General features: G+C 39.7%; 1 pseudogene; it reads left to right on the top strand.

The window, feature by feature from the left end:
• Positions 1 to 29,732: 29,732 nt before the first annotated feature.
• Positions 29,733 to 54,883, top strand: LOC132016439 (large ribosomal subunit protein eL31-like; annotated as a pseudogene).
• The last annotated feature ends 17,206 nt before the right edge of the window (positions 54,884 to 72,089 follow it).

The following is a 72,089-nucleotide window of genomic DNA, read 5'->3' on the forward strand; positions in this document are numbered from 1 at the left end:
GACCATGGTTTACCATACTCCTTCACCTCTGACTTTGATATCATAACTATAAGGATGCCATGCTCATCCTTGGACCTTAAATGAGATCATCACAACCCAATATATAATGCAAAGGCAAGGGAAAGGATGATTTTATAAAAGAAAACATGGGGCACTCTTTTCAGAAGCAGAGAGAATGGGTATTGGAGAGGCGAAAGCAGTATATGTCTAGTAAAATGATTTTCACTTTTCTGGGTACAGGAGCCCCTGAGCCCAAGTCCTTGCCTGTCCTCAACAATTTGGGTTCTGGGAAAGGACAGACCTTCCATTCTCTCTCTAACTCTGGCTGTTATTTTCCAATACCCAGTATAATTTATCTTTTCTCAACTGCCACATATGAATTGAAGATCACTGTCAACACACTTCTGAACGTCCTACATCTCTAGCTATTGTCCCTCTATGTTTGGCAGCTGTCCACTATTCTTCAGTATATAATGACTTACCAATGCTATTCTGAGTGTAAGGAGGATTTTCCAGGTTGGTTTCCTTTCTAGCAATGTTCTGAGTTCCTTCCAACTTCTGTGTTTTCCAAGATGCAATGCATTCTGTTTCTCTGCAGTTGGGGAGTTCCCTCTAGCCAAGAATTACATTTTGTTAAATCGTCCCTTCCAAATGTTTCTCTACAACCACTGTAATGAACTGACAGATGGGTGTCTGATCTTCAGAAAGTATAATGAAGATTTATTTTCTAAACTGTTAGGACAAGCCAAGGTTATCATACAAAAAAACTAACACACTGCAAAATATGCTCAATTTAACCAAAAGTGGCAATTTCATTGGCTATGGCTTTCCCTGCTGAATCATGTTGATAATATAGATATATTTGTACACTCAGAGCTTAGATCGTCATGTTGATTGCCTTGCTGATAAGCACTAATTTTTGAGAGGACTGGAACTTTCATGAATTCCCTTGATCTTATCATATTCAGGATAACATTTGACACGTTAACTCAACATGGGTAATGGTTCTGATATTTGGTGACCCTGTGTCCTTCAGAAAGGACTGACCTTGAGTATCTCACTTAGGTAACTTGAACAAAGATCCCCAGACCTATGAGGTCATCAATGTGCAGTGTCTTAGGTTCACATTATGCCTGTCCTTGGACAATGAACTTCTTAGAAATATTACTAAGAGATATTATATAAGATGAAAAAATGAATCTACCAAGAATATCCCAATTTTCTAGAACCCAGCATAACATATTACTGTCACTGGTAACTGGCCACTGAGCCACCTGACTTTCTAGAGCACTCCATTCTCTTACTCACAAGGCATCTTCTTCTCCTGTTCTTCCACTAAAGTGTTGTTGCTTAGAAGTTTTCTCACAGGTTGGATCCAACTGTGTTTTTATAGATTGCTTTTCCCTCTCTCTTTTGAAACAGTAAAGGCAAATATAATGCAAATTAATACCATAAAATAATTGGCCTCTCTCCATCTGAAATCGACACAGAAGCTGCAGGCCACTGCTCGGTGGCCAACAATTCACACTGAATCCTCTGGTGACTGACTTGGCTCTACACCCAGAGTGAACAGGGCAAGCAAACCATAAAAAAAAATAAAATGTACTAAACCACCAACTGACATTATGGAAATAAGACACTGGCTGGCCAAAAACCACAGTGTATCAATTAGCGGGATCTTAGTATTTGGCAGAGAACTCTTGGTTCTGGAAACAGAATGCTGCATGTTTTATGCAGGCATATAACATTTCCCTTGTAGTCAAAGAAGGCAAACACCTGCAGCACATCCGAGGAAGGCTGAGATTATGGTGCTAAAGTTTGCATCAACTAAATCTGTAGCTTCCATCAGTGAAGCTTGGTTGACACAAGGACTGCTATCATCACCTAATGGATTGGTCCTTTTGCGTTTTTCTCCATAGCTCTCTGTAGAAATTTCAAGGACATAACTTTTGTTTCTATCTGGTGGAAGCGGAGATGTAGGAAATGGTGATTGCCTGATAATTTCAAGTGGGCCTTCACATGATGGCTGAACCTTGGTGGGTGTCCTCAAGGCAGAGGGCAAATGTAGGCAGAAGTGGTTGACTCTGTCAGTACTCCCACAACTGAGAGGTTCAGAAAAGGAAGTTCTTACTGGTCCAATTCACAGGGGCCTGGTCTTGTGGAAGGCTGAAGATAAGGTGATCTTGGCTCAGACTGACAAAGTTCAAAACTCTGCCTTGCTATTTATTGGCTTGTTGACTTCAGGAAACTACCTTTCCTTTTTTTTTTTTTTTCTTTTTTTAAGATTTTGCTTATTTATTTGACAGACACAGATCACAAGTAGGCAGAGAGGCAGGCAGAGAGAGAGGGGGAAGCAGGCTCCCTGCTGAGCAGAATCCAATGTGGGGCTCGATCCCAGGACCCTGGGATCATGAACTGAGATGAAGACAGAAGCTTTAACCCCCCCAAGCCACCCAGGCACCCCTACTACCTTTCCTTTCTTAAATTCAGTCTCCTCTTCTGGAATATGGAGACATTACCTACCTAATGCAATTATTGCAAGAATGAGGAATAATAGAGGTAAGTTACCTAGCCTCCCCTTGACCTACTGTGGTAGGTGCTACTGAAGAGTATTACTCATTTAGCGGTAATGATGAACTTGAAGAGATGCCAGTGGCTGATTGTCTGCTCAGCCAGGTAAAATTATACCTCAGATAGGTGTTTGTGTACATAAATTCAGAATAGAGGTTTCTGGATACTCATCAGGTAGAAGGTTGGTTTGTTGTTTGACTTTAATCTAATACTTGGTTAATTTCCCCTTGACCCACTTTGGAAAGATGCAAATCTTATGTGTGGCTTTTGAAAGTTGCTGGATATTCCTGAGCCTCAGTTTCTCAGTTTTTATTACTATAAAATTAAATAGGATGACATACATAAGACACTTAACATAGTCCCTGGACCTTTGCAGAACAAGTGTGGTAATTGATAAACAAACATTGGTCTTTTCCTCTTCCTTCAGTTTTAAGGGTGGGCTTACTGATAATCTACTCCAAATTCCAAGGAATTCCCTGTGCAGTTCCCATAGGTATGTTGGCACAAACTCTCTCCCCCGAGTGACTGGGCCACTGCCCAAGCCCAGACCTGCCCATTTGCCCTTATTAGTATTTTCAGGGAAGAGAAATAAGACTGAAGGTAAAGATTGGGATGTTTTCTCACCCAATCAACATTATTAGTTGATGATAACTTCTTTGACTTGGCTTTGGTAAAAGTCTAAACAATTTATTTTTTTAACCAACAAAAACATTCTACCTCCTTAAAGGTAAGAAATGGAGAAGGTGGGAGAAGAAATGGCAATGTGAGTTGTAAATGTAAAAAGTGACTTTCTCGAATTTGACCTTAACTTTGCTGACATTCCAGTCTGTGCGTCTGCCACACTACAAACCCCCCTAGCTTTCCCTTTTGGGTTAGTTTTCTACTGCTGCTGTAACACACTGCCCCCAGTTTAGCTGCTTAATGATGCAGTTAGTGCCTTACAGTTCCCAACATTAGAAGCCTAGCACAGTTCTCCTTGGGCTTGAGTAAATGTGTTGACAGGAAGGAGTTAGTTTCTGGAGGTGTTGGAGAAGGATCCATTTTCTTTCTTACCCAGGTTGTTGGCAGAATTGAATATGTGTCTTGCTGTTGTAGGCTTCACGCCCTGTTTTCTTGCTAGCTGTAAATGGTGGACCATTCTCAGCTTCGAGAGGCCACTGCATTCTTTGGCTCGTGGCCCGATTCCTCCTTCTCAGAATTCATCACGTCTTTCTCACATTGCAACTGACTTCCCTCCTCTCTCCTTCCTCCGCCACTTTTAAGGACTCATGACATTAGAGTCAGCCTGCCCAGATAATCCAGGATAATCTTCCCATCTCAAGATCCTTACCTTCATCTCAACTACAAAGTCCCTTTGTCATTTAAGGGGACATATTCACAGGTTCTAGGAATTAGGATGTGGATGGCTTCAGGGTGTTGATTCTGCCAACCACATCTCTGGACAGACCTGGACAGGCAGGAAGAGCAAACTGAAATTAATCTGAGATTTATTGGCCTCCCTGTAAGTGACTCAAATGCTCCTGAAGCGGGGGCCGGGAACACTGCAAGGGAAACTGTAGCATTAAACAGATGAAGTTATTTAAAAGACAGAAACAAAACAAAACAAAACAAACCCACCTAGACTTTCTAGTATGTAGTTGTAGGTCCTGTTAACTACAGTTTAAATTGTTCTTTAAGGACTTTTTGACAGTTTGGTAAATTACAACCTACACATTCCTAGTTTATTTTGTCATATCTCCAATTTCCTCAGATTGCCTAAGCTTCTTTACTTCCACATTTCCCTAGCAGCTCTTGGTTGCTCTCCCAAGAAAATTGAGGCAAAATAGAGTAAATGGCTATGTAGTGTGTGTGCATGTATGTTTCATTCAGGCTCTACTTTTTGGCAAAATTTGTAATGGCATAGGATGATAGAATGGATCGTGTTAACCTAGAAAAAAGAGCATGGAACAAGAATGTGGGACAATATCATGAAGTAATCATGAAACATAAGGGACTACAGGTTAACTAGTGCTTAGATCCCCAAATGCAAAATCTTCCTCTTGAGAACATTTTCTTAGGTAAGAGTGGCCTTAAGAAAGGTCTGTAGGGCACAGTCTAGAAGACCTCAAGGGCAGAGTAGGAAAGGATAGCCCCAGGGGACTCTTTCTCAAGGCCAGCTGCACATACAGAGCTTTATGAAAACACGGATACCTGGGTCCCTACCACAGAGACCCTAATTTAGTTGGATTGGGAATTTCTTTTTTTTTAAACCAGCTCTCCAGGTGATTCCAGCATTTAATCAGGGTTGAAAACTATTGCATCAGATTAACCTCCATGATACTGGGGACAGTTTTAAAAATCCCTGTGACCAGGCCTTCAAACAGAGGGCACTCAAGCCCAGGGATGTGGCAGCAGAGGTGACGGAGGCTGGGGTCTCATGCACAGCTATCTCGAGGTGAGGTTCTTTTGTTTTCTTACACCCCTACTTTCTTATGTGTCCAATGAGATGGAGATGGGGTTTTATGATTCTGGACCAAAGGATCAAAATGGATTTCTACCTCCAAGGATCCTGGGTGCTGAAGCTCCTCTCATTCATCTGTAGAAGAAAGAACTCATCTCACTGCAGTTCAGACTCCTGTGGGCCTACTATTTGGGGAGGAAGTGTGACAGCATAGGCTAACTCTAAATACTGCAGTAAAGATAATATTCCAAGCTCCTTGCTTCTTTTCCTCTCAGCCGTCCTGTTGGCTTCCAGGCAGAAAGACACTCTACTCAAGAGCCGTGTAGTCTCTCCAGGATCTGAGCCCCTTTATCCCTGCTGCCCGCCACACCATTCCTCCTTTGGGGCCATTTGTTCTTGTCCTGGCTGTAGGGGCTAATGCCTGCCCCCAGACTTGGGAGGGTTTGGGCTCTGTACCATGACTTGCTAATGAGATCATTGCTGATCTTGCATGATCTCCCTTAGGGCTGCTGCAGGAACAGGGTTACAGAATTAGTTAGGATCTCAGTAGTGAGGCCCTTTAAAAAATGATAGCCCTTATATTACAACTGTCTCATTTATTGTCTTATTCCAGGCTGTTTTAACCTTTCTTGCTTATTGCCTGGACAATTCCACCTAAGTTGTATTGAGGTTAAGGCCAGAGCAGCCATCCGACTCTGCAACTTACATACGGGCTCAGCCACCATGCTTGGGCTCACATTTTCATCCTCACACCTTTTCTCCTCGCTGGTTCATACAGTGTCATTCCCCTTGGTTTGCCCAACAACCCACATCTCATAGCTGGGGCAGGTCAGAGACAAATTCCACACATTCCACCATACCAGGAATGAGGAGAGGATTGGCTCGAGGTGCATTCATGCTGGGAGGGGTGGCCAGCACAAGTCATAAGTACCGCATTCCCAGGAGCAGAGTCTGCCAGAGAGAGAGGCGAGAGTGAATCCCAAGAATTATAACATTCCCTTATAATTCCTTTATCTTCTGAGTATCTTTCATATGACATTTCATGGTAGCAATCTTTGTAGAACAGAGGTGTCTAACTGGCTGGGCAAGTGGCTTGCACTTGGTGGTGGAGCAGGGCCCTCCATCCCCATCTTACTTCTACAGCTAGAATGAGGTTGAGGTGCTGATGTCAATAGTTTTACGTAATCTTTCTTTTTTTTCTGCCAAAGGGATTCCTTTCTCAAACCCCCAGGACGAGACATGACAAGGCAATGAGGACTTGGATTTTAGCAGGCTTTGACTCTAGTGTCTTTTGCATCCCAGTTTGTATTAACAACACTTCACTTGTGGGTACCATGTTTCCCAGAATACCCTGGCAACATCAGTTTCCTGTCGCTACAGTTTTGCTTCAATATTTTCTTGCAATTTGCATTTTTTTTTTATCTCTATGTTAAAAATACCTGTCGGGGTGAAGGGAAATTGGATCGGTGCTCAGCCTACTTTACAGAGCACCATTTTCTGTGGAAAGACTTGGTTTGTTTCCCAGTTTTCTGGATGTACTCAGGTCTCTGAATCAGACAACAAACAGGAGAGAAGGCACTCATTTTCTTGCTACAGTTTTGAAGGTGGCCTTTCTTTTGTAACATAAAAGTGGGGTATTCCTTTGATGCACATCTTAGTAGGATTTTCCCAGGCCCGCTTTATCTCCAGCAACATTACAGTTCATTCTCTTCAGTCTCGCACTGGCTGCACAGCCTCGTTTGCCATGTTGTGTTTTCATGTTTTCTCTGTGTTCTGATCTGTATTTTAGAGAGAGGTTGGAGGAGGCTGTGCTGGGAGCTGCTCCCAGCCATCATTTTAAGCCAGAAGTCTTCAAGGCTGCTCATAATGTCTCCTTATTTCCAGCCACCTGGCTCAAATTTTTCTCACTCATACTCTCCTCTCATGTCTGACATTTGCTTGGTGGAAATAGACTTTTTGTGCTTTATGTGAACTGTGATTATTGATGTTTGGAATGATTCTCTGCTTAGGAAGACAGTAAAGGCACAGAGTGCGTTTCTCTTCAAAATTAGACAAAACAAAGAATCCTCAGGCTTGTTCTCTAGCAACATGGATCATCTAGTTCATTATTCATCATCCAGGGCTGTTCTGGGGACTGTAATGATACCAAAGGATGACATATGCATCTTTCTGTGGCTCCTGAATATCCCAGGAGTCAGCTGGAAAAATGGACCTAGGAGTCCAGGAATCATTCCGGCTTTCCCCAGCCTCAGAAGTATCCATGTTCCTTGTTTCTTTGCATGGTCCCCTGATGAAAGGGCAGGAATCAGTCTCCAGGTTTTAGACATTTAGGTGGAGAAAACTCTGGGTGGGGCAGGGTGTAAAGGATCTATATTTAGACAGAGAAGGAGTAAAATCTCTCCAGGTGCAGCATATGATGGAATCTGAGTGGGGGGGTGAGTTTTCCATAGAAAGCAGATGTAAGGATGAAGAAGGGTATGAGGCATAAGTATACTTTTTAAGTATAAGGATGGGGAGTGGAGCGGGGTAAGAGGCTGTGAGGCAGGGAAGTGAGGATAGGGCAGAAGAGAAGAGGATGAGGAAGAAGAGGCAAGAGTGCTGGCTGCAAATGTGTTGATGTTGGAGGGGATGAGTGTGAGGCCTGGAAAGGGTCTCAGATAGAGAAGGGCCTGCATGAGAATGGACAGTGAGCCAGGGACAATGGAACTGACCAGACCAGAAACTCCATATTAAGGACCTAATTAACATGCAGGCAACATGGGGAGAAACAAAAGATATTGATAGCTCAAAAAATCAAAGGACATTTTAATTACACTGCTATTGATAAACTGTGGTGAAAAATAGTCCATTTTCTCCCTGGTCCTTGGCACAGCTCCCTGTCTGGAAGTTCTGAGGGTAAAGTAGGCTGCGAGGGGGTGAAGGTAGGTTGCTCAGGGTCACCAGAGGTAGTCCAGGAAGAGGTAAGCTGCTACTAGCCAGGATGTTGTAGGAATCCTGAGTGATCATCCCTCTGCAGGGCCTCTGTGAGATGTTATAAAATCAAGTCAGAGGGCCTCAGGGGTCAGTCCCAGACAGTAGGGCCTTTGTCCTCAGGGGTGTTTCTTCTGCCCTCTGCAAACCATTTGGACCAAAGTAGAGCCCCTTCAGATACCACACTCTGGACCAGACTACCTTCTTGCCCAAGATTATATCCAGAAAAGATCAGATTGCCCTTGCCCTCATGGAACACTTCTCTTTCTAACCTAAAGATAATCCAGCTGAAAGTTTCTGCCCACAGCTTGAGGCTTGAGGGGAGTTTCCAGCTCCTTCCCAGGGCCTATGTGGCTTCCCAAATGGATGACTTCATCCTTCAGAACTGAGGAGCCACTCACCCTTGTGCGGAGAGACGGATAACCCAAACACCAGATGCTGTCTCCAGTGAGACCATCCTTTTCTTATGCTACCATCTATGCCTCCCCCCCCCACCCAACCCACACTACCAATCCGTCATGTTTAAAACACAGCAGGCCACAGAAGAATTCATACAGAATCCAATTCTGCCTCTGCTTTCTAAAATGAAAATAGGTCTGGAGAAAGGCTCAGAGTCATATTTCACCAAAGTCTCTTACTAAATTAATTATAGGCCGCTATAATTCATCATACTTTCAATTAACAATTAATTACACACAAGAGAGACAAATGTTTTATTGAGACCAAGAAACAACATGTATCATTTGTACTGTGGTGTTTTCTTCTTAGACTGTAGGGAGGGGATTTATGGACTACAGATTGCTTGAACCGGTTTTGCTCTAAAAAATACAAATCCACCTGGACCCACTAGGAGAATGGATTCTGTAGATGGAAGGACCTGAAGTCTGGCACTTGAAGAATTTAGGATTTAGACATGCTCCTTTCACACCCCGGGAAGAAGGTCCTACACAGGGGATGTGTGTGGTCCTAGCAGAAACCTCAGAAGGCAGGGTCCTGTCCCACAGTCCACATGGGTATGGCAAAGTTTGGGTGTAGGGAGGAGTCAGTGAGAGGAAAGCAGAGGGATAGTTTTCCCTGCCACTGCATCCATGTCTCATCTCTGCTAAGAGCATAGTCTATACACAATGAGATGCCAAGAAGTGTCTGTTGTGCCAAATCAGATAGATTCAGCTCAGCCTTTTCATGAATGGCCTTTTGGGGGAAGATGGTGAGGCATTCCCAAGGTGGGCTCAGCAATATGACAGTAAGGCCCGAGTACTGAGAGCTTCCCTTACTAGGAGATGTCTGTGGCCTCTCTGAATCCATCACCTTCTTTTCCTTCCTGGCAGAGCTCTTATTTCTCAAACTTGTAGGACTCACTTCCTCCTGGCTTCAGGTGTGGCTCTGAGTGCACTGAATCAATCAGTGTATCCCACTTGCGGGACCTCTCACACATTCAGGAAACCCAAAGGGAGCCAAGGAACCTCATGGAATGCTAGAGAATAGATTCTCTTTTCTCTACTGTACTTGGATAGTAGGAGAGAGTATGGCTGCTGCCACTGCTGCTACTATACCACTAATCTTAGCATCACCACCACAAACACTTGTAAGGGCCTCACTTAGGACATAGCTCTAAGTTCTTTATGTAGAGTTGCTTGTTTGATACTTACAACAGTCCTGTGGGATAGCAGCCCTTATTGTCCCCATTTTATAGAAAGGACATTAAAGCCAGAGTTTCTTTGATCTTGCTGAAGGCCACACAGTTAGTAAATGGAGAGGCCAGAATCTAAATCTTGGCATAATATTTGTTATTATGTGACACTTATAACTGCTGAGACATGAGGGTAAGTCTGAAGCCACTGAGAACTCAGTCTAGAGACTGAAGAGGAAATGGATGCAGAGGAAGCAGAGGGGCTATCTTGTGAGTCCAGTATCACATTCTTCCTGGAGCCAGAAATATCCAAGTCTTCCCCTTTTAGGTTGATGGGAACCAGTAAGTTTCTCTATTGCATAAACTATTTTGTAATGAGTCTTTTCCTCTCACCTGGAAGGACCAAACACGTATTTGGTACCAAGAAAGAGGACTTGCAAATGTTTGTGCTGACATGGAGTTGACCAACTTGATGGATTAAGAAGGGTCATGAAGGGGAAGCCCTCTATTTCAGGAAGTGGTACAGGCACATCTTGTTGTGCAGTCCTGAGTTAACTGGTTGAATTGTCATGTTTTTGTTGTGATTCAGAGCCCTCATCTTTTCACAGTTGTAGCATTAGGGAACTTGAATTTAATTTTCCCACTTTTTGTGGGATTTAGTAAGGTTTGTTCTGGTTGTCTACTGTATGTCACATGCCATTCCAAAGTTCAGTGGCTTAAAACACATATTTATTATGATCCGCCATGGTTCTGTGGGTCATCTGGACTCAGCCTAGTGGTTCTTGCTTAGGCTCTGTCAAGCTGCAGGCTGAGGGTCTGAAGTCATCTGAAGGTTTGTTGGGTCAAATGTGCAGATAGCTCACTTATGGGGCTGAAGACAAATGCTGGTTGCTTTCTGCAAACTCAGCTTGGCCGTTGACCAGAGTGCCTTCATATGATTTCTTCATATGGCTTGAGCTTCTCAAAGCATGACTGCTCACTTTAAAGAGGTAATATTCTGAACATTCAAAGAGACCCGGGTGTGACTTGAAAGACTGCTTATAATGAAGCCTTGGAAGTCTTGAAGAGTCACTTGCACCATAGACTGTTAAGAGAGAACCAAACAGACAGCCCAGGTTCTAAGGGAGAGGACCCCATAAGGGTAACAAGACCTAGCCATATGGATTATTTGATAGGCCTATTTGGAGACCAGCTACCACAAGACCCTCCAATAAAATGAGGCACCTGCTGTGATTGTGGCCTGAGGAGAAAGAGAGAGACCTCAGGTAGGGAGGACTGAGAGAGATTCTGTCTGAAACCTGCAACCCAAATGGGCTGGGAGTAAAATGACCTGCCACCTTTCAGTGTTGGAAAATCTTGTCCCTAAGCTCAGATAGTTAGAGGAAGTAGGATGTGGGAAAGAGGATAATGTTAGGGTGTGTGATGACCCTGACTGCCTCTTCCACACTGCATGAAAATGCGCCTGGGTGGCTCAGTGGGTCAAAGCCTCTGCCTTCCGCTCAGGTCATGATCCCAGGGTCCTGGGATCAAGCCCCACATTGGGCTCTCTGCTCAGCAGGGAGCCTGTTTCCTCTTCTCTCTCTGTCTGCCTCTCTGCCTACTTGTGATCTCTGTCTGTCAAATAAATAAATAAATAAATAAATAAATAAATAAAGAATGAATGAATGAATAAAATTAAAAAATAAATAAAATCTTAAAAAAAAAAGAAAAGAAAAAGAAAATGCAGCTCCAGCCAGATCGTGTCCCACTGGCTGTAGTTCCACATTCTCTGCCTGGAACCGTCAAGGCAACCCACAGCACACTGCTTTACAGGAATCGGGTATGAGGGACCTCCCCTTGCTAGCCTGTACCTCAGACTCACTGAGGCAGAGAGTGAGGTGGCCCCTGAATTCTGCAGTGGGGAGGGATGGGCAAAGACCTACATCTAGTTCCCAGAGGCCAATCTCCACTCCCTGCCCAATCTGCCCATCTCAGTTGAAAGCTAAGACTTGACCAGATCTTTCACTAAGGCGGGAGCAAATAGGACAGAAGTCCAGGGCCTTGAAAAGAGCTCTCCTGACAACATAAACCCAAGTTCCTCTGCACTTGGCCTGTGATTGCTCAAGCCCAGATGAACATGGGGAGAGATCGTTACTTTAGCTTGTCTTTCCTTTATTCCTAGAGCAGTGGCATATCCTGACATGGTTATTGATTGTCCACATTTTCTCTTCTGCAAATTTGTTCTTCATGTCTTTTTGTTTTTTAAGATCTATTTATTTTAGACAGAGAGAATGCATAAGTGGGGAGGAGGGCCAGAGGGAGAAAGGGGGCAAGTAGACTCCCGCTCTGAGCAGGGAGCCTGATGGTGGACTTGATCCCACAACCCATGAGATCATGACCTGAGCCGAAACCAAGAGTTGCGTGCTTAACTGACTGAGCCACCAAGGCATCCCATTTTATTTTGTATTTATGTTTCTATTGGATATTTGTCTCCTATTGTAAATTCCAGTTAAGTTTTATCATTTTATAGGTATTAACCCTTTATCACATATCTGTGTTATAAGTAGTTTCCCAATCTGTCTTTTGTCTATTGACTATAATGATCATAATTTTCTATTAAGTATATACTAATTAAATATATCCATGTTTTTTTTTAAAGATTTTATTTATTTATTTGACAGAGAACACAAGTAGACAGAGGCAGGCAGATAGAGAGGAAGAGAAGCAGGCCCCCTGCTGAGCAGAGAGCCCAATGTGGAACTCGATCCCAGGACCCTGAGATCATGACCTGAGCCGAAGGCAGCGGCTTAACCCACTGAGCCACCCAGGCGCCCAAATATATCCATGTTTTAAAATAACTTTTGGGTTCTTACAAGTTATCCCTAATACCCCCTGGCCACCCATGTGTTGTTCAATCTGGGAGACACCAACGGGTTTTTGTATCAGCTTGCAATCCTCCCTGACCCTAGTCCCACATCAGGTCCAAGTTGCTGCTCACTAAATGCTAGTGAAAATTAAAAAAAAAAAAAAAAAAAAGGATAACTAAAAGATGCTCATTTCAGCCAATCAGTATCATAACTGGGATGCAATTATTTTTTGCTTACGCCTAGGCTTTTGATAGCAGCTGGAATCAAAGGGAAAAGCCCCAAGAGTAGGCATGATTCAGAGGGAGATAGCAGGCATCATGTGTGTCACCTCTTTCTTTCTTTGTTTCTTTCTTTATTTCTTCTTTTTTTTTGGTGCCATTGATGATGTGTTATTATTTTATTTTATTTTATCTTTTAAAGAGTTTTTTTTATTTATTTGGCAGACAGAGATCACAAGTAGGCAGAGAGGCAGGAAGAGAGAGAAGAGGAAACAGGCTCCCTGCCAAGCAGAGAGCCAGATGCAGGACTCGATCCCAGGACCCTGAAATCATGACCTGAGGGGAAGGGAGAGGCTTAACCCACTGAGCCACCCAGATGCCCTCTTTATTTTATTTTTAATTTTTTTATTATTATGTTCAATTAGCCAACGTATAATACATCATTAGTTTTTGATGTAGTGTTCTATGATTCATTACTTGTGTGTAACATCCTGTGCTCATCACAATTGCTACTTAGCCTGGCAGCATACAGAGAGTGAGTCCTTGGGCTAATTGGGAGGTCTGAGCTGAGAGGATCTGAGGGTTTGACTCCACTTCCTTCCTGGTCTGATCATCGTCCTCACTCTGCTTGTCATTCCATTTCACCCTTGCTTCCTTTCCTTCTCCTCCTTGCGTCATCTCCTTTTCTTCCTGCTGTGTCTATTTCTGTCCTTGAGCTGAAGCTCCATGAGCCCTGGATTCAGGAATGATCTGAGATCAGGCCAGCTTTGGGACCACCCTAGAATTGAGCCCAGCTCCTGTTTTGTCTCTCAAAGACTCCAGGCCCCTTCTGCAGGCAGCATGCCCTTTTGCTGTCACAAAGTTTGGGGACAATAAGGATACTGGATGGCCCTCACATCCTTTTCCTCAGAAGAAGGCATTTCTTCTATGAAGAGTTGGAGCCTACCTCAGAGAACAAAATTTCAATTCCATCCATCTCCCTAAACCTTCTTCCCACAGAGCTACCCCACCCTCCCTCAATTGCAGTCTGACTTTCAGCTCAGGAACCTAGAAGACAGGGTTGTGTTCAGAGCAGTGGCCTAGCGAGGAAATGAATTATATTTATTATGATCGTTAAGCATATTTTCCCAAGATGAATAAAATAGTCATTACCTAACCATATCATCAGTGTAGTTTACTTTACCATTTATTAAGCTACTGTTTATATTAAAACCTGTGCGAGGTGATAAAGAACTTAATCTGTCTTCAGGCAAAGACAAGGCTTAAAGTCTAGTGTGAGAGGAAGACAATTTCAAAAAGGAAAATAGCTTAAGGCAGAATATAATTAGTGTGCAAACAGAAGCACTAAGTATTATGGGTACAGAAGTACAGAGATTAACCATAACTAAAGAAATAATACTGCTATGAGAAATAGTAGCAGTAATATTATGAGGAGTCAGTATTTGTTGAGTACTTATCATGTGCCCTGCATTGTGCAAAACAATTTAAATATATTCTCTTAATTGATTTTTGCAACCAGTGTGTTTAATGTAGTTGCTTTTATGTTTCCTATTTCATGAAGGTAAAATAAAAACAAAATGACAAATAAACAAAAAAAAAAAAAAAAAAAGGAGGTAAAGTGAGTTGCTTAATTCACTCAGGAAGCAAGTATCTTCCACTGACCCTGGGCTCTGAAACTGTTTTCTCAGGAAGGCAGCATTTGATTTGCACATTAAAGATGGATAGGACTTGGAAATACAGGTTTTAACAGTACAGGGAAATGAAAAAGCAGGAGTAAATGCCTGGAAGACATTAAATACAGAATGTGCTTGGCTGTTGTCCAAATTATAATGACCCCTAAAGCTCTAAGACTTAAAGAGTACTGGCCTAGGAACAGAAAGATAAACTGACAATATAAAAGAGACTCTTAGATATATGAGATATTGGTTTTGGAAGATCATGGCATTTTAATTAGTGAACAATGATGGACTATTCTAAAATAAATGAGATTAGACCATTTTTTGAAGGCCAAATAAAGTTGTATCCCAGCCTCAGAGGTTATTTAATTATATGTATAAAGAATAAAAGGACTGAATAAAAATCTACACAGAATAAACAAAACCTATAAAATATCTTAATGATTTGGTGGTAGCAAGGCTTTTTTGGTCTAAACCCTTTTCTGGTACTTACCAAAAGCTGCAAGGATAAATATCTACATATTTGACTACATCTAATTGAGATTAGTTGAACAACAAAAATTACTGAAAACAAAGTTAATTATTTTAAGGAAAATGCTTGCCATACCAATATTGTGCATAGGATTAATATTTCTTATATATAATGAGTTCTTATAAATCAGTAAAAAGTAGACCTTGACAGAATAAAAGGTAAAAGATGAACTTATTCAGGCAAAAGAACTACAAATGGCTGATAAACATTTGAAAAAGAAAAAAACCAACTTTACTACTAATCAGGAAAATGTGAATTATAACAACAGTGTAGTACCTTAGATTTCTGATCACATGGATAGTATTAAAAACAAACCCCAAAAGATCAGACTGTTCCCAGTGATGAGGAAAGTAGGAGGAAAAGGGTGTTAGTGAAGTGCTGTGTATTGTGTAAGACTGATGAGCCACAGACATGTACCCTTGAAACAAATAATACATTATATGGTAATAATACAATATATATATATATATATATATATTTTTTAATTTTCAGCATAACAGAATTCATTATTTTTTCACCACACCCAGTGATCCATGCAATCCATGCCCTCTATAATACCCACCACCTGGTACCCCAACTTCCTACCCCCCTACCACTTCAAACCCCTCAGATTGTTTTTCAGAGTCCATCGTCTCTCATGGTTTACCTACCCTTCCAATTTCCCCCAACTCCCTTCTCCTCTCTAACTCCCCATGTCCTCCATGCTATTTGTTATGCTCCACAAATAATTGAAACCATGTGATAATTGACTCTCTTTGCTTTACTTATTTCATTCAGCATAATCTCTTCCAGTCCAGTCCATGTTGCTACAAAAGTTGGGTATTCATCCTTTCTGATGGAGGCATAATACTCCATAGTGTATATGGACCACATCTTCCTTATCCTTTCGTCCATTGAAGGGCATCTTGGTTCTTTCCACAGTTTGGCGACCATGGCCATTGCTGCTATAAACATTGGGGTACAGATGGCCCTTCTTTTCACGACATCTGTATCTTTGGGGTAAATACCTAGTAGTGCAATTGCAGGGCCATAGGGAAGTTCTATTTTTAATTTCTTGAGGAATCTCCACACTGTTCTCCAAAGAGGCTGCACCAACTTGCATTCCCACCAACAGTGGAAGAGAGTTCCCCTTTCTCCACATCCCCTCCAACACATGTTGTTTCCTGTCTTGTTAATTTTGGCCATTCTAACTGGTGTAAGGTGATATCTCAATGTGGTTTTAATTTGAATCTCCCTGATGGCTATTGATGATGAACATTTTTTCATGTGTCTGATAGCCATTTGTATGTCTTGATTGGAGAAGTGTCTGTTCATATCTTCAGCCCATTTTTTGATATGATTGTTTGTTTTGTGTGTGTTGAGTTTGAGGAGTTCATTGTAGATCCTGGATATCAACCTTTTGTCTGTACTGTCATTTGCAAATATCTTCTCCCATTCCGTGGGTTGCCTCTTTGTTTTCTTGACTGTTTCCTTTGCTGTGCAGAAACTTTTGATTTTGATGAAGTCCCAAACGTTTATTTTCGCTTTTGTTTCTTTTGCCTTTGGAGACATATCTTGAAAGAAGTTGTTGTGGCTGATATCGAAGAGGTTACTGCCTATGTTCTCCTCTAGGATTCTGATGGATTCCTGTCTCACGTTGAGGTCTTTTATCCATTTTGAATTTATCTTTGTGTATGATGTAAGAGAATGGTCGAGTTTCATTCTTCTACATATAGCTGTCCAGTTTTCCCAGCACCATTTATTGAAGAGAGTGTCTTATTTCAACAGTATATTTTTTCCTGTTTTGTCGAAGATTATTTGACCATAGAGTTGAAGGTCCATATCTGGGCTCTCTACTCTGTTCCACTGGTCTATGTGTCTGTTTTTATGCCAGTACCATGCTGTCTTGGTGATCACAGCTTTGTAATAAAGCTTGAAATCAGGTAACGTGATGCCCCCAGTTTTATTTTTGTTTTTTCAACATTTCCTTAGCGATTCAGGGTCTCTTCTGATTCCATACAAATCTTTGGATTATTTGCTCCAGCTCTTTGAAGAATACCGGTGGAATTTTGATCAGAATGGCATTAAAAGTATAGATTGCTCTAGACATTATAGACATTTTAACAATGTTTATTCTTCTGATCCAAGAGCATGGAATGGTCTTCCATCTTTTTGTGTCTTCTTCAATTTCTTTCATGAGTGTTCTGTAGTTCCTCAAGTACAGATCCTTTACCTCTTTGGTTAGGTTTATTCCCAGGTATCTTATGTTTCTTGGTGCTATAGTAAAAGGAATCAATGCTCTAATTTCCCTTTCTGTATTTTCATTGTTAGTGTATAAGAAAGCCACTGATTTCTGTACATTGACTTTCTATCCTGCTACGTTGCTGAATTGCTGTATGAGTTCTAGTAGTTTGGAGGTGGAGTCTTTTGGGTTTTCTATATAAAGAATCATGTCATCTGCAAAGAGAGAGAGTTTGACTTCTTCCTGAACTTCATCAAATCTATATATAAAAGACCCACAGCAAATATCATCCTCAATGGGAAAAAGCTTGCAGCCTTCCTGTTGAGATCAGGAACAAGACAAGGATGCCCACTTTCACCACTCTTGTTCAACATAGTATTAGAAGTCCTAGCAACAGCAATCAGACAACAAAGAGAAATACAAGATATCCAAAAATATATATTTTTTAGAGCAAAGGTTATTAGTAAAAGGGAAGAGATTTGTTTTATTATCTATCCTGTACTCACTTTGTTTGGGAAATTGCCCTCCTCTGCATTCAAGCCCCTGGGATCATCATATTTTCATAGGGCCTTGTCAATCTTAGAGAACAGGTAAATTCATAGGGGAAGACCATAAAACCATATGGCCTTTTAGGTTTTTTTTCTTTCTTAGATTTATTTATTTCTTTGAGAGAGGGAGAGCACATGAGTGGGAGGGGTAGAGGGAGAAAGAAAATCTCAAGCAGACGCCACCCTGACTGTGAAGCAGGACAAGGACTGATCTCAGGACTCTGAGTCCTAACCAAGAGTCAGATGTTCAACCAAGGGGACCACCCAGGTGCCCCACTGTGGTTCTTTTATAACCACACCCCCTTCTTCTCAATCCAACCTCTTCTTTAACCCATGGCCACCACTAATCTGTTCTCCATTTGTTTAACTGTGTTATTTCAAGATTGTTTCATGGGTGGAATCATGCAGTATTGAACCTTTGGGGATTGTTTTTTAATTCAGCATACTTCCCTGGAGACTTATCCAGGTTCTTGCCTAAGAGGAGTTTATTCATTTTTGTTGCTGTGTAGCATTGGTGGTATGGATGTACTATAGTTTAACAGTTCACCCTTTGAGGGACTAGAGTGGTTTCAGACTGGGGCTCTAACAAATAAAGCTGCCATAAACATTCTTTGGTTTTTTTGTTTGTTTGTTTGTTTTTGTTTTTGTTTTTTAAATATTTTATTTATCCATTCAACAGAGATCACAGGTAGGCAGAAAGGTAGGCAGAGAGAGAGGAAGGGAAGCAGACTCCCTGCTGAGCAGAGAGCCTGATGTGGGGCTCGATCTCACAATCCCGGAATCATGACCTGAGCCAAAAGCAGGTGCTTTAACCCACTGAGCCACCCAGGCGCCCCTGCCATAAACATTCTTGCATAGGCTTTGTTTTCTTTGGGTTTTCATTTTCTTTGGGATAAATGCCCAAAAGCATAATTGCCAAGTTGTACAGTAGCTGCGTCTTTATTTTTTAAACTCCCAAACTGTATTCCTGAGTGTGTGTACCATTTTTAACATTCTTACATGAGTTGTACGGTTTTTTCATATCCTCATCAGCATTTGGTGTTGTCAAATGTTTTTTTTTTTTTAATTTTAGCCCGTTTTTAAAATTAATTATTTTTATTAATATATATTGTATAATTTGCCTCAGGAGTACAGGTTTGTGAATCATGAGGCTTACACAGTTCACAGCACTCACCATATCACGTACCCTCCCCAATGTCCATAACCCAACCACCCTCTCCACACCTCCCCTCCCCACAGCAACCCTCAGTATGTTTCTTGAGATTAAGAGTTTCTTATGGTTTGTCTCCCCAGTCCCATCTTGTTTCATTTTTTTCCTTCCGTACCCCCCAAATCCCCCACTTGCTTCTCAAATTCCTCATATTAGGGAGATCATATGATAATTGACTTTCTCTGATTGACTTATTTCACTCAGTGTAATACCCTCTAGTTCCCTCCACATTGTTTCAAATGGCAAGACTTCATTTCTTTTAATGGCTGCATAGTATTCCATTGTGTGTGTGTGTGTGTGTGTGTGTGTGTGTATCACATCTTTTTTATCCATTCATCTGTTGACGGACATCTAGGTTCTTTACATAGTTTGGCTATTGTAGACATTGCTGCTATAAACATTCAGGTGCACATGCCCCTTTGGATCACTACATTTGTATCTTTAGGGTAAATACTCAGTAGTATGATTGCTGGGTCATAGGGTAGCACTATTTTCAACTTTTTGAGGAACCTCCATACTGTTTTAAAGAGTGGATGAACCAGCTTGCATTCCCACCAACAGTGTAGGAGGTTGCACCCTCTCCAACATCTGTCATTTCCTGACTTGTTAATTTTAGCCATTCTGATTGGTGTGAGGTGGTATCTCATTGTGGTTTTTATTTGTATTTCCCTGATGGCAAGTGATGTGGAGAACTTTTTCATGTGTCTGTTGGCCATCTGGATGTCTTCTTTGGAGAAAGGTCTGTTCATGTCTTCTGCCCATTTCTTGATTGGATTATATGTTCTTTGGGTGTTGCGTTTGATAGGTTCTTTATAGGTTTTGGATAGTAGCCCTTTATCTGATATGTCATTTGCAAATATCTTCTCCCATTCTGCAGGGGTATTTTCATTTTGTTGACTGTTTCCTGTGCTGTGAAAAAGCTTTTGATCTTGATGAAATCCCAATAGTTCATTTTAGCCCTCGTTTCCCTTGTCTTTGGCAATATTTCTAGGAAGAAGTTGCTGTGGCTGAAGTCAGAGAGGTTGCTGCCTGTGTTCTCCTCAAGAATTTTGATGGATTCTTGTCTCACATTGAGGTCTTTCATCCATTTTGAGTCTATTTTTGTGTGTGGTATAAAGAAATGGTCCAGTTTCATTCTTCTGCATGTGGCTGTCCAATTTTCCCAGCACCATTTGTTGAAGAGGCTGTCTTTTTTCCATTGGACATTCTTTCCTGCTTTGTCGAAGATTAGTTGACCATAGAGTTGAGGGCCTATTTCTGGGCTCTCTATTCTGTTCCATTGATCTATGTGTCTGTTTTTGTGCCAGTATGATACTGTTTTGATGATGACAGCTTTGTAATAGAGCTTGAAATCTGGAATTGTGATGCCACCAACTTTGGCTTTCTTTCTCAACATTCGTCTGGCTATTTGGGGTCTTTTCTGGTTCCATAATAATTTTAGGATTATTTGTTCCATTTCTTTGAAAAAAAAGTTGATAGTATTTTGATAGGGATTGCATTAAATATGAGGATTGCTTTAGGTAGCATAGACATTTTCACAATATTTGTTCTTCCAAACCATGAGCATGGAACTTTTTTCCATTTCTTTGTGTGTTCCTCAATTTCTTTCATGAGTACTTTACAGTTTTCTGAGTACAGATTCTTTGCGTCTTTGGTTAGGTTGATTCCTAGGTATCTTATGGTTTAGGGTGTAATTGTAAATGGGATTGACTCCTTAATTTCTCTTTCTTTTGTCTTGCTGTTGGTGTATAGAAATGCAACTGATTTCTGTGCATTGATTTTATATCCTGACACTTTACTGAATTCCTGTACAAGTTCTAGGAGATTTGGAGTGGAGTCTTTTGGGTTTTCCACAGAAAGTATCATATCATTTGCAAAGAGTGAGATTTTGACTTCTCCTTTGCTGAGTTGGATGCCTTTAATTTCTTTTTGTTGTCTGATGCTGAGGCTAGAAGGCCAAGTACTATGTTGAATAGCAGTGCTCATTGTGGACATCCCTGCCTTGTTCCTGATCTTAGGGGGAAAGCTCTCAGTTTTTCCCCATTGAGAATGATATTCACTGTGGGTTTTTCATAGATGGCTTTGATGATATTGAGGTATGTATCTTTTATCCCTAAACTTTGAAGAGTTTTGATCAGGAAAGGATGCTGTACTTTGTCAAATGTTTTTTCAGCATCTATTGAGAGTGTCATATTGAGAGTGTCATATGGTCTTGTTCTTTCTTTTATTAACGTATTCTATCATATTGATTGTTTTGTGGATGTTGAACTAACCTTGCAGCCTAGGAATAAATCCCACTTGGTCGTGGTGAATAATCCTTTCTATGTACTGTTGGATCATTTGCCTAGTATTTTGGTGAGAATTTTCATATCTGTGTTCATCTAGGATATTGGTCTGTAATTCTCCTTTTTGATGCGTTCTTTGTCTGGTTTGGGGATCAAGGTAATGCTGGCCTCATAAAATGAACTTGAAAATTTTCCTTCCATTCCTATTTTTTGGAACACTTTCAGGAGAATAGGTATTAATTCTTCTTTAAATGTTTGGTAGAATACCCCTGGGAAGCCATGTGGTACTGGGCTCTTGTTTGTTGGGAGATTTTTGATGACTGCTTCAATCTCCTTACTGGTTATTGGTCTGTTCAGGTTTTCTATTTCTTCCTGGTTCAGTTTTGGTAATTTATAAGTCTCTAGGAATGCATCCATTTCTTCCAGATCATCAAATTTGTTGGCATATAGTTGCTCATAATATGTTCTTATAATTGTTTGTATTTCTTTGGTGTTGGTTGTGATCTCTCCTCTTTCATTCATGATTTTATTTATTTGGGTTCTTTCTCTTTTATTTTGATAAGTCTGGCCAGAGGTATATCAACTTTGTTAATTCTTTCAGAGAATCATCTCCTAGTTTCATTGATCTGTTTTACTCTTCTTTTGGCTTCTGTTTCATTGATGTCTGCTCTGCTTTTTAAGATTTCTCTTCTCCTGATGGGTTTAGGCATTCTTTGATGTTCTTTCTCCAGCTTCTTTAGGGGTAGGATTAGGTTGTGTACTTGAGACCTCTCTTGTTTCTTGAGAAAAACTTGTATCACTATATACTTTCTTCTCAGGACTGCCTTTGCTGTGTCCCAGTGATTTTGAACAGTTGTGTTTTCATTATCATTTGTTACCATGAATTTTTTCAATTCTTCTTTAATTCCCTGGTTGACCCATTCATTCTTTAGTAGGATGCTCTTTAGCCTCCATGTATTGGGGTTCTTTCCAAATTTCCTCTTGTGGTTGAGTTCTAGCTTCAAAGCATTGTGGTCTGAAAATATGCAAGGACCAATCCCAATCTTTTGGTACCAGTTGAGACCTGATTTGTGACCCAGGATGTGATTTATTCTGAAGAATGTTCCATGTGCATTAGAGAAGAATGTGTATTTTGTTGCTTTGGGATGGAATGTTCTGAATATATCTGTGATGTCCATCTGGTCCAGTGTGTCATTTAAGGCCTTTTTATCCTTGATGATCTTTTGTTTGGATGATCTGTCCATTTCAGTGAGATGGGTATTAAATCCCCTGCTATTATTTATTATTGTTGATGTGTTTCTTTGATTTTGTTATTAATCAGTTTATAACATTGGCTGTTCCCATATTAGGGGCATAGACATTTAAAATTGTTAGATCTTCTTGTTGGACAGACCCTTTAAGTATGATATTCTGTCCTTCCTCTTGTCTTATAGTCTTTGGCTTAAAATCTAATTTATCTGATATAAGGATTCCCACCCCAGCTTTCTTTTGATGTCCATTGGCATGTTAAATTGTTTTCCGCCCCCTCACTTTAAATTTGGAGGTCTTTGGGGGTCTAAAATGAGTTTCTTGTAGACAGCATATCAATGGGTTTTTTTTTTTTGTTTTTCATTTTTTTAAATTAACATATAATATATTATTAGCCCCAGGGGTACATGTCTGTGAATCACCAGGTTTATACACTTCACAGCCCTCATCATAGCACATACCTTCCCCAGTGTCCATAACCTCGCCACCCTCTCCCTAGACCCCTCCCCAAGCAACCCTCAGTTTGTTTTGTGAGATTAAGAGTCTCTTTTGGTTTGTCTCCCTCCCTATCCCATCTTGTTTCATTTATTCTTTTCCTAGCCCCGAAACCCCCACGTTGCCTCTCAACTTCCTCATATCAGGGAGATCATATGATAATTGTCTTTCTCTGATTGACTTATTTCACTAAGCGTAATGATTTTTTTTAATCCATTCTGATACCCTGTGCCTTTTGATTGGGGCATTAAGCCCATTTACATTCAGGGTAACTATTGAAAGATATGAATTTAGTGCCTTTGTATTGCCTGTAAGGTGACTGTTACTGTATATTGTCTCTGTTCCTTTCTGGTCTACCACTTTTAGGCTCTCTCTTTGCTTAGAGGACCCCTTTCAATATTTTCTGTAGGGCAGGTTTGGTGTATGCAAATTCTTTTAATTTCTGTTTGTCCTGGAAACTTATTACCTCTCCTTCTATTTTCAATGATAGCCTAACTGGATATAGCATTCTTGGCTAAATATTTTTCTCATTTAGTACTCTGAATATATCATGTCAGTTCTTTCTGGGCTGCCGGGTCTCTGTGATAAGTCTGATGCAATCTAATATTTCTATCATTATATGTTACAGACTTCTTATCCCAAGCTGCTTTCAGGTATCTCAGTTTGTCACTGAGACTTGTAGGTTTTACTATCAGATGATGTGGTGTGGACCTATTTTTATTGATCTTGAGGGGGATTCTCTGTGCCTCCTGGATTTTGATGCTTGTTCCTTTTGCAATATTAAGGAAATTCCCTATTATAATTCATTCCCATATATCTTCTGCCCCTCTCTCTCTCTTTCTTCTTCTTCTGGAATCACTATTCTAATACTTTTTCATCTTATGGTATCCCTTATCTCTTGAACACCCCCCTCGTGGTCCAGTAGTTATTTGTCTCTCTTTTCCTCAGCTTCTTTATTCTCCATCATTTGGTCTTCTATATCACTAATTTTCTCTTCTGCCTCATTAATCCTGGCAGTAAGAGTCTCCATTTTTTATTGCACATAATTAATAACTTTTTTAAATTTCAGCTTGGTTAGATTTTAGTTCTTTTATTTCTCCAGAAAGGATTTCTCTATATTCCATGCCTTTTTTGAGCCTAGCTAACACCTTGAGAGTTGTTATTCTGAGCTCTAGTTCTGACATATTACCAGTGTCTGCATTGATTAGGTCCCTAGCTGTCAGTACTGCCTCTTGTTCTTTTTTTTTTTTTTTTGTGGTGAGTTTATCTGCCTTGTCATTTTATCCAGATAAGAATATATGAACGAGAGAATAAAATACTAAAAGGGTGGCAAAGACCCCAGAAAAATGTACACAAACCAAATCAGAAGAGATCCAAAACTGAAGGGAGAAAAATGGGGGAAAAATAAGTAAAAAAAAAATTATATATGATTATATATATCTATATATACTGGTGAATAGAACAGAGCCACCCACTTGATTTGGGGTATATTTTGGTCTCTTAGAAGAAACTACCTCCCAAAATTTTAAAGAATGAAAATCTTAGATATATACAAAAGTAAGAGTAAACACAATGAAGGGATGGAATATGACTGTAAAGAAAATCTTTTTTAAAAAATCTAAAAAAGGAATTGATAAGATAAGTTGGTTAGAAAAACAAAACACACAAAAAAAGAGGAGGGAATGTGCTCAGGCTGGAGACTAGAATAAAGCCATGTGCTAGATTAGGATATATTTTGATCTATTAGAAGAAATTGTATCCCAAAATTTTTTAGAAAAAAAAACTGTATGTATACAAAAAATAAGATTAAATACAATGAAGGGATAAAATATGACTATAACAATGAAGGTTTAAAAAGTTTTTTTTAGAAAGGTATTAAGATAAACTAGTTAAAAAAAACTTTAAAAGAGGAAAGGAAAAATTTTAAAAATAGAATAAGAAAAAAATACAATAAAAAAAATTAACTTTGCAAGACTTAAGAATCATGGGGGAAAAGCTATGAAGTTTATGTGTTGCTTTCCCCTATCTCTGGAATTCTGCTGTTCTCCTTTATCAGTGAGCCTGGTCTTGGCTGGATGTTCTTGCTGCTCTTCTGCAGGAGAGGCCTGTTGCCTTAATTTTCAAATGTTTTTGCCTAAGGAGGAATTGCACCATCCTTACCAGGGACCAGACTAAGTAATCTCGTCAGGTTTGCTCTTGGAGCTTTTGTTCCCTGAATGCTTTCTGTTCTGCTTTGGAGGACAGAAATGAAAATGGTGGCTTCCTAATCTCTGGCCTGGAGGATCCAAGAGTTCAGGGACCCACTCCTCAGTCTGCCCTCACAGATAAGCAGTCAATCGCTCCTGTCTGCCTAGTCTCCGGCCACACTCCGTGCTCACCCATCCTGGGACCGAGTGTTTCTATGGCACATGGCCCCCTTTGGAATCTCCAAACCCAGCAGATTCTTGCTGTGCCACTCGACCCACAGGAGGAAGGTGAATCTCCCTGGATCTGCCATTTGTGGGGTCCCTGCAGTGGACAGCAGTGGTGTGACTGTGCCTTGGATCATGGTTTAAGGTAACCCAGATCTGAAAGCTCACTCTTTGGCTCTGTGTCAGTATTTGGCTTCCCTGCTCTGATACCTGGTAGCCCTGCCACACTCAGACACCCCCAATGTTTCTGTGACCCCACAGGACCCAAGACCACACTGTCCCCGTGAGGGTTCCACCCCTGCTTAGCTTCTGGAGCAATGTCCCTCAGTGGAGCAGACTTCTAAACATTGTAATTTTTTTGCCAGACTGCTCTGCCACTTGCTGGGAGCTGGCCCCTCCCCCCATGGTCTGTCTTCCTGTCACTTTGGATTCACTTCTCCACATGTCCTACCTCCCAGAAAGTGGTCAATTTTCTGCTCCTAGAATTGCTGCTCTTCTTCTTTTTTAGCTCCTGTTGAGTTTGTATCTCCTGTTGAGTTTGGAATGGTTTGATACCTATCTATCTGAACTTCTGGGATCTAATGTCTATTTCTCCACCATCTTGCCTCTCCCTCTATTTTAGTCCTTCTGTTAGTGTCTAATGACATACCATGAGTTTAATTTGCATTTCTGTAATGGCTGACAATGTTGGACAACCTCTCATGTGTTTGACTTCTTGTGGATTTCGTTAATAGATTTTAGCATTCTATTTTCATTTATAGAAATTCTGAGTATATGTCTTTGTATATCTCCTTCCGTGGTTGCTCTAGTTATATCTATCTATCTATCTATCCATTGTAATTTACTTGTTTCATCATTTTACCAATTGGAATAAAATTGAAACACTTTATCTTTTTTATGACTTTTTATTCTTCCCTTCTTTATAATGTAAATTGTCTTTAAACATTTTTTCTATTCACATTTAGAGCCATGTCAGAGAGTGTAATAATTTTTGCTTCGATGGTCAAGCATCATGAATTTATCTGCATTTTTTGCTTACCATGTCCTATTTTTTCTTTATCATCAATATTCCTTATTTTATCATTTCATTTCCGTTCAGAGAATTCCTTTAGCCATTCTCTTATTAGGTCTGCTGGTAACAAATTCTCCTAATTTTCCTTCATTGGTGAATATCATGATTTTCTCTGCATTCCAGAAAGATATTTTCAGTGGGTATAGGAGCTTGTGATTCTTCCTTTATCTCTGCACTTGAATAAGTGTGCCACTTTCTGTAGCCTCCAGAGTTTCTGTTGATAAATCCACTGTCACTGGAGTTGATGTGTCCCTATAGGTAAGGTGTTGTATCTCTTGCTGCTTTCAAGTTGTTTTCTTCATCTTCAGTTTTCAGGCATTTGACTATGATGTGTCTTGCTGTGGATTTTTTTTTTAAGATTTTATTTATTTATTTGACAGACAGAGATCACAAGTAGCCAGAGAGGCAGCCAGAGAGAGAGAGAGGGAAGCAGGCTCCCCGCTGAGCAGAGAGCCCGATGCGGGACTCGATCCCAGGACCCTGAGATCATGACCTGAGCCGAAGGCAGCGGCTTAACCCACTGAGCCACCCAGGCGCCCCTTGCTGTGGATTTTTAAGTTTATTCTATTTGGGGTTTTCTCAGGTTCCAGAATCTGTAGTTCTATGTCTTTTACCAAATTTAGGAGTTTTTCAGCCATTATTTTTTCTAGTATTTTTTTCAGGACTGCCCTCCTCTTTCCTTCAGGGATCAAGATAACAGGAATGTTAGATTTTTTTTTTTTAATAGTCCCACAGGTCCCTGTGGTTCTGCTTGTTTTTTAAATTTCAGTCATTTTCTCTCTTTGTTCAGACTGGGTAAGCTTTACTGTTCTATCTTCCATTGCAGTTCACCAATTGTTGTCCCTATCGCTCTATTCTGTTGAGCCCATTGTTGAGTTTTTAATTTCAGTGACTGTATTTTTCTGTTCCATATTTCTAGTTAGTGATTCTTTATATCTTCTATTTCTTCTCTAAGACTTTTTGTTTCCTTCATTTTCTCTGAAGCTTTTTCATAATTGCTCACTGAAGCATTTTATTTTTTTTAAATATTTATTTATCTGAGAGATATTTGTTTATCTGAGAGAGAGAGAGAGTGAGAGTGAGCATGAGTGGGGAAAGAGGCAGAACAAGAGAAAGAATCTTAAGCAGACTCTACACTGAGAGCAGAGCCAGACATGGGACTCAGTCCCATGACCCCGAGATCATGCCCTGTGCCAAAATCAAGAGTCAGATGCTCAGCTGACTAAGACACTCAGGCACCTCTCTCTGAAGCATTTTATGATGGCTGTTTCACTATCTTTGTATAATTTTAATACCTCTGCCCTCTTGGTATTGATTGTCTTTTTTCATTCACTTTGGAATGTTCTGGTTCTTGATATGACACATGATTTTCAGATGAAACCTGGACATACTGAGTATTATGTTGAGACCCTTCATCTTAGTTGAACTAACTGCTTTAGGTTGGGTTTGTCTGACTTTGCTCCAGTAGTGGAAGGGAGTGTGTTGCATAGTTGCTGCCAGGTTGAGGTGGAAGTCCAAGTTTTCCACTCAGCCTTTTTCAGCACCCAAGGTGGGGGTGGTGGGATGCTGCATGACTGCCATGTGAGGCTTAGGTTCTGGTTTCTCACTAGCCTTGGATCATTTCATCCTGGCTGCAAGGATAGGCATGCCTCCTGAATGTTCCCTACATGTCCTTCACAGACATCACAGGCAAAAGTGGTAAGAGTCTTGACCCTCCACTTGGCCTACCCTGGAAGTGAAAATGATTTTTCTTTATTGCCAGTTGAGGGGTCCAAGTCCAGGCTACCCACAAGATCTCCACTGACACCACAGGTGGGATTTGGGGGATTGCTGCTAGCTTTCTACTTAGCCTTTTCTAATAACTGTGGTGGTGGTGGTGGTCATGGGGGCTAAGGGCATCTCCTGTATAATCTGGCAAGTGTGGAAATCTAGACTCTCTACCTTCCTTGGTGAGGGCTAGGTTTTTTTTTTTTTTTTCTTTACCGTTTGGTGGGAGTTGAGCAGTAGTTATCTGATACCTTCTTCCTTTGCCTGACTTCCCCTTTCCTGATCCTTTGGCTAGAAAATGCAGGCTTGGTGAGGATTGTCTGTGCCTTTTGGGACTTCTAGGAATTTTGAGGTTGCTGGTTCCTTCAACTTGAAGTCTGAAGTATGTGAAACAAAAAGAGAATGTAGAGAACTCCACTCCATTACTCATTGGATCCTGAGATCCCTAATCCATCTGGCTTCTTTTCCCCAACTTTCAGAGTCATCTTATGTTTGTTTTGTATATAATGTCCACAATTTTCAGCTATGCTTAGCAAGAGGATTAGGAACATATGTCAGTGTCTTGCCTTGTGTACATCAACTTTATAATGCCTTCTGACATCTTCAAAGCAGGGTCCCTCTCATTAGTCCTCTTTACGCATTTCTTAAATAGTATTAGGCTTTTCTCCCCATGTTATCTCAAATATCATTTTATCATGTTTCAAAAGAGCAACAACAAAAATTGGAATTGAACCAAATACAGTTATTATATATTTTATGTTAATTAAGGGATAAACCATGTTTTAAATCATATTAGGTCTTACATCCAAAATATAAATTTTCATTTATTCCTATAGTACTTTATGTCCTTTATGATCTAATAGTTTTTGTATTATAGATAAAATGCTTTTTATTGTCAAATTTTTCCTAAGAAACCTATTTCATTTGATGACTATTTTGAATTACTTTCCTTCATATATGCCTAACATAGAAAGACACTATTGACTGTATATCAGGCTTACACTTAGTCACCTGATTAATTACCCTTAGTAATTTCTTTTTTTTCCTTTTCTTTTTGCTGATGTCTTCTGAATTTTCCAAGCATATAATCGTGATATCAGCAGACACAATTTTTATCCTTTTCTTCTACTATTAAAATGATTTTATAAATGATGAAAAATAATTTCACCCTTTTCTCCTAATTTTCAAAGCAATGTATATTGCTTCATTAATCTAGTAACCAAACAAAAACTACAAAAAAATAATGCCTATCAGTATGGGAATGGTTGAATAAATGTTGGCTGGTTCACAAAATTGAATGTTCACTGACTGTGGAAATAACTTAACTTGGAGAGATTTCAACTCTGAAGGGTGAAGTGAGAAAAGCAGAATGCAGTAATGTGATCCTATTTTCTAAAACAACAGAAAACCTATCTGTATGTGGTGGTCCATATAATATATATGGACATGATTATCTAAATAGAGGGAAAGCTATAAAAGATATCAGCTGGGTTATATTGGCAGTGGTAGATGAGAGAAAAAGGAGAGATAAGCAAAAACAAACAAAAAGACTGCTTTCAGATGTTTTTCACCATAGAAACAGCACATACAACATGGTCCCATTCACGGTCACTTACACAGAGCTGCATAAAGAGACATGTGAAGAGGCGGCCAAAGCCCTGTTAGTGGTACTCATGATGTCAAGGGGGATTTTCCAAAGATTACATTCTTATTTTTACCTCTTGTGAATTATTCACAATGTTTATGACAAGAATATATGATCATAAAAACACAGGATAAATTTAAAAAAAAAAAAAAAAAAAAAAAAAAAAAAAAAACCACAGGATAATTTTTTTTTCCATGATGGAAATTGGAAAAAAAAAAAAAAAAGCAAAATGCAATGGGGTCATTCCAATGCAGGTATCAGCCTGGGCCTTTTGCAAATCTGTGCTATGTTGGTTAAATGTCTTTGATGGGAAACACCAGAAACTGGAGGACTAATGACAAAAAACAGGGAATTGATTAGAATATTCTGAGTTGAAGGAGAAAAAGCTCTACCTTAGCCTTTTGGAAGGATAATGGCATACATAGCTACCAAAGTCTAGGAAATGGGAATTAATGAACAATGTCCCAGTAATTCAAGATGAATCATGTCTTAGAGTTATCTTTCTTGGGGTCACTGTGGACAAGATTCGACATCTTAAGCAGGAATGGCCAACTGTCCAAGTTGGGATCACTGGCTCAACACTTGGTCAGACTTTGTTCAATCCCACCAAGATTAAATGCAATAGGGCAGGTGGATCATTTCCTAAGAGAGATTGGGGTGCATTAACCAAAATAAATGGGTAGACAGTCTGGAAAGTTTAAAACAAATGAACACCAAATGTCCATGCACAGGCTCATAGAGGCTGAGAGTCCACCAGAGCCTGGACCCTCTGAGGTAACACCCACTGCTAAGGTTGTGTCCATTGGACTGTCCCTTCCTTCCCAAGGGCACTAGGGGCTCAGCCTGCTGTCCTCTCCTCCATGTCCATTCACCAGACTCCTTTTCCTTCAGGGCCCGCAGGCACTGCCCCAACTTTTCCTTCACACCAGTTTTGCTTGTTGGAATTCAGGTGCACTTCTTTAAGTGGACACACGAGACAGTTATATATCAAAGCAGAGTAAACAGCTGAAGATGCATTATAAACTGTCTCAGTAAAAGGGATAAATGACCCAAGGAAAGTCAGATTGAAAAAAGATATCTCTATGAAGAACTAAACTTTCTTAGACCCACCATGGTGCCCCAGGGTAAAGAGGAATATGACTGGTGAAAGAAGATAGCTCTTAGTCCACTCTGGCAGGGGGTGTTTTGTTTATTGAGATGAGTACCACCCATTCAAGAGAAGTCATGGTGACTCTAAGAGAGGAACATTTTCTTCCTGACAGGAAGTTGTCCACCATTAGGGACATTGGTTAGCATCTGGAGCAGGCACTCTGCCTTGAGGTGCTTTTCTGTGTGTGGTTCCTGAATACCAGTGTTTAGTGGCTTAAAGCAACCATCCTTGACTCTCTCAGGTGTGTTTCTGTTGGGGGCAATTCTGCGTCTCTGTCCTTTGTGGGAGAGGACAAGCCTATCCACAGAGGGCACCTTTCTAGTTTCTGTTTGCATCACCTCTACTAACACCTCATTGGTCAAAGCCAGTCACGTGCTCAGCTGCATATCAGGGACTGGAAGTTCTTACTCCTCTAGTGGTTGTGGTTGGGGTGAGGGAGTGAATGTTTCTGAACAAGTGGTATCACCTCTGTTCCTATGAAATCCTGTCTGGATGAGCAGGATGCTAACCAGAGCTGTCAGACTTGGGCACATGTTCAGAGACTGGTTTCTTTTTCAGCAGGCTAACAACTGAGTAAAAACCAACACCAAAACAAAAACCAGACTATTGAAAGAGAAAAGAGAAGAGAAAGAGAAAAGGGGAAAGAGAAGAGAGAAATCTGGAACTATGTTGTTTTGGAGAGGTAATACAAAATACATGACTAGGATTTTCTGTATAATTTTCAGCATTTTCCATGTTTTCTATAATGGATAACTAATGTTTTCATAATCAGAAACAACATGCACACACATGCATGAAAGAAGGAAAATGTCCTCTGAGGAGTCTTTTTCTTCTCCACTTGTGCAAACAAGAACAGCACAGCATTGACAGAGGGGCTGTGAGATAATTTTGTTTTTGTTTTTAATCTCTGTAGCTTTTAAAGGGAAAGTGAATGCTGCAAAACACCCATTTCTTCTGTGATAGTTAAATTTTGCACTCAGGGCAGAGTCTAAAGATAACATTTTTATAAGGCATTGATTTTTTTCAGAGGGTGAGATATAGAAAACCTTTTAAGGAATTAATGTCTATTCTTAATTTTTTAAGACGGTGATTTATTGGAATGACGATGCTGACTTTCTTCCACACTTACCTGTGTGTCCTCATCTGCACAGTGAAGAGGCTGAATGCAGTGGTCTCTAAAGTTTCTTTAGGATCTCACTTACAGTCATTCTGATACTATTTCTGCAGCTCTGTTATTTAGCATTTGAAGATGCATGCTCTGAAGTGAAAGGTCGAATTCTTTACTCTGCCTCGAACTGACATTTTTATAGTGGCTAGCACAGAAGTAATGTGGGTAGTTCTTTTGTTATTGTCTTCCAGTTATACAAATATTAATGTGTATTGTAGAAATTTAATAAATATAGTAGAAAAAATAAAAATCACCTATAATCCCACTAGTATTAAATTTCACAGTGTGTTTCCAATATTTTTCAGTGTTTATATGTTGCAATTTATTTTTTAAAAATATTGATCTAATTTTTAATTTTATTCATTATGACATATCCCTATGCAATTAAATTATCTTCCAAGCAGTTATCTGTGATGGCTAGGTGAGATTTAATCATCTAAATAAATTTATTATAAAGTATATGTCCAACTACCTATTTTTTGACCTTTATGTTCTTTCAGTATGGATTAGCGGTTAAATTCGTGGGTTTTAGGGCAGTTCTATTTTCAACATTTTGAGGAACCTCCATGCTGTTTTCCAGAGTGGCTGCACCAGCTTGCATTCCCACCAACAGTGTAGGAGGGTTCCCCTTTCTCCGCATCCTCGCCAGCATCTGTCATTTCCTGACTTGTTGATTTTAGCCATTCTGATTGGTGTGAGGTGATATCGCATTGTGGTTTTGATTTGTATTTCCCTGATGCCGAGTGATATGGAGCACTTTTTCATGTGTCTGTTGGCCATCTGGATGTCTTCTTTGCAGAAATGTCTGTTCATGTCCTCTGCCCATTTCTTGATTGGATTATTTGTTCTTTGGGTGTTGAGTTTGCTAAGTTCTTTATAGATTCTGGACACTAGTCCTTTATCTGATATGTCGTTTGCAAATATCTTCTCCCATTCTGTGACCCAGCAATTGCACTATTGGGTATTTACCCTAAAGATACAAACATAGTGATCCAAAGGGGCACGTGCACCCGAATGTTTATAGCAGCAATGTCCACAACAGCCAAACTATGGAAAGAACCTAGATGTCCATCAACAGATGAATGGATCAAGAAGATGTGGTATATATACACAATGGAATACTATGCAGCCATCAAAAGAAATGAAATCTTGCCATTTGCGACAACATGGATGGAACTAGAGCGTATCATGCTTAGCGAAATAAGTCAAGCAGAGAAAGACAACTATCATATGATCTCCCTGATATGAGGAAGTGGTGATGCAACATGGAGGCTTAAGTGGGTAGAAGAAGAATAAATGAAACAAGATGGGATTGGGAGGGAGACAAACCATAAGTGACTCTTAATCTCACAAAACAAACTGAGGGTTGCCTGGAGGAGGGGTTTTGGGAGAAGGGGGTGGGATTATGGACATTGGGGAGGGTATGTGATTTGGTGAGTGCTGTGAAGTGTGTAAACCTGGTGATTCACAGACCTGTACCCCTGGGGATAAAAATATATGTTTATAAAAAATAAAAAATTAAAAAAAAATAAGTCAGTGAGAGAAAGTCAAATACCATATGATTTCACTTACATGTGGAATTTAAGAAACAAAACAAATGAACATGGGGGGAACAGGGAGAGACAATCCAAGAAACAGACTCTTAATTAAAGAAAACAAACTGATGGTTACCAGAAGGCAAGTGGGCAGGTGATGGGTTAAATGGGTGATGGGGATTAGGCAGGGCACTTGTTGTGATGAACACTGGGTGTTGTATGTAAGTGATCAATCACCATATTGTATAATATACCTGAAACTAATATTAGTGTATGTTATACCTGAAACTAATACTACACTGTATGCCAACTAACTGGAATTTAAATAAAAACTTGGCAGAAAAGCAAAAAAAAAAAAAAAAATTATATTAAAACATCTGTCCAAATTCAATTGAACAAAACTCAGAAATGCCATCTCCAGTGAAATACAAAGAAGATTATATATAGTTCTGGGCACACACATCTAATTTGACCCAATGATGTACATCAATGAAAGACTGAAGGCCAATCACCACTCCATGGGAGAATTTAAAAATAAATTTACTAATGAGGCCAAGAATTCATATCTCAAACTTCAAATCTAATAATAACTGCCTTCAATTGATGTTATCCTGTAACATATATCCTATGATCAAGTTTCAATTTTAAACTCTTACAATTTTATATTTTAAATTCTTAAATCCTTATGAAGAAGCATCATTTGGAGGGAGCAGTTTTCATAATTTATCATCCATCAGCCTTTTTTAAAGATTTTATTTACTTATTGGACACAGAGAGAGAGAGAGAGAGATTACAGGTGGGCAGAGAGGCGGGCAGGCAGGGAGGGAAGCAGGCTTCCTTTTCAGCAGAGCCCGATGTGGGGCTGGATCCCGGGACCCAGAGACCATGACTTGAGATGAAGGCAGAGGCTTAACCCACCACCCACGTGATGAGAGAGACCCTCAGGTGCCCCTCATCCATCAGCCTTAATTGTTTGGAGGAAAATGTGTGGATGAATAATGCCTTAGGGAGCTAATCTATCTAAAGAATTTTCCAGGCTTTACACCTTCACCTTCAAGGTTTTTGTACAGTTCTGATAGCCTCTAAACATCCAGCTGATTTCTACAGTGACAGGCCTGTTAAAACCTGTCCTCAAACCAGGAATAGAGCTTGAAACATACCAGTCAAGAGCAACTTTGAGTCTTTTAAGGATTTTATCATCATTTCTTTGTTTTTGGTTCATATCTGAAATAGTTCCATATTACACTTGCATAATTTCTCCAGAGCTGACTTTGAAGGAGGCATTCAGTTCCACCTAGTTCCATATTTTGGCAAGAACTATAATTCTATATAAAAAAAGAACATATTTTTAGAGCGCCTGGGTGGCTCAGTGGGTTAAAATTTCTGCCTTCGGCTCGGGTTATGGTTTCGGGTTCCTGGGATTGAGTCCAACAATGGGCTCTCTTCTCAGCAGGGAGCCTGCTTCCATTCCTCACTCTCTGCCTGCCTCTCTGCCTTCCTGTGATCTCTGTCAAGGGAATAAATAAATTTTTTAAAAAAACATATTTTATACCAGTTATTCATGTTTATTAACTAAGATACCACAATACATATAATACAAACAGTTGCTCTTTATTAATACTTTCAACCAAGATCAAAAAATATGTCATATTTTCTCCAAAAATTTTATATCATCTGATAGGTCAGATAGATATAAAATTACATTTAAAGTTTTGAAAATATCAGCAAATATTTTCATTTAAATTCAAATTTCAAAGAAAATCTACTTTTCCAAACACGACTTTTTATCCTATTTTATTTTAATTTGTCGACAACTGATAAAATGTTTAGCAAGACTATAAATGTTAGATCGAAAAAAATGAATAATAGATGTAGGGTCAAATTATTATGTTCCATTAAAAATGATTTAGTCTTTGATGAACATCTGTTTGGTAATATGTTGTATCCAGATACAGTAAATTAATGACATATATAAAATTATAGGGAAATGACACCTTCCGTTCCATTATGAGTAGAGCTTTTAAAATGCTATTTGTCACAACCTGTCATCTTGTTATTATGTAGCATTATGTAGCATTTAAAAAATGTATACTCTTCACTTTGAAGTCTTTTAGATATCTAAAATATGATATTCTATGGATTCTGTGTCCATATTCCTTTATTGCCAGTTTGAAAAATCCACATGCTTTGATTCAAAGGTAATAAATTCCTCTTATTTGGAAAAAAAAATGATAATGCATGAGAAATTACAGTGTGTCTGCAGAATTGAAGGTTAATAACAGTTACAAATATTCTTACAGTTCAGATCTCTCCATGCTCTGATCAGTGGGGCGCCCCTGTGCTGGAAATAAGACTCTGCTTTGATATGGTGTTGAATAGAGGGAACTGCATCTAAGAAGAAAACTGAAGTTTGAGGAAATTCCCAGGAAAACTAATGTTCTTTTATGGGAAAGGTTTATGGTTGTGGAAACGAGGTGGGCTAGGATGAGTTGTTCTAGGATGATTGGTGTGGTAAACTAAAGAGTATTCCCCATATATATTTAGATCCTTATCCCAGGAACCTGTGGATGTTATCTCATTTGGCAAAAGGACTTTAGAGCTGTGATTAAATTAAGGCTTTTAAAATGGGAAGTTGTCCTGGATTATCTGGGTGTGTCCTAAATGTAATTCTAAGTGTCCTTAGGAAAGGGAGGCAAAAGTGGATATGTAATTACTTACTACAGAAGAGGAGGCAATGTGATGGTGGGAGCAGGGTCTGGAGCAAAGAAATTTGCAGATGGAGGAAGGTTAGCCAAAGAATATGGGCGACCAACAGAAGCTATGGAAGGCGAGGAAGCAGATTCTCCCCTAGATGGTCTAGAGGGAACATGGCCCTGCCAGCACTCTGATTTCAGCCCAGTGAAACCCCTTTCACAACTCTGGTCTTCTGAACTGTAAGAGAATAGGTTTATGTTGTTTTAAGCCACCAAATTCATGGTAATTTGTTACAGTGGCCATAGGAAGCTAGTATCAATGATACCAGAAAAGTTTATTAAGTTTCCAAGTTGACCCAGACTGGAGCACTCTGTTCTGCAAAAAAATCATCCCAAAATTTTGCTCGATTTGCAATACTCCATCATAAAATAAATTACTGTCAGCACTAATTGTGCCTGACTTAAAGGAGACAAAAACTACAGGAACCAAAGTTCTACACACTTGAGGAAGTTGTTTGTCTTGAAAGATAGGAATGGAAGGCCTTCAGCTTCTTATGGGTTGAATTGTGACCACCAAAAAGATGCTGAAGTCCTAAGTCTCGGGGCCTGTGAATGGGACCATATTTGGAAATAGGGTCATTGCAGATGGTCAGGCTAAAATGAGGTCATGAAGGGGCACCTGGGTGGCTCAGTGGGTTAAAGCCTCTGCCTTCAGCTTGGGTCATGATCCCAGGGTCCTGGGATCGAGCCCCACATCGGGCTCCCTGGGAGCCTGCTTCCTCCTCTCTTTTTGCCTGCCTCTCTGCCTACCTGTGATCTCTGTCAAATAAACAAATTTAAAAAAAAATCTTAAAAAAAAAATGAGGTCATGAAGGCAGGTTCTAATCCAGTATCACTGGTATCCTCATTAGAAGGGGAATTTGGACACAGACATGGACATGCACATGGGGGAAATGAACGTGAAGGTGGAGGCAGAGGTCGTGGTGATGCCCCAGGAGCCAAGGAATACCAACACTTGCCAGCAAAGCCCCAGAAGCAGGAAGAGAGGCAGGCAACAGGTTTTCCGTCACAGTCCTTCGAAGGAATCAGCTCTGTTGATACTTTGATCTATGATTTCCAGCCTTCAGAACTTTGACAATGCCCTTCTGTTGATGAAGTCTCCCAGTTCATGGCGTGGTTTCGGCAGCCCAGGGAAATGGATACACAGACATTAGTGAGGATTTGTCCATCACAGTTTTCTACCAAACTGTATCATGGGCCGCTACACTCTCTAGTCCTCCTAATTATCAGTCCAAGAGGCTAATGCCAAGACTGCCCTCTGGAATTGGTTTTAATCAAATTTTGTTCTGTTTGGATTTTGTTTATCTTTAAATCTTAAATTCATGAATTCCAAAGTAGCTAATTCTATGTTTAATTTGGCAAACTGCCTTGCTAACATGTCTGATTATGTTTCTCTTTCTCTGTCTTTCTCTATGTGTCTCTGTCTATCCGTCTTTCTCCCTGACATTTTTCCTCTCTCTCCAACTCTCTCTAGGGGAACTGTCACAGAAAGTCACAGCAGATCATGGCAGAGAAAAGACTGCTTTTAACCACACTCTCCTGGTATGGGTTGTGAGTGAAGCTTCGGTTAGAGCATAGCCCATCAGATAATCAGGTCACAAAAGGGGAGTTCCAGAGTTAAAACACTCTTCATTCCGTCTCTCCATTTCCCATCCATCTACCTGTTTCCCCAAAGCCAGGACTAAAGTATTCATATCTCCTGGGAGGGGCTGAGTGGGCTCTTTTGGTTCGTGTTGAACCTGAAGGAGAGGCACCCTCAAGAATGGGGATGCGGGAGTCCTGGCGCTTGGGCCTCCTTCCTTACGTCTATTCACCTTCACAGAGATCTGCCCTCCCAGCCCAAGGTTTGGAGGTTGGAGCCTGCCCTCTGAGGACCTCTGACGCCCAAGGGTAAGTCTGAGGGGCTGGCCCTCGGAGCAGCTTTCTGCTACAGGCATGAGGGCGGGGGTCTGTCAGACCCACAAGGGACAGCAAAGGAGGCTGCTGCCAGGGCCTGCTTTTCCTTCTGTCTTACTCTTGGAGAGTTTATTTCTGAGCCAGCAACTGGCAAGGTGGTGCTGGTAACATGAGGATAGGCCAGAGAGAGGAGGAGAGATGCTTATTAGTTTGGTTTCTCTGAAATGTGGTAGAGTTGTCACCAGTTTTACTCACACCTACGACTGAGACATGACATTTTTGGGAAGGTGTAAAGAATTTGATGGGATTTAGAATGGACAAAGGTTCCTGTCATCTCGCTCACGCTACCATTGTTCGGGAGTCAGATAAACTCAGTCGCTAACGGTTTTTAGAGTTTACCATGCACCACATACTGTTCTCTGTATTTTTCCTGAAATAATTCACTTAATCGTCTTAGAAGAACCTCTTCAGGCGGGTATTATAACTACTTTTATAGGTGAGAAAACTGTGTGAGAGAGGGCTGGAGCAATCACTGAGTCGGCAAATCGGAGACAAATGGGGCTTAACAAGTTAGCAAAAAGGAAAAATGATTTTAACATAGGTTTTAAGTGCTAGGAACTTGTTTACAGCTTTGGAGAATCAGCTGAAAAAGGAGGCTGAGCCACAATATCCCTGTGACATACTGCCTATACCTTCTTTCAGAATCTGGAACATCGCTATGTGTTTCATGCACCAGGAACTGGTGTGTGTGTGTGCATGCCATGTGCACGTGTGTCTGCTGTTCGTTTAACTCTAATAACAGAAGACATTATAACCACAATTTGTTTTGTCACTACAAATGTATACATTTTTTGTACTGAAACTCCTTCCCTGAGACTATGTGTTTGCTTGTTTAGTTATTCTGTACTTAGTGTTTAAATGCCTACTGTGTGCAGATCGCGTGCAAGGCGCCCAGGACACATTAGAAAACAGGACACACATTCTTTGCCAGCACAGTCATTATGATCTACCTTTATTTTGACTGTATGTGCTACAATATAAGGAGAAATTCAGCATTAACACCAGGGAAAGAGTACAGAGAGACAAGGATGAAGAAGAAATGTGATTCTATAGGGAGCCACTCCCAAGGTTCCGGAAATCAGGACAGGGACTATGCTGAGTCCATTGCTTGTCTAAGCTGTCTTTCTCCTGTTTCTTTCTCTTTCTTAAGCCGGATGAACAGATGCGAGTAACCCCCCAATTAAGCCAGCCAAAGGGATTCCCTAAAAGCTCTGTGCTTGGGGAGCAGAAGTTGGGCATCTGCTGGGTTGGAAAGGTCACTGGCTTATCTAGGCAGCTGGTAGAGCCCTGTCCCTGTCTTGATCACAGACGCTGTCCTAAGCTGTAACCATTTGCTTGTATGAATGCAGATGGGAGGGGTTTTATTTATTTATTTATTTTCCCCTCCATCCACCACTGAAATACAATTAAAAGGTCAACCAAGGATCCTGAACAAATTGTGCTGGGGGTTGAGGAGAGAGGAAACAGAGGGAATGCTTTGTTTGAGGATTAGTTTGTTTACAACCGAGTTAAAAAACATTTTGTTTCAAGCAGAGTTTTAGGCATTTGTCAATAAATCCAGGCTTGGAAAGGGCAAAAATCAGCTTGTTTGTCACAGAGTCCCTGCATGCTTAAGGATCCAGCCCCTGCTGAGGGGCCTGCAAATGTTGGTACTCATCCTAATAGCACTCTTGCTCCGTCACTCAGTGAAGGGGAGTGTGTGATGCTTGGGACAAGGTCTTGAGTGTGAATATTTGTGCCAGGACACACCAGGAAGGGAGTAAAAAATGAGATAAGGAAGAGCAGGAAGTCAGTGGAGGGTATGTTCGTAAGTAGGTTACCACTGTTGGCAGTTGGGGCTCAGTCTTGCTGGGACTGCTGGGGACAGTGTAGAATGTGCCTCTAACCTGTCCTATGCACAAAGCAAGGAAGGTGGCATGTATGTGTGCCAAGTCCCTTTGTCATGGGTACAGGGCTCATCCAGGGGTTTAGATTCCCCAGATGTCTAGCCATGTCCTCTTGCATGCAGAGGGAGTCTTAGTATCGTGCTTGCTAGAGGAAATAGTGTGTGCAGAGGGTCTAGAAAACTACCAACCTTATTGCCAGGAGCTCTAATCATGACAGGAAGAGAAGAAGATCTGGTAGTGTCATTGGACCCAGGACCATACTATCTTGTCGAAGTTCCAAGGATGTTGGCCCATGAATCGGCCAACAGTTTATCCTCTGAGGGGGACTAATGGAAAAGGAAAGGTAAGGAAAAGCAGGATGCCCTGAGGGACCTGGGCTGCAGGTCTGGGAACTTGAATCAGAGCTCCTGGAAAGCAAGGACTGTATGATTATCCGTATCGGGGTTGCAACTAGCAGCCTTCTACCCTGCTAACCCTGATCAGCCTCTCTGAGCTGCACTCACTTCCTTATTTTCCCCTGAAAACCTTAGATGTGCTCATCCCTCAGGACCTGTGCACTTGCTCTTTCCTCTGGCTGGGATACTATTTCCCTGTATATCTGCAAAACTTATAATCTTGTCTCCTTTAGAACATAAATCAAATGTCATCTGAGTGGGACCTTCTCTAACCAGCCTATTTAAAATTGTGACCCAATCTCCAAACCCTAGAAATCCCTCTTTTTCTTTTACTTCAGCTCCTATCACCATCTGACAATTTTTTACGTATTTACTCCCTACCTCCCTGGCTGTAGGACTTTTGTCTGTTTTGTTCACTGATTTATCTATATTCATCTTAGAATAGGACTTGACCCTGGGCAGTGATCAATCATGTTGGGTGAATCAATGAATACCTTTTCCTCCCCAATTCTTCCTTCCCTGGACAGGAAATTTCCTTTCAATATCTATGTCTAACCCATTTTCAGAACTTAGGTACTTCTCTATATCCTCCAAGTAGCCTTTGTGATTATTCTTGTGCAGCCTGGCTATTCTAATTCCTGATGCTGAAATTATAGTTGAAAAAAAATATATAAACAATCATGTTTATTCAGAAAATGGAAAAAAAGAGATTGTGTTGTATTCATAACAACCTCAAAAAGTATTGGAGGCAGAGATAGTGACCAAAAAAAACAAAAAACAAAAACAAATCTGTGTGATAGTACCATCTGTGCTGCAAAGCTGTTCTCTCTGAACTTGCTGATCCACTCTCCCAGACTCTACTGGGCTGGAGTTAATGTACTCACAAATTCTCTCATTAACCGAGGCAAAGATGCAGGAGAGGAAATGACATGATCACAGATTTTAGTGCATTGGTTACCTGTTACTGCATAACAACCCTGCAACCCAAGCACTTAGTGGCTTCAAACAACATGTTTTTACTGATCACAGATCTATGAATGAACACTTCTGTTGGTCTCCGTTGGGCTTCCCAGATGTTTATTGGGTTTGCTTAGATTGCAGAAGATTGGCTGGTCTAGGATGCTCTCATGCTCATTTCCGGTGGTTAGCTGTTTATTGGGTGAGTGTGGGGACCATTGGGTCACATATCTGTTGTTTTTCAGCATGCTGGACTGGGACTGTCTACTTGGCAGTGTCAGGGTTCCCAGATTGCGCATGGAAACACAAAATTTGTTGGGGGAGCAGAAGCTTACAGTTATGTGGTGTTTTTTTGTTTTTGTTTTTTTTTTTAATTTTTTATTTTTTATAAACATATATTTTTATGTGGTGTTTTTATACAGACTGCTCTAAGAGTTGGCATTTTAATATTTTAATTCTCATAGAATAGTTGAGGACAAAAGATTAACTGTAAGATCAGCCTCTTTGCCTCTATATAGATATGTGAACTGAAACCTTCAAACATAGAACAAAAGAACTTTAAAGGACAATATCCTGCTTTGCTTAGGAAGAGCATGGAATGCATTGAGCCCCATGTAGCACAAGCAAGGCCCTTCAAGCTCCAGGAAAGGAAACATGACCATCAAAAGCAGTGTGTTCCGTCCAGTCGTCAGAACCCTCAGGGGTCCTCAGATTCTCTAAGCCCTAGGCTTGAGGTAAAGAAAAGGCTATGTCTTATACCTTATGCAGTGAAGCAAAAGGAAAAGACAGGAATGAGCAGAGAAGAAGAAACAGGACTGTTGATGAATTTGAGGACTTTTTTGGAATGAAGAACTTCAGTGCAGGTCAGCTGGTGAGGGAGAAAGTCAGGCTAAGACCCAATGTATTCAGAACCTTCTGGTTTTAGATACTTGGTCTTGCTATGGGAAGATATTGATGGAAGATATTGCTTCCTCTAACAGGGTACAAGGCACCCCAGATTGTCAAATGGGGCCAAGTCCTAGGGTTGTAGAGTAGGATCCTCACAGTACAAGGGTGGGAATCAAATTTACCTCTCTTCTTACATGTTATTTTTTAACATTGCTTGATATCAGCCATGTTGTGATTTAATTTTCTCAAAAATTAGAATGTTTCACTTTGTTTTCTTTACTTACTATTTTGGAGACAGCCTGGTTAAAACCTTCCCACTCATGGAATTGCTAGTCAAAATATTTTAGGAGGAAACTCAAACATTCATTGTTTGCCTTATTAAAAATTAATTCAGGCAGATGGAGAATAATACAGTGTGTGCTGTCCTCTTAGTATTCCTTGTTATCTGTCCCTATCTTCATCTGCAGAGTAGGCCTCATGTAATTTCACCCCCCAAGGGCTATAGGGCCACTCACAGGAGTGCTCTTAGCTGCATTTCATAGGAATGAGGCTGAGGTTAAATTATCTTGCTAAGACTCACACAGAACAGAGGAATGGTCAGACGGAGAGCTGAGATATTTGGGCAAGACCAGAGTTGCTCCCCAGGTACTGTGGAAGGGCAAGAATAAGATCTTGGAGTTTTCTTGTGGAAATACTGAAAAAAACTTGTCTACTCTAAACCTTAACCAGCTCTCTGGAAACTTGGAGGTAAGATAGCAGGAAGTATAGACTGCCTTTGTAGTTATTCTGCCTTACATCTTTTTTGAGTCTCCTGCCTCTGGAGTCCCTTGGACCATTTGCTTTAATTCAGTCATGCATTCATATCTGCAAGGGATCAGGGAGCCCTACTTTGTGCCAGACTTTCTCCCATATGGTGCGAGAGAGGAAAACAACAGGCACCCGGCTTGTCTGGAGATCATAGTGCTGCAGGGATGCAGAAAATATTGCAGCAGTGAAAATCCCATGAGGATAGGATGACTGGGTGGCTCAGTTGTTGAGCATCTGCCTTCGGCTCAGGTCATGATCCTGGGTCCTGGGATTGAGCCCCGCATCAGGTTCCCTGCTCCACGGGAAGCCTGCTTCTCCCCCTCCCACTCTCCCTACTTGTGTTTCCTCTCTTTTTGTATATATCTCTCTCTGTCAAATAAATAAATAAAATCTTAAAAAAAAAAAAGAAAAAAGAAAATCCCATGAGGAAGCAAGTGCAGGGCATCCTGATAGAAGGGGCAGGTGACACTTAACACATGACAGCCTAAATTATTAAGATACTTGTGTTTGGGAGCACAGTTCCTATCCTTCCTTTTAGCATTTTTCCACTCCAGAATTAGGTAGCATCAAGAAGGGTGAAAGGCAACTGGAGAAGAGACCATCACCCTCCATCCAGAGTTGGGTGAGCTTCAAAGCTGGCTTGGGCCACCTTGGGCTACACAGTCTCTGAAGTGGCTGATGCCCCAGAGTTTTGAAGCTAAGTATTTTGCAGGGAGATCAATCCTGAAAAAAAAAAAAAAAAAAAAGCCCCCGTATTTTCCACTCTCATCCAAACATTCTGATCCCCTCCCCCAGAAGCGCTGTTCTCCATGGTACTCCCCATTATCTGATGATGGTCCGTGTTAGGTCAGCCATTGTACCCAGCCCTTTCATAGGCTTGATATTATTGTCCTGACAGTGCTCTGAAGGAGTCATCATTTATCCACACTTACAGATAAGAAACTGGGACAGAGAACAGTTTGTTAACTTACCCAAGATCACACTGCCTCCAAATGACTTCAGGTTGAAGAAGGGTAGGGTGGGATGATACAAAGTCAAGTGGGGTCAGGAGTAGGATGAAATCCTAAGGTATATCAAAATGTAGTAGGAAAGACTATAGGCTAACATACATTATTTTTTAAAACTTAGAATCCGCTGGGCTGGTGTAAGTTGTAGGGTGAGCGAGGAGTCTAACCTGGTAGGTATGGCAAAATATCAGGACCCTGGAGTATGGGGTAATAGGTAAGAAGTTGTAGAGACATGCCTCCACTAAATCTGCCTCTGTCAGGGGCAGATGGACCCAGACCTGCCCTTCCTGTGGGGTGGAGGGATGGTGAGAAGAGTGAGCACCAACAGGACAAGGGGATTTGGACAAATGTTCATGGCAGGAGTCCAGACTCAGCCAATACATAGGCACAGACAAGACTGGGAGACACTTGGGGTGTCTGATTTGAAGACCGCCTGTCTGCTGGGATCCAAAGAAGATCCATTCCTAGTAGGAACGAGTCTCTGAACCAACAACCAGGCCTGCTTAGGAACTAACTAGAACCAGTTAGATCTGAAGCACAAAACTGTCATCCTGGCATTGGAATAGATGGCAGTAGACCATGAGTGCCAGTACCTGAACTTATGTGAACTCTTTCCAGGTTATGTCCCTAGTTGGCCACTGTCCCAATGGTTGGTTTTCCTTTCTGCAAAATGAATTCTGTGATCTGGATTCTCTCTTTAGATTCAGAGGGAGGGGAGAATCATCCCCCTCTGCTTTGTCACAGCTATTATCTTGGCAGCTCTCTTTGATTCCTCACTGTGACTTGGAGTACATAGAGATATCTTTGTGCAACTCTATATTTTAAACTCTGACACATTCTCTGGTAATCCTGCCCTAAATATTTAATCTGGATGTTTAGCAAAATCACTACCTCCCAGCTGTGGACCATTGCCTGTGAAAGGCACACACGGGGACTTGGGGCCTGTGTCTCACAAAGTGGCAGAAAAACAAAGATCAGAGCAAGATAATGAGCAGCAGACCCATCATTCTCACCCTCACGGAAGTGAACACTTCTGCCTGAACTCCCAGGCTCTGGGTCTCCACCTGCTCTCTTTACTGTTTATGTGGCTACCAGAGAGGTTCCTATAGGTCCTTTTTCAGGGAATTTCTGGGTCTCCCTATTATGCAAATAGTATAGTCCTAAGAAAGGTATGTACTGCAGGACTACTTGGAATGTAAGCATGTCTATTATCAGTTAATATGGATTTCAAATTCAGTGATATTTTTTGCTTCAGCTCCCCTCTGCTACAGTGACCTTCCCACCCCAACAAAGCTTGCTTATTCCTGAGTATGTCCTCGAGGCTTCCAGACCCTTGTCATTGTTCATATTATTCTCACTGCTTGAAAGGTCCTACACAGTGCTGTTTCTTGAAATGGCCCTTCCTTCAGAGAACAGCTTTCACAATAAAGTGTTCTTTTAAGCTTCCCAGGAGAATATAAACTCAATGTTTTTCATGCTTGTGAATCTCTGCTATAATAGCCTTTGTTATACCTCTTCTTGTGGTTTGCTTTTTACTCTAGTAAGTCTTTCCCACTAGATCAGGAGCTACTGGAGGGCAGGGACAAGACTTAATTTTGTATCCTGCCATGCAAACACAGTGTCAGCCCAGAACATAACAACTCAATTCATGTCCTGGAATAGTAATGGTAACCTATTGCCTGACCCTTCTCAAATAGCTTCCTAGACTGAAATGGAGGGGGTACAAAGAAAGATAATGGACTTTAGCTTCAGACTGGGTGCAATGCTGGTACAATCACTTCCTGGTTTCATGTGACTTATCTCTCAGAACCCTCAATTTCCTCCCATATAAAGCAAGATTATAAATCTGTAGTGAGAAAGAATGCCAGAATCTAGATGTCTGAATACTTTAAAAAAAACTTTTTATTAACATTTAATGTATTATTTGCTTCAGTGGTACAGGTCTGTGATGCATCAGTCTTACATAATTCATAGCACTCCTTGTAACACACACCCTTCCCAATGTCCATCACCCAGACACCCTATCCCTCAGGTCCTCCTCCCCTTCTAGCAATCCTCAGTTTGTTTCCTGAGATTAAGAGTCTCTTATTGTTTGTCTCCCTCCTGATCCTATCTTGTTTCTTTTTTTTCTCTCCCTTCTCCCCATGACACCCCACCCTGCCTCTCAAATTCCTCATATCAGAGAGATCATACAATAATTGTCTTTCTCTGATTGACTTGTTTCACTCAGCATTAAACCCTCTAGTTCCATCCATGTTGTTGCAAATGGCAAGATTTTGTGGTTTTTTGATGGCTGTATGGTATTGCATTGTATATATATATACCACATCTTCTTTATACATTCTAGATGTCTGAATACTTGATCACTGTCCTGACTCTTCCCCACCATGGGTGGCAGGATGTATGTATGGGAAAATGTCAGAAACAGTCTTGATTTCCAGCAGGAGCTCTAATTCCCAGTACCCCATGGCTTCTACTTTCATGACCTGATCAGCCATCATGTGGTCAAACAGGAGGTAGCTGTTGTCTCAGTCCAGGACCCACAGTTGAAGGCATGCTTCAGAGTCTTGCTGCATAGACTTCAGACTTTCTCTGAAGCTCCTTCCTGCCTCCCCTCTTGTTTATACGAAGACAACAGCTGAAGGTAGTCATGAATCTCATCTTACTAGCTAGATGCAGAAGACAAGACCTATCCTTACAATGAAGGGAGGATTTTCTGCAGTCTGGTTCTGTTTTGGATACTTCACTTTTCCCACAAAAATTCCTACCCCACTGAACATAGACTAACTCTATGTTCCTGAGCATGTCATGTTTTCTTCTATCAGTTTCAAAGCTTCCCCTTGGTAGTGAGGTAGTGGACATGTACATGTTTGGGGGAAATCTCCTCTTTATAAACCATTTATTTAAATAATAACAATGACTAGTTTAGGCAAATGCAGACTGAGGAAAAGGAGGAATACACTGATGTTGGTGTCAGGTTTTGCCTCTTAGCAACCACAAGACATTAGGAAGTTTTCTTAATATCTTGCAACTTCAATTATAAAATAGAGAAGATCAGGGGTGCCTAGGTGGCTCAGTTAAGCATCAGACTCTTGATCTCAGCTCAGGTCTTGATCTTAGGGTTGTGAGTTCAAGTCCTGCATTGGGCTTCATGCTGGGTGTGGAGCCTACTGAAAAAAAAAAAACAGACATGTTCATATCTACCACCTAGGTCTTTTATGAGCATTAAGTAAGGTAACATGTGCAGAGATGGCATCATAGTAATTGGCATGAAATAGGTGTTTGATAATATGCTGTCACCTTTCTTTCCTCTCTTGAAAGTTATCTCAGTAGTGTACTTCCACCATTTGGCTACAGACTGTCAGTTTCATGTGAAGGAAATTTGAGAACTCAGGACCACAAAATCATGAAAATTTTATTATATAATCACTTTAAAAAAAAACTTCTAAATTTTATTTGAAGTCAACTCTATGCCACATGTGGTGCTTAATCTCATGATCCTGAGAACAAGAGTCACATGTTCTATCAAGAGAGCCAGCCAGCACCCCGCATCACTATTTGTAATCAAAAGGAAGAGGGCAGTCAAGGATTAATTCTAAACTTTCTGCAGAAATGAATTTTTAATAATCCCATGGTGTTCTTGGAGCCTTCCTAACCTATTTACCTGTCTACTTGACAAGGTAAAAGTTCTCAGGTAAACATGGTAATACTTGTTCCAAGTTCCTCAGATCATAGCAGCTGATCTTTTCCCACACTGGAAGTCATAGACATTGTTGATCCATAAGGAATATATTCTGGGATTTTTTTGTTGTTGTTATTGTTAAAATGCAATCATTGTCATTGTTGTGACTGACTTTCCTAACTACCAGAGGACTCACACTTTTGTTTTGGGGTAGAACCTAGACCTGCTCCCAGGTGCTCTTTCCCAGACCTATCCAGTCATTGTTCCCAAAGCAAAATGTATCCTCCTTCTCTGGTAGAGGGCCTTGAAACAGAGTTCAGGGAACCATTCAAGCCAGGAAGACCACCTCTCCTTGTGTCCACGTGTGTGTCTTGGGCAAAATTGTTCTTGGCGAACAGGAATAATGGAAGGAAGCCTGGAGATTTTTCATCAGCTACAGGCAACCAAACTAAGGTTCTTCCATGCTCATGTTCGAAGACCAATAGGTCAGAGATGGTAGATAAAGAGCTTGGGCAATTTTCCCTTTAAAGGAACCAATATGGTACAGTTATCACAAACATGGGTTTTGGGGTCAATCCACAATAGCTCTGAGTTGAAATCTGCTTGAATATGTGGCTGCATGGCCCAGGTTCTAAACTTCACTATACCCTATGTACTTCCTCTGTGTAGTGGGCATAATAACACTACTAATTCAGCTGTTATGAAGATTAAATGAGGCAATGCATGTAAAATGCAAACGGAGGGCTTGACATTACTCAATAAATGCCACAAACTACTTAAGAGTGAGAGCCTCCTTGCCATACTATCAATTCCAGAGTTTAGAAATTACTGAGTGATAGGATCCCAAATGAGTTTGGATTGGGTTGATTTATCAAAAACAAAATAAAACAAGAAACCACAAATGAGTGATAATTTGCGTGGGGCAAATACTAAGTATGGAGAAAATTGAGGAATTTCCCTTTCCCATTTAAGCCATTTTTAAAAAGCTTTATTTATACTTCTCAGCTTTCTATTTCAAAGGAGATATTGGAACAGTCAGGGCCAGGAATTGATTGAATTTGCTGATTTGATTCCTAGGCTTGTGTTTTCTTATTGGTCCATTTCTATCTGTTGTATGTGATCTTCCTCACCGTGACAGGGGATGAACTGGCCAAGACAGGGAGCCAGTTCACTCGCCTCCAGACAAAGGCAAAGCTTCCCTTCAATGGAGCCACTTAAGCAGTATACTAGCCTTAATAAATCGCTGTACCATGATGGCTCCCCTTTCCTGCCCTCTGATTTATCCCCATCACCTTGGATTATGTCCTTTAGGTACACAGAGAACAGTGGATCATTATCAATCACATCCTGTCCTATCATTTGTGTGTGCATGTATGTTTGCCTCCACAGATAAAACCACATGAATATGCAAGAAAATACATAGAAAAATATCCACACAAATATGTATAGACTAAGTCAGGAACACTCTGATCAACATAAATATACACAGACAGGCCACATATAATCAGCATGAAAGACAGTCCTTTCAAACACACTCACCCATACCCGCTGTCACACAAATCTCGGATGTCACACAAGCATCCCGTGCACACACTTTGATCATGTGACTAGTCTGTGAGCACATGGAGTATAGAGAGTATACTTCATCTTGTTCTATTCACATTCTTTTTATGAAGGGCTTTCTATAGATCCGTAGATCAGCAGGACAATTTCATATCCTATTACAATCTGCCAAGAAGAAATAGATAAATCTATTAGCCTGTTCTTTGCTTGTTTCATCATTGTGACAGTCTCTCATGGGTCTACATCCATCAGGCTCCCACACCACCTGACAGCCGAGTCTCCACCACTGAGCTGCAGGTTAATAGCTCTTTAATCTCTATTTAATTGCTCATTAATAATTCCGATACTGCTTTCTTCTGTTAATTGATTAAAAAATGGTTTCAGTGGAAGTGAATAATGAAATTTGGTAGCAACCAACTAGAGAATGAGTTTTCTTGTCATCAAGATAATCAAGAAGAAATAGTGACCAAAACACTCCTTGCTTCATTTGCAGATTTTTTGAATGCTACAGCTGGCACGGCCTTTGGAATTCAACTACATCAGCGTTTCTCAAACTGATTCACAAGTGATTAAACAGTTTTCTAGGAAAAACAATATTCTGTGATTAAATAAGTCTGGAAGACACAGCATACAAATCTCTTTCACAATTTTGCATTTTAAATCAATGTTAGCATAGTCAAAGCTCTGACATTCCAGTTTGAGAAACCTATTGACATTGTTAAGTTGCTCTTCACCCAAATTTATTTGATAGTAAAAATCACATTTCTGTTGAATACCACTTCAGTTATCTACTGCTGCATCGTGAGTCCCCCCAAAATTTAGCGGCTTCATTAAAATGATGGATTAGGGGTGCCTGGGTGGCTCAGTGGGTTAAAGCCTCTGCCTTCTGCTCAGGTCATGATCTCAGTGTCCTAGGATCAAGGTCCACGTCGGGCTCTCTGCTCAGCAGGGAGCCTGTTTCCTCCTTTCTCTCTGCCTGCCTCTCTGCCTGCTTGTGATCTCTTTCTGTCAAATAAATAAATAAAATCTTTAAAATAAAATAAAATGATGGATTATCTTTCACAGTTCTGTGGATTTCTGTGTTGGCAGGTACAAGATGGCCTGGCCCTCCATATGGTTTTTTATCCCCCTCAAGTCTTCCCTACAAAGTGGACTCAGGGAAGTGTTCTAATAGAACAAACAACAGAAACTACAAGGCTTCTAAAGGCCTAGACTTTGAGTCAAACAACATTACATCTGATGTATCATATTAAACAAAGCAAGTCACAAAACCAGGCAATATTCAAGGGACACATGAATTAATGTCCACACTTGATGGGAGAACAGACACTCACACCACAAAAGGGCACATGGAATGGAGGAAGAAATTGTGGCTATCTTTGAGTGTGATCTATCATGGGCCACTGAACAAATGGGTTTTGGAAGACTGTATGAAATCCTAATATAGAACAAACTCAACATTTCCTAGGTTCAGATATTGAGACATACATATGGAATGATTTGTCCAAGGGCACACATCTGATAATCACAGAAATGAGATTAGAATCTAGACTTTGGACCCAAAGTCCTTTGTCTTCACCATTGTGCTTCTAAAAGATTCCGAACTGGCCATGAATGACTTGAATGATACACAAATGCTTATTTCCTGCATTTGGGGAGTCCTCGATTCTGATCCTGGTCTTCTAAACAAGTCCAGCTAGGCTTGTCAGAACACAAATAACTCAGTAAACCAGAGCCTAGGCTTTCTGTGCCTTCATTCCGTGAAGGATGGGCTCTGGACATAGCCAGATTTAGTCATACTAATTGGCATGAGCTAGATAAGCTCTGTCTCAAAAGCATCTTCTGACATAAAGTAACCTCTTTGTTTGTTTGTTTTTCAAAATTTTTAACCATATTGTTTGGATAACTATTGAGTCCTGTACCTTCACAACCCATAGTTTGATCTTTACCTAATCCCGCGTGTCTCTTAAACCACAATTCAACCCAACCCTTTGACATCTCATAAATGAATTTATGTAATGTTCCTCGGACTTGGCAGCTTATCCCAAACACATCCTCCCTGTTATTACAATGCTTGCAAGCAAATCCTGAAATAATTTCTTCTATGGGTTCTTGCTAAACTGGTCGAGATAAGCATGAAAACTTACCTGTTTTTAGGTCTGCAAATTTAGCTCAATCTTTCATTATTTATTTATCACTATGGCCCTGTATTTTGCATACTCTGCAAGATTTGAGCCTACTGACAAGATACTTGCTACTTGAATATATTGGATCTAACTTCAGCCTGTCTGTCTATCTATCTATCATGTCTCTTCCTCTTTTATTCATATGTTAACATGTTTACATTTACTCTAGTTTACTTTATTACAAGGCTGGTACTATAACTCTTGGCCTCTAGCCTATCAGGTGGAAGGGGTCATATCCAAAACTTGCTTCTTATAAATGCTCAAAGTCAAATCTGCTGCATCAGAGCCAGAGGAATACTCGGTGGTAATGACTCCATCAATATCCTCAGGACACTGGCTCCTAGCAACATTGCTTAAACATTTTGCATTAACTTGGCTTTAAGTGTTCCAGCTTTCTTTGCCCAGGAGAGCTAATGAAAGAGAAACATTAAAATGAAGGCAAATAATTGTAGAAAAAAGTTATGTCATATACTTAACAGACAATACATGAGACTGTAGCTTCATCTTCCTTTTGTAACACATTTATTATGATCAGAACACAACCTTTTTCTGGATGTCATTTTCAGCTGAAGTGTCACAGCATGAAAGAGTCTCAAAATTACATCTGTTTCCCATTCTTAGCTCATTACAAGGCAGGAGGAATAGAAGGGTGAGGGATCCTATGGCTGAGATTTATACATGAAGAGCAGAGGTGGTGTTAGGTCCCTAGACCAACGCTTAAATCTAAGATTACCTGGAAACTAACCAGGAGAAGAAGAAGAAAAAAATGAAAACCCAAACAGCCTATTTTATAAATATAGCCAGTGTCAAATAAACTCTCAAAGATTTCTCTAGAAATGCTGTTGAAATTCGACGCAAACCTTTATTTATTTATATAGCTTTGATTTTCATTGAGGCCAAGGTGAAAAGAAGCAGAAAGGCAAACACCCCACATGGTATCTGTATTTGAGACTACTGAGAGGCAGGTTGCCTAATGAAGTTTATGTGTCCAGGAGAAAATCCCCTTTGAGCCACTTCAGATCTTGGGAGGTGCCAATCTTCCTGGGCCCTGACGTTAAAGTCCTCTAGCTCTAGTTGGCAGGAGAAAGCAGCAAATGACATTTTGGAGACTGGCCTAATCTGACGAACAATTAAATCACATTGCTCTGAAATTTGCCTTTCCAAATATTGTCTATGCTCAAGTCAAGATGAATAGTCAAATTGTGAAAAGGTATTGGTTTAGAAATGAAATGACCTCTAACATGATTTGAAGCAATCCCTCTGTACACTGAGTTGCATTTCTAGAATTCATATGTCACCTGAAACCTCTTTTCCCTCTAAACCACCAGCTCTCATATTCTCCCACTCTACTTCCTACCTGGCTTTCCATTTATTGACTCGCCAGAATTAGTCATGCATTTTGGTTCTATTTTTACTTCAAGGTTAACCAAGTTAATATGTATGCAATTGTGGCTTACTTGTAGTTCTTTTCAGTTTGGTAAGTCAGAGGCAAATGCAGAAGCAAAGAGCTGAGAGGACTCCTAAGGAGACAGCAAGTTTACTGCAACCTCAAAATAAGGAGACTTTCCTTTCACTGGGGAGTGAGACTGGTTCCTATGAAAATGTCAAATCTGATAGAATCAGATTCATGAAGGAACTAAAATTAAAATGCTTCAAATTGGGGGTGCCTGGGTGGCTTAATTGGTTAAGGATCTGCTTTTGGCTCAGGTCATGATTCTAGGCTCCTGGGATCAAGCCCCACATTGGCTCCCTGCTCAACAGGGAGCCTGCTTCTTCCTCTCTCTCTCTCAAATAAAGAAATAAATTTTTAAAAAATGCTTCAAATTGTACTTTTAAAGAAGTGGAACATCTAAGGGAGAGATGTGTACAATCCTCAGTAAAGAATGGTTGTTCAATGGTGTGTGTGAGGGAATGCGTGGGAGGACTATCACAGCTTAGCTAACACTCCAATGACAAGATCCATTGAGCCAACACATAAGAAGGGAAGGCAACCCAGGAAGGAGACTGAGGAGTTAGAACTTGGGTTCAATAGCCACTCATCCAAATATATATATATATATACACATCTATGTATATATACATACACCCATATATGTATATATCTCCACATATATATGTACTAGAGTAATATTAGTAATACTAGTATTACCTAGAATATCACTAAAAGAAACTGAACAGAATATACACTCAAACCCACTACAGACAAATCAAAATAGAACTCTAAAAATGTTCAGGTGACCACAGAAGAAAACAGACATAAAAAGTAGAGACAATATAAAACAAAAATAAAATAGTAGACTTAAGTCCCAATAAAGCAATAATTACATTAAATGCAAATTATTTGAATACACCAATTAAAATATAATTTTGTACAGTGGATTAAAAACATGACTCAACCATATACTGTCTACAAGAAGCTCACTTCAAATACTGTGATATAGGCAGGTTGAAAATAGGAGGATAGAAAAGGATATATCATACAAACAAATCGAAAGAAAGCAGAAGTGGCTATATTATACCAGATAAAGTACAGTTCAAGGCAAAAAAAATATTACCAGAGACTGCGAAGGGTGTTTTAAAATGATGTGCCCTCTTTCTTTCCAACCAGGGCCTGGCAGAATGGCTTCCATAAAGAACCATGAGAGACTATGGACTCTAAAAAAAACAATCTGAAGGGTTTGAATTGATGGGTGGGTGGGAGGTTGGGGTACCAGGTGGTGGGTATTATAGAGGGCATGGATTGCAGGAGCACTGGGTGTGGTACAAAAATAATGAATACTGTTATGCCGAAAATAAATTTAAAAAAAGAAGCATGGTGAGAAGGGCCATTCTGCCACCAATGAGGTAGTTAAAAGAGAACACACTGTTAATATTTGCAAGTACATGCATGGGGTGAGTTTCTATAAGTGTGCCCCTTGAGTTCTCAAAGAGATCTAGAAATTTGTCATGAAGGAGATGGGAACTTCAGATAGGTGCATTGATGCCAGGCTGAACAAAGCTGCCTGGGCCAAAGGAATAAGGAAACTTCCATACCATCTCTGTGTGCAGTTGTCCAGGAAAGGTACTGAGGATGAGGATTCACCAAACAAGCCCTGTACATTGGTTACCTATGTTTCTGTCACCACTTTAAAAAATCTACAGACAGCTACTATGGATCAGAACTAATTGGTGATTGTCAAATAAAGGTATAAAACTGAAAAAAATAAATAAAATAATGTGCCAATATACCAAGAGACATAATAGTCTTAAATATTATACACCAAGCTATAGAATAACAAATTCTGTGAAGCAAGGTAGAACGGAAAGTAGAAACAAGCAAATCCACAGTTACAGTTGGAGACTTCAGTTTCCTTCTCTCAACAATTGATAAAACAGAATATCAGCAAGGGCTTGGAAGAACTCAATGACATTGTTAACAATAGATCTAACTGACAGTCATTGAACACTACACCCAACAACAACCGATTGTACATTCTTCCAAGTGTTCCTGGAATACATACAAGGTAGAATTGTCATTGGCCAGGGACGCCTGGGTGGCTCAGTTGGTTAAGCAGCTGCCTTCAGCTCAGGTCATGATCCCAGCATCCTAGGATTGAGTCCCACATCAGGCTCCTTGCTTGGCAGGGAGCCTGCTTCTCCCTCTGCCTCAGCCTGCCTCTCTGTCTGCCTGTGCTCGCTCGCTCTCTCTCCCTCTACCCCTGACAAATAAATAAATAAAATCTTTAAAAAAAAAAAAAGAATTGTCATTGGCCATCAAACAAACCTTAGCGAATTGAAAAGAACTGAAATCATACAGAGTGTGCTCCTTGACTACAATAGAATCAAACTAGAAATCAATGTCAGAAAGATAAAGGGAACATTACCAAGTATTTGGAAACTAAAAAATAAACTTTTAAATACTCAATGGATCAAAGAAGACATCTCAAAGAAAATTAAAAAGTATATTGAACTATAAAAACAAAAGTACAAAACTTATAAAATACAGATAAAGCAATGATGAGAGCGAACTTTATAACACTGGATGCACATATAAGAAAATAGGAAATCTCTAATTAATAATTGAAATTCTCATCTCAAGAACCTAGAGTTCTTGAGTAGGAAAATAAACCTAAAGCAAGTAATAAGAAGGAAAAATAGTGTAGAGGGATAAATCAATGAAACTGAAAATAGTAGATACAACAGAGCTGGTTCTTTGAAAAACTGAATACAATTGACAAACATGTATAAGACTGACAGAAACAGATTGAACAATTGAGAGAAAAAGGACACAAATTACCAATATCAAGGAGGAAACGAGGGATATTATTACAGACCATGGAGGTATCAAAAGGATAATAAGGTGTGGTGGGATGAATGGTAGCCTCAAAAATATCATGTCCTCATCCTTAGGATCTGTAAATATTACCTTATTTGTGGAAAAGTTCTTTGCAGATGTGATTAAATTAATGACTGAGAAGGAGAATTATCTTGGATTATCCAGATGGGCTCTAAATGCTGTTGCATGTATTTTATTAAAGAGAGGAGCAGAGGGGGATTAGATACACATAGAAGAGGAGTAGACAATGTGACCACAGGTGGGGAGGGAGTGATGCAGCTTCATGTCAGGGAATGTCATCAGAAGATAGAAGATAAGGAATGGATTGTTCCCTAGAACTGTCAGAACATGGGCCAGGTGAGAATTTATTTTGGTCAAGTAAAACTGGTGTTGAATTAATTTTCTCCAGAAGTATGAAAAAAATCAATCTCTGTTGTTTCAAGCAAACAAGTTTGTGGTCAGTTGCCACAGAGTCATAGAAAACTAACATATACAGGCATACCATGAACAACTTACATGCATTATGTGCTAACTTAAAATGAAATAGACCAATTCTTAGGAAAACACAAATGTCCACATTTCACCCAATATGAAATAGATAATTTGAATAATCCTATGACTATTAAGGGAATTGAATTTTTTTTGAAGTATTTATTTATTTGAGCAGGAGAGAGTGCACAAATAAGCAGGGATGTGGGAAAAACAGAGGGGAAGGGAGAAAGAAGCTGAAGCAGACTCTGCAATCATCACCAAGCCCAGACACCTAATGCAGGGCTTGATCCCACCACCACAATATCATGACCTGAGCTGAAACCAAGAATTTGATGTTTAACTGACTGAGCCACCCAGACACCCCAATGGAATTGAATTTTAAGATCCCCCAAAAGAAATCTGTAGTGCTAGATATCTTCACTGGAAAATATTTAAAAGATCATTAACACCAATACTACATACTCTATCCCATAAAATAGAAAAAAAGAGAATACTTTCCCATATATTTTATGAAGGTAATATTATCCTGATACCAATACCACATAAAGGCACTACAAAAGAAGAGAAGCCCAAACCAGCATCAGTTGAATAGGAAAATCATAAAGTCAAACTTTCCCCCTAACTGTAATCCAATATTTTATAAAGTGTTGTCCACAGAGCGTGACCTTCAGAAATTTCTGATATACCCCTGTTCGGGGACCATCAAGGCTCAGAAGTTCTGAGAGTATAGACTCATCATTTATAAGAAAATCCCCAGATTAATTTTTTTTTTGAGATAGAGAGAGACAGAGAGAAAGAGAGAGCTAGCATGGGGTTGGGGAAGAAGGAGAGAAAGAGAGAATCCCAAGCAAGTTCTAAGCCCAGCACAAATTAGGATGCAGGGCTTGATCTGATGACCCTGAGATCATGACCTGAGCCGATACTAAGAGTTGGATATTCAACCGACTGAGCCACCCCAGTACCCCTCCCCAGATAATTTTTATTCAAACTAAATTTAGAGAGGCATTGCCATAAATCAATGATGGCAAGCAGTCTATTGGCTAACTAAAGCTTTGTTCTTTGTCTATAGAGTTCCATTCCTGAGAAGATTGTAATTAGCTTATTCTTTTGTCCTCACCAACATGTGGAGAATGAACATAACATGGAGGTTTAAACTTATTATTTCTTTCATAAACACTCTCTCGGTCAATATTATGGCCATGAAGAACATCAGACTGGCATCATGAGGTCATGGAATCAAGGAAATTGAGAATCCACATCATTACTGGTTCCCAGGAAAGACTGGCACACCTTGTATATGCTGTTGAGGTCACTGTAGGCCTGGAGAAATGGAAGGAACTGGTAGATCTGGGGGTGCTGGGATGCTAGTGGGAGTGCTGGAGGGCTGAGAGGTGAGTGTACAGTGCTTAATCATGGGAAGAAGTTAATAACGGCAAAACATGATCAAGCAAGAACTCAGCAAATTCAGACTATTTCTTTGTAGATTTTTTAAAAATTTCTTTTCAGTGTAACAGAATTCATTGTTTTTGTACCACACCCAGTGCTCCATGCAATACGTGCCCTCCTTAATACCCACCACCTGGCTCCCCCAACCGTCCACCACCCTGCCCCTTCAAAACCCTCAGATTGTTTTTCAGAGTCCATAGTCTCTCATGGTTCACCTCCCTTCCAATTTCCCTCAACTCCCTTTTCCTCTCCATCTCCCAATGTCCTCCATGTTATTTCTTATGCTCCACAAATAAGTGAAACCATATGATAATTGACTCTCTCTGCTTGACTTGTTTCGCTCATCATAATCTCTTCCAGTCCCGTCCATGTTGCTACAAAAGTTCGGTATTCATCCTTTCTGATGAAAGCATAACACTCTATAGTGTATATGGACTACATCTTCCTTATCCATTCGTCCGTTGAAGGGCATCTTGGTTCTTTCCACAGTTTGATGACCATGACCATTGCTGCTATAAACATTGGGGTATAGATGGTCCTTCTTTTCACTACATCTAAATACCCAGTAGTGCAATTGCAGGGTCATAGGGAAGCTCTATTTTTAATTTCTTGAGGATTCTCCATACTGTTCTCCAAAGTGGCTACACCAACTTGCATTCCCACCAACAATGTAAGAGGGTTCCCCTTTCTCCACATCCTCTCCAACACACATTGTTTCCTGTCTTGCTAATTTTAGCCATTATAATTGGCATAAGGTGGTATCTCAATATTTTTTTTAATTTTTTTAATTTTTAATTTTTTTTATTTTTTCATTTTCAGCATAACAGTATTCATTATTTTTGCACCACACCCAGTGCTCCATGCAATCCGTGCCCTCTATAATACCCACCATCTGGTACCCCGACCTCCCACCCCCCGCCCCTTCAAAACCCTCAGATGTGGTTTTAATTTGAATCTCCCTGATGGCTAGGGAGGATGAACATTTTTTCATGTGTCTGATAGCCATTTGTATGTCTTCATTGGAGAAGTGTCTGTTCATATCTTCTGCCCATTTTTTGATATGATGATCTGTTTTGTGTGTGTTGAGTTTGAGAAGTTCTTTATAGATCCTGGATATCAACCTTCTGTCTGTACTGTCATTTGCAAATATCTTCTCCCATTCCGTGGGTTGCCTCTTTGCTCCGTTGACTGTTTCCTTTGCTGTGCAGAAGCTTTTGATCTTGATGAAGTCCCAAAAGTTCATTTTCTCTTTTGTTTCCTTTGCCTTTGGAGACATATCTTGAAAGAAGTTGCTGTGGCTGATATCGAAGAGGTTACTGCCTATGTTCTCCTCTAGGATTCTGATGGATTCCTGTATCACGTTGAGGTCTTTTATCCATTTTGATTTTACATTTGTGTATAGTGTAAGAGAATGGTTGAGCTTCATTCTTCTACATATAGCTGCCCAGTTTTCCCAGCACCATTTATTGAAGAGACTGTCTTTTTTCCACTGTATGTTTTTTCCTGCTTTGTTGAAGATTATTTTACTATAGAGTTGAGGGTCCATATCTGGGCTCTCTACTCTGTTCCACTGGTCTATGTGTCTGTTTTTATGCCAGTACCATGCTGTCTTGGTGATCACAGCTTTGTAGTAAAGCTTAAAATCAGGTAACATGATGCTGCCAGTTTTATTTTTGTTTTTCAACCTTTCCTTAGCAATTTGGGGTCTCTTCTGATTCCATACAAATTTTAGGATAATTTGCTCCAGCTGTTTGAAAAATACCAGTGGAATTTTGATCGGAATGGTATTAAAAGTATAGATTGCTCTAGGCAGTATAGACATTTTAACAATATTTATTCTTCCAACCCAAGAGCATGGAATGGTCTTCCATCTTTTTGTGTCTTCTTCAATTTCTTTCATGAGTGTTCTGTAGTTCCTTGAGTACAGATCCTTTACCTCTTTGGTTAGGTTTATTCCTGGGTATTTTATGGTTCTTGGTGCTATAGTAAATGGAATCAATTCTCTAATTTCCCTTTCTGTATTTTCATTGTTAGTGTATAAGAAAGCCACTGATTTCTGTACATTGACTTTGTATCCTGCCACGTACTAAATTGCTGTATGAGTTCTTGGAGTTTAGGGATGAAGTCTTTTGGGTTTTCCATATACAGTATCATGTCATCTGCAAAGAGAGAGAGTTTGACTTCTTTATTGCCAATTTGGATACCTTTTATTTCTCTTTGTTGTCTGATTGCTGTTGCTAGGACTTCTAATACTATGTTTAACAAGAGTGGTGAGAATGGGCATCCTTGTAGTGTTCCTGATTTCAATGGGAAGACTGTGAGCTATTTCCCATTGAGGATGATATTTGATGTGGGTCGTTCATAGATAGATTTTATGAAGTTCAGGAGTGTTCCCTCTATCCCTATACTTTGAAGCTGAGATTATTCCCTGCATATTCTCAGATCACAATGCTTTGAAACTGGAGCTCAATCACGAGGAAAAGTTTTGAAGGAACTCAAACACCTGGAACCTAAAGACCACCTTGCTTAAGAAAGCTTGGATCAACCAGGAGATCAAAGAAGAACCTAAACAATTCATGGAAACCAATGAGAATGAAGACACTTTGGTCCAAAACCTCTGGGATACAGCAAAGGCGGTCCTAAGGGGGAAATACACAGCCATCCAAGCCTCCCTCAAAAAAATTGGAAAATCCAGAATACACCAGCTGTCTCTACACCTTAAAGAACTGGAGAATCTACAACAAATTAAACCAACTCCACACATAGGAAGGGAAATAATCAATATTAGAGCTGAGATCAATGAAGTAGAAACCAGAGATACAGCAGAATGTGTCAATGAAACCAGATGCTGGTTTTTTGAAAGAATCAATAAGATCAATAAACCATTGGCCACACTAATTCAAAAGAAAGGAGAGAAAGCTCAAATTAATAAAATTATGAATGAAAAGGGAGAGATCACAACTAACACCAAGGAAGTAAAAACAATCATCAGGAGTTATTATCAACAGTTATATGCCATTAAGTTAAGCAACCTAGATGAAACGGATGCATTCCTGGAAATCTATGAACTCCCAAAATTGAACTAGGAAGAAGTTGACAATCTGAATAGACCAATATCTAGTAACAATATTGAAGCAGTGATCAAAAACCTCCCAAAAAACAAGATCCCAGGACCTGGTAGATTCCCTGGGGAATTCTACCAAACTTTCAAAGAAGAAATAACGCCTATTCTCCTGAAGCTGTTTCAAAAAATTGAAGCAGAAGGAAAACTTCCAAACTCTTTTTATGAAGCCAGCATTACCCTGATACCCAAACCAGGCAAAGACCCCACCAGTAAAGAGAATTTCAGACCATATCCCTGATGAATATGGATGCTAAGATTCTCAACAAGATCCTAGCAAACAGGATCCAACAGCACATTAAAAAGATTATCCACTGTGACCAGGTGGGATTCATCCCTGGTTACAAGGATGGTTCAACATTCACAAATCAATCAGAACAAATCAATAAGAGAAGAGAGAAGAAGCACATGGCCCTCTAAATTGATGCAAAAAAAGCATTTGACAAAATCCAGCATCCGTTCTTGATTAAAACGCTTCAAAGTATAGGGATAGAGGGAACATTCCTGAACTTCATAAAATCTTTGTAGATTTTTTCTTTTTTTAATTTATTTGACAGACAGAGATCACAAGTAGGCAGAGAGGAGGGCAGAGAGAGATGGGGAAGTAGGCTCCCTGCTGAGCAGAGCCTGATGTGGGGCTGGATCCCAGGACCCTGGGATCATGACCTGAGCTGAAGGCAGAGGCTTTAACCCACTGAGCCATTCAGACTCCCCTCTCTGTAAATTATTTTTAAAACCATGTGAATCTTGTCAGGAGAACAGGGATGTGTGTATTGGAAGTACAGAACAGGGTGGCAGGAGTATTGGGCAGAACAAGATAATATGTAAGCAATTCTACCTTGGCTTTACTTGCCCTCAACAGTTGAGATGGGCCCCTCTAGCCATACCAGCTGTGATGGCCCAGCAGGTGGGCCTGTTACCAAAAATACTGCTCACAGACCTCCTGCCCTACAAGGAGTGTTCCAAAGCAATCTGAATTGTCTTAGTTTTAAATTCTAATTATCCCCTGGCGAGAAAGGATCATTAGCTCATTAGTCCGCTCCTTTGCAAGAGTGTGAGACTGAGGTGAGACACAGGTAGATGGATAATAGTAGGAAATTTTAAGCTGATACTCAAAATACCATCACCTGCAATTTTTGTTCTGTTTTTGTTTTTTTTTTTTTTCAAACTGAGGTATAGCTGACATATGACATTGTATGTTTTTGGTATACAACATAGTAATTTGATATATTTCTATATTGCAAAATGATTACCTCATAAGTTTAGTTAACATCCATCACCACACATAGTGACAAACATTTTTTTCTTATGATGAGAACTTTGATGATCTACTCTTTTAACAACTTTCCAATATACAATGAAGTATTGTTAACTGTAGCCACCACACCGTACTAACATTCCTAGGACTTGTTTATGTTATAACTGGAATTCACACATTTGACCACCTTCACCCATTTTGCCTTTCATTCTTCATTGTATTTCATCCATCTTTTAGCCTTCGTTCTTAAGAGAGTTCTAACATGGTCTCAGGAACAGGATGGAGTTCATAAGTCCACAGAGGGGCTTTGGTGGAAGATGGCTCCACTATTCCTCTCTTAATTTTTAGATCAACTCATTCTGCAAATGTTTTTGATTTACTCTTTATCAAGGATATTCTTTGGTCCTATGAAATGGGCCTGGGAATGCCTCCCTCTCAAGAGGAACCCACAACCAACTTCAAGAAATAACCAGAGTGGGGTTCAGGGAAAAGGGAGCATTAAGCAAGCTCCTTGGAGAGCTTTTTGGCCAGGACATGAACTAGAGGCAGTGAAGGCCATATAGTTCTAGAACCATGATGGGAGAACAGATTGGGCACTTGGAAACAGAGCCCTGGTCAGAGGGCATTTCATGGTGCATATTCTAGGTAGTTACTGAGAGTAGATTCCCTCATGGTGGTCATTTGAGGATTGAGGAATTAGAGGTCTAGACATCCCATTTCTACCTTGAGACACAGCTAATGGGGTCTAAAAAGGAATGCAGGGCAACCTGTATGGAATATACTAAGTAACCACCATGGTTACTTTATCTAAGGTTCCAGCAATTTTCATATAAATGGAGTTCAAAGCCTCAGAGCAGCAATAACAACATATTGGAGGCTAATGCAGAGATGGGGAATGTTACTTCAGTGAAGCATCAGCATATTCAGATTTTCTCAGTGATGTAAATAGAAACTGATGGGATGGTCTGAGATTTCTGTGATTGACAGTGCCTTCCTCTGGAGGCAATACTTCAGGCACATTTCCTGATGTCTCAATCACCTGAGCATAAGTCTTAAAATTATGCCCTAGAGAACTGGGTGCTTCCATTATTCTGCCTGGTGTCCAGCTGACTTTTGTGTTTGGTTTATGAGTATGGCAATGTGGAGGTGACACTTATGTGTTAGCTGAATGCTGTGAGGGCCTGCCTTTCTGCTACAGTGAATAGATGAGTGTGTGCATAGGAAAATATCCTCCTCTTAAGAGTCCATTCCTTTTCTTCTCTCTCTATAGATATGGATACATATATATACACACACACACATTTTTCCAAATGCCTCCAATTATAATGCCATTCTCCATGAATTTCTATAAAAAAATTGAGACCTACATGATTATTATGTAGATTATATTGCATAAATTATTACAAAGAGATATTAGGAAACAAATGTCTGTTAGGTAGATTAGAAGATTAGAAGCCAGGGACCTCACAAAGTTAAGCAATTTTTATTAGGTTGCACAGCTCAGTAAAGTGGAAACATGGAGCAGATCCCAGACCTTCTGGCTCCAAGGGATTGTATCCAACAGACATGACAATTCTATTTGCACAGTGTCTGGCACATTGTAGGTGCTCAAAATATATTGTTGGGTAAATGAATAAATGTCTAAAAGTCTTTGGGTCATGACCTGATTACCTCATTCCTTTTTTCTTTGTTTTGATCTGCTGTGTCAGCTGAGGCAGGTATTCAATTTTTCTCATGACAAAGTCCCTCAGTCACCTTTGCCCCCTTAGGGACTTGCGACAGTTTCTCCAACAAGCTCCCTGTCAAGGAGCAAACGTTTTTATTGGAACAGCATGAAATGTAATATTACTCATAGATTCTATCAGAAAATTAGTGGTATTGAAAATGAGCTCAACACAGCTGGGCAAGATTACACCACCTCCCTGGAAGCAGTAAGCTGAGGGACTATGGGGAGTCATAATGGTCTAATGATGGCTAATGGTGAGGAAATGATGGACCCGAGGCCCATAAATCAATATGAATACAGGGATGGTTAACAGAATGCTCAGGAGATTCTTGAGCTCATCTGAGCATTGTTCACATATAGGTGTCTCTTACTGGACCATTATTTTTTTGTTACACAAGGGGAAATTATGACAATGTGTATGTAGAAAGTACCAGAAGGCTAAGATATTTGCAGATTGGCAAATAGGTGGAGAAATGTGAAGTTCATCTTTGGGTTCCAGAATGCCAAGCCCATGGTTCTTTCAGGCTTAGAACTGATTTCTTGTTTTAGGTATTTGCCAAAATCAGGATGGCTCCAATTTTTAGTGTTGGTCTAATTTTTCTTTGTATGCAATGACCAAAGAGGTGGTCTTAAGAGAGCAAGAGATTAGAGTTTAGTTAAGAATTCATATGATTGCCTTTGCATTTTCCAATCTAACCAATATTACTACCATTTCTGAAAACCCCCATCAGTTTCAGTTCTCCCTATATTTTGCAAGGTTCTTTTGTTTCAAGTATTTATCATTTAGGAGCAGTCAAATGAAAAATTTGACTATAACCATGGAAAGTTTTAACAGTGGGATTTTTCTAACTCCTTTAATAGTTTCCTCCAGAGCAGAAATGATTGGCAGCAATGATGTAAAGTCAAAACTCCAAGATTCACTTGAGGCAGAGTCAAGGTGTAGCTCCTTCTTTCTGTTCTTTTATAGAAGTATTAAACAAGGTATTGTCACACCTTTATGCAGATGTTTCAAGTGTGAATTTTGCAAGTGTGACATGTTATATTTGTAGAAATAATATCAAACATCTTCTAGAAAAAAGGAAGCGCATATATCTTGAGGTGATTTACTTGATAATGATAGTTAACAGTCATAACTTATTATTTCTATTTTTCCCCAAACATAATTTTTTTTTATTGGAAAGATTTGGGGAGAGTCAGAGGTTTCAGAATGGATGGTGTATGTGCCCAAGGGACTCCTCAAAGATACCCACATATGGAATTATAACAATTACCTTTTTTAGGATTGAAGACAATGACAATGCACATGTGGGAGACTCCACTAAAACCTTTGTTGTGATCTCTGCATTAGAAGAAGCCTTTTCTGAGGTGTGGCTCCCTGTGTTCCTAGAGGAGGGTGCCAAACAGGTGAGCTATCATAGAGAATGAAATGGGAGTATGACTCTTCAGATGCTAGAGTAATTTACAGTTTTTTCAGAAAGAGGCATATTTAACATTATTTTTCTGCCCCCAACACAACAAAACCATTGATTCTCTGTGACAATATACTTCATGGGAGTGTGGAAATAAGTTGTAGCCACACATGCTAAGTCTAGAGGGAGAATAGGGTTATGATCAAGAGAAAGGGCCTATGGCTCACTCTATGAACAAAACAGAGAAGAGGAGCAAAACTACCAAAAAGGAAAATAAGGCACCAGTTTCTATAAAATCCCATTCTCACAGCAGTAACAATTAGTGGAATTATCCCTGATGCTTTTAGTGCAAGTTGCTCCAGAGAGGGCCTTTTCATTTTTACCAGCCCTGACTTTTGTACTTCAACTCAGAATCATTTTGTTCTGTCAACTGATTTTATCTTGACCCCTTTTCATGTCCAACCATTTAGCCTCAACCCTACCAAGAATATCACACCAGTCTGAGTGACCACGCATTTTCCTTTAAGCTAGATGGAATGATGGCTTGCCCTAGTCCCAGGCTTTTCTGTTTTCTGTCATTATTTACAAATCCATTCCATTATTACAGAGATAAAAGTAGCAGAAAATTCAAAGAGAAGGTAGCTTAGATTTTCACTTCTAAGGCTCTAACTTTTGGCTTCACATTGCCCCAGGAAGAGAACCTCTGATCATGCTGTTCTGAAAACTGCAAATGCTTTTCCTCATATCTGGACAGAGGACTTCCAAGGGGAAATGACTTACATGGTGATGAGAGCAAAAATGGTCAATCTCCTTTTCCAATCAGTGTCTACTTGAAAAGTTCAATGGATATTTGGCCTCCTTTCTTGTCATTCACTTATGGGGGGGGTGAGTCAGCATTAGGAAAAATATTGTGATATGCACCATGACACAAAGGAGGGTCACGGTTACTTAAGATAGTTGAGTATAACTTATATGTAGAATGATTGACCTATTGTTCTGAGACTGTAAGTGGGGTGGGAATCTCAGAGGAACTTCCGAATCTAATGATGTATCTATCTCCCCTCACAGAAGATAGGGCTTTATTGGAAGGGACCATACTTAGGCCTATTCTGAAGTTTGGATGAAATAAAAGAGTGAGAATTGAGTAAGCAAATTTTCAAGTAAAAAAGCCATAGGTAAACAAGGGTTTCTGGTTATTTACCCATTATTCAAATGACCAGATAGAAGGTGTCAAGAGTAATAAATGTTTCCTCTTCTTCTAGCTGATAAATGTCTCCTTTGTATTATTTACTTAGAAAGAAATAACTACCTAATATTTCTATCAAAGTGAGGTTGTCATGTTCTAACAAATGCCAAGATCATAAGCCAAATTTACCAGAACCTTTTATCCTGCCCTAGAGTCCTACTCCTGGGTGACCTAGGCCATGTTCTGAGAAATGTGTGGCAAACCTAACTAATCACTGGAGGTCATAAATAAAGACATTGCCACTTGCTAAGACACGTAGCTCCTTCCTGGAGTAGCTGGGAATTGGTGATAACAAACCACAATAACTCTGAGCTTAAAAATGGATTTGAATTTTGTTATTATGCATTTTGCAATTTTGGCAGTTTTGAAGGTAAAAATGTGTCAAAGGGTAATATATCTCAAGGACAGTCAGTGTTAAATCAATATTAATTAAATAGGTTTATTCTTATTTAACAAAGCACTGAAGTGTGGAGGAAGGGATCTGCTGTGACTATTTTCTTTAATTTTCTTTTGCCATCTGTCAGGTAAGGTAAGACCTCCAAATCCCATACATCAGCATTTTTCAAATATAGCCAATTTTCAGCTCAAGTTGCTTACCTAATGATGTATTTACTATGTCTCAGTTATGATTTACCAGAAATAAAGCTGTAGTATAAAGCTGAAAGGAACTGGGAGGAATATCTATAAAGACAGTAGATGTTTTGAAGTGAGAAAAAAAAAAACTGGGGTTATTTATTTTAAAAATTCAGAAACCCCAAAGAAGTGTAACAGCACAAAGGCTTAAAATAACAATTACTATCATTTCTGTGAAACATATAGAAGGGATCATTCATGGACTAACTCCATTATGGAAATTCTGTCAAATAGTCTTTTCCTATCCATTTCATATCTTTTAAGGAATGAAGTCTATACTCCTAAATTAGCAATATCTAAGCTCATAAAGGGGGCAAAAAGGTTCTATGAAAGGTAAAAGACCATTCAGTCAATTAGTTGTATCCTTTCAAGGGTGTGGCTATCCTAATGGAGTGGGCAATAAGAGGTGAACTTTGTTTCTGACTAAGATATTACTAAAAGCTGGTAATGTAACATGGTGGGGAGAGTGGTGAAGACAGATCCAAAGAACCATTAGAAAAAAGTTTATTATAAACATATGCTTGCCAATCATGGAACTTCAGAAGATCATTCATTGTGGGTTTTTTTACAGATGAAAGCTTATGTCAAATATTATTAGAAGCCACCATGGCACTATCCAGGGTGCTGAATTAGCTAGTGTTAAACCCTTGTCTCAATGAAGAAGTCAGTCCTTTGCATCTCTATCTCCTTTAACCTTGTGCTCATGGCATCAAATGCATGCCAATTTTGAACTCCACTGTATAATTCAGAAAATCACATATGTTGGGACTAATCCAAGGACTATCTCAACATCTTGACCCCTATCACCATAACAAAGAACAATAAGATAGAGTTTTTATCATCAAAGACATTATCTGGCAGGAGGTGTCAGGCAGGCAGTTAAATAAATAGAAGTACTTTGGTGGGGACATGCATAGAATATTTTGTGATCTCAGAGGTAAGAGTCTTCTGGTGTAGAAGGGAAAACACACAGCCAAACACTTTTTTTTTAATTTTTAATTTTTTATAAACATATATTTTTATCCCCAGGGGTACAGGTCTGTGAATCACCAGGTTTACACACTTCACAGCACTCGCCAAAGCACATACCCTCCCCAATGTCCATAATCCCACCCCCTTCTCCCAAACCCCCTCCCCCCAGCAACCCTCAGTTTGTTTTGTGAGATTAAGGGTCACTTATGGTTTGTCTGCCTCCCAACAGCCAAACACTTTTTACAAATATAGGGTTTAAGTCACTTCTGAGTTAGACTTGGAATTGAATTAGGGCAGGGATGAAGTCGTCCCTGTCAAGGCATTATTAGTTTCCCGACCTGAAAAAAAAATGTTTCTATAGGAATATCAACTTTAGATACAGACTCCATCTATGACTTCCTGAGTGTAGATTGTTTAGCAGAAAAAAAATTTTTTTTTTGAGAAAGACCCAAGTATGTACCTCTATATCACTACCACCCTATCTTTACCCTATGTAGAGTTTCTTACACATAACTTAAATTCTTTAGATTCTGATGAATAAATTATTTCAATTATGATAGTAATTTACTCTTACTTCCACTTCAAAAAACCACCTTAGTAATCAAATGTTGTTGCCTCTTTTGGAGGCTTACAACACTCCATACTGGAATTGGTCAGTTCTTGATGTGGGCCTAACATTTACAAATGTTATACATGGATGGAACTAGAGCGTATCATGCTTAGCGAAATAAGTCAAGCAGAGAAAGACAACTATCATATGATCTCCCTGATATGAGGAAGTGGTGATGCAACATGGAGGCTTAAGTGGGTAGAAGAAGAATAAATGAAACAAGATGGGATTGGGAGGGAGACAAACCATAAGTGACTCTTAATCTCACAAAACAAACTGAGGTTGCCGGGGGGAGTGGGTTTGGGAGAAGGGGGTGGGATTATGGACATTGGGGAGGGTATGTGATTTGGTGAATGCTGTGAAGTGTGTAAGCCTGGTGATTCACAGACCTGTACCCCAGGGGATAAAAATATATGTTTATAAAAAATAAAAAATTTAAAAAAAATCCAATGTAAATGATAAGAGAATGTGACAATTTCTACTACATGCATGCACACCTATAATACTGGTTTTGGAAAATAATTTCTATTGTTTTTGCTACCTAGCCTATAGTGTTTTGTTAGGGTAGCCTGAGCTGACTAATACTAATAATAGGGTAGCCTGAGCTGTCTTAGGAAACACACTCATACCTGGATTTTGATTATTTGAGCAACTATCAATCTAATTTATGATGTAAATTAGTCTTTTTTTATACATTAATCTTCTTAAAGGAATACACCCCTGTAACCCTACAGTAGCCCTTGAAGAATTTTACTCTTCCCTCATTGACCTGACAACAGCTCGTGTCTTGAACTTAAGACTATTTTGCCCCTGACTACTCCCTGTTCATGAATAACCATTGAGAGGTCAACAAAGGCATCAGAGAGTCTTACATATTCTTTACAAATATCAGATAATTGATAAATGGTATAAAAGTGAGCAATAGCAAAATCTCTTTGTTTGGTAGTTGGCAGCTTCCTATGTGCAAAATTGTATGTAGAAACGTCTCTTTCTAAAAGAAAAATCATTGCGAACATATCCCATAACTTGACAGATATGTAGTTTGAGAGAGTAGAAGGCTTCCTTTGGAAAAAATATATGCCTTTGAATCTTTTCACAATGCAGCATATATTAAAAGTAAGTAAAAGTAAATACTTTTGCTAGGATTAGAGCAATTTAAATCACGAAAGGCTTTTAAATGGTAGTGAAATTTAACTCCTTTTCAAATATATGATTTGCAAATATTTTATTCCATTCTGTAGACTACCTTTTCATTTTGTTGATGGTTTCCTTTGTTATGCAGAAACTTTTTAGTTTGATGCAGTCTCACTTGTTTATTTTTGCTTTTGTTGCCTTTGTTTTTGATGTCAAATCCAAAAAATCATTGTCAAGACCCACGTTAAGGAGCTTACTTCATAATGTTATCTTCTAGGAGTTTTCTGGTTTCAGGTCTTACATTCAAGTTTTTAATCCATTTTTAGTTGATTTTTTGTGTATATTTATAGTGTAAGATAGTGATCTAGTTTTATTCTCTTGCTTTCTGAATATCCAGTTTTCTCAATGCCATTTGTTGAAAAGACTACCATTTCCCCAATGTTCTTGGCACTTTTGTTGTAAATTAATTGAGCATATATGTATGAACTCATTTCTGTGCTCTCTATTCTAGTCTATTGGTCTATGTGTCTATTTTTAAGCCAAATCTGTACTGTTTTTATATAAATGCTAAGGAGTTAATATCAAAATTATAAGGACTTGTGTAAGTCAATAGCAAAAAAACAAAACAAAACAAAACAAAAGAAAACAAAAAACAAATTAAAAAAAAATCTCATTTAAAAATAAATAGACTGGGGCGCCTGGGTGGCTCAGTGGGTTGAGCCGCTGCCTTCGGCTCAGGTCATGATCTCAGCGTCCTGGGATCGAGTCCCGCATCGGGCTCTCTGCTCCACAGGGAGCCTGCTTCCCTTTCTCTCTTTCTCTGCCTGCCTCTCTGCCTACTTGTGATCTCTGTCTGTCAAATAAATAAATAAAATCTTTAAAAGTAAATAAATAAAAATAAATAGACTGAATAGACATTTCTCCAAAGAAGATATACAAATGGCCAGCAGGTATATGAAATGTGCTCAATATCACTAATCATCAGGAAAATGCAAATAAAAGCCTCAATAAACTATCACTAATCATCAGGAACTATCACTAATCACCAGGGAAATGCAAATAAAAGCCTCAATGAACTATCACCTTATACCAGTTAGAATAACTATCATAAAAAGCAAAACAAAAGATGATGAGTGTTGGTGTAGATGTGGAGAAAAGAGAGCACTTGTGTAATGCTGGTGGGAGTGTAAATTCATTCAGCCTCTACAGAAAACAGCATGGAGGTTCCTCAAAAAATGAAAAATAGAACTACCATATGATACATCCACTTCTAGGGATATATCTAAAGGAAATTAAAACAGGATATCAAAGAGATCTCTGCACTCCATACTTATTGCAATATTATTCACAATAACCAAGAAATGGAAGCAACTTAAGTATTTATATGAATTCATATATATATATATATATATATATATATGAATATTATTCAATAATGTGAAAGAAGGACCTACTGCCATTTGCGACAATGAGGGTGGAACTTGAGGGCATTTTGTTAAGTGTAATAAGCTAGGCAGAGAAAAACAAATACTACATACTATCACTTATATTTGAAATCAAGATAAGATCAAATGAGATGAGATAAGATAAAAGGCAAACTCATAGATGCAGTAGAGAAAAGGGGTTGCCAGGGACTGGGGTGGGGATAAAAGGGTACAAACATCCAACTATAAGATGAATAAAGGCTAAGGTTCTAATATAAGGCATGGTAATTATGGTTGATAATGCTGTATATCATAATTGAAATTTGCTAAGATAATAGAACTTAAATATTCTCAACTAAACCCAAGAAGACAAATACATAAGGTGATAGAGGGGTGAATTAACTAGATGGAGGGACTCTTTTCATAATGTGTACATGCATCAGATCACCACAGTGTACAATTTATCTTACAGTTCTACTAGTTCATTATACCTCAGTAAAGCTGAAATATAAATAAATAAATAAACAAACAAACAGCAGTGAGGGAAGAAAATGATCCAAAGGTTTATTTGATTGAAAGTGTTTG

Source organism: Mustela nigripes, chromosome 4 (assembly GCF_022355385.1).
Source record: "Mustela nigripes isolate SB6536 chromosome 4, MUSNIG.SB6536, whole genome shotgun sequence".
In the NCBI taxonomy this organism is placed as follows: Eukaryota; Metazoa; Chordata; class Mammalia; order Carnivora; family Mustelidae; genus Mustela; species Mustela nigripes.